The 72,089-nt window shown below is 38.8% G+C and overlaps 4 protein-coding genes across 4 annotated transcripts in view; 1 reads left to right on the forward strand and 3 right to left on the reverse strand.

The window, feature by feature from the left end:
- Window positions 1–22,989: 22,989 nt before the first annotated feature.
- Window positions 22,990–23,379, reverse strand: LOC138873522 (uncharacterized mitochondrial protein AtMg00810-like). Its single transcript, XM_070151991.1, has one exon. The coding sequence runs from the start codon at window positions 23,377–23,379 to the stop codon at window positions 22,990–22,992; it is 390 nt and encodes a 129-aa protein (XP_070008092.1).
- Window positions 23,380–26,065: 2,686 nt separating this feature from the next.
- LOC138873523 (uncharacterized) lies at window positions 26,066–26,662 on the reverse strand. The gene has a single exon (XM_070151993.1). It carries the CDS (start codon window positions 26,660–26,662, stop codon window positions 26,066–26,068), a length of 597 nt encoding a protein of 198 aa, XP_070008094.1.
- Window positions 26,663–37,365: 10,703 nt separating this feature from the next.
- Window positions 37,366–38,769, reverse strand: LOC138873524 (KNR4/SMI1 homolog). The gene is made up of 4 exons (XM_070151994.1): window positions 38,754–38,769; window positions 38,340–38,599; window positions 38,200–38,260; window positions 37,366–38,045 (listed from the first exon to the last, which is right to left on the reverse strand). Exons 1-4 carry the CDS (start codon window positions 38,767–38,769, stop codon window positions 37,366–37,368), a joined length of 1,017 nt encoding a protein of 338 aa, XP_070008095.1.
- Window positions 38,770–71,841: 33,072 nt separating this feature from the next.
- The window catches only part of LOC104210439 (protein SMAX1-LIKE 3-like), a 3,581-nt gene continuing 3,333 nt past the window's right edge, over window positions 71,842–72,089 (forward strand). The window contains exon 1 of the mRNA XM_009759337.2: window positions 71,842–72,089. This exon is cut by the window's right edge and continues 1,296 nt beyond it. The gene's annotated coding sequence lies outside the window, so the exon portion shown is untranslated.

Raw genomic sequence — 72,089 nt, forward strand, 5'->3', positions numbered from 1 at the left:
TGGGGTACATGTGATAGAGACGAACGAAGAGTGGGATCCTGAGGGGTCAATCAGGCTTATTCGGGAAGGCGATGACTTTAAACTTGCAGTCACACTCACTCGCATCATAGTGCAGACTCAGTCATCAATCGAAGTTGAGATAACTGCATCAGTCCCATTTAAGGTAGAGGTAGCTCCGCCTGCGACCACTTCTGTTCCATTTGAAGTAGAAATGGCCTCACCCTTTACGGTGACAGTATCAACCACACCTCCTTTTGACTCAAAAGCAATACCCTGGGATTATGTTGCCGAAGCTCGGCAAAAAAGGAAGGCAAAAATGGAGGAATCCAATGCTGCACAAGGAATGACCAGGACCGGAAGAGTCTATACACCTGAACACTTGGGAGGACCAAATAAGGTTGCCACTACCAAGCAGCCTGTCATTGAAACAGGGCCAGATGACCTTTGAACAAAACCCCAGCTCAGATATCCATACTATCACTATTGCAAAATTCAAAGGCACATAAGAATGCTTTGATGAAGGTGTTGAGTGAAGCCTACATGCCCAACAATATTACCTACAGAGAGATGGCCAATATGGTAGGACAACTGCTGGAAAGTCACAAGATAATCTTCCACAAAGATGAGTTGCCACCTGAAGGGTTGAATCATAATAGAGCATTGCATATCATAGTGTAGTTTGAAGACAAATTCATTACCAGGGTCTTGGTTGACGGAGGTTCGAGCCTCAATATTTGTCCGTTGGATACTCTGAAAAGGTTGGACAAAGGTTTTCATGAAATACGGGTAGGAAGCATGAACGTGAAAGCTTGTGATGGATCTCAAAGGCCCACAATTGGGGAAATTAACCTTTGTCTACAGATGGGGCCAACTTGGTTCGACATTGAATTTCAAGTGCTTGACATACCGACCTCGTACAATCTTCTGCTGGGCCGACCATGGATCCATGCTGTTGGGGCTGTGGCATCCACACTGCATCAAGCTGTGAAATTCGAATGGAACTGTCAGGAAGTGATCATCCACGAAGATGGGAGTAACCCTATTTACACTAGCCAAACCATCCCGGTTATCGGAAATAGAAAAAGGCTAGGAGGGGAAACCTATCATCACATTGAATGTGTCAACACTGTTGAGAAAGACAAATTGTGAAGCATCAAAATAGAGAGCATACTGGCATGGTCTGGGTATGAACCCGACAAAGGGCTTGGAAAAAATCTCCAGGGTATCGCTAAACCGATACGGCTGAAGGGTCATGGTACTACCTTTCGGCTCATATATCAGTACACATGGCAAGAGTATAATGATTGGTTGCCTCAATGGCGTGGACCTTATTACCCTCTCGAGTAACCGGTGCCGCATCTGAATCAGACTTTTCACCAAGCTGACACAACATGGGGAACTACAGAATAAGAAGCGTTAACAGGGTTGAGGAATCTGTTCTTGGAGGATGAAGACATGGACTGCAGTGCAATAATTAAGGAAGAGGAGGAAGAAGGCCTCACTATTCATACTGTGGAGAAGGGAGATGTTCTCAGGAACTGGACCGCCAGACTATCCCGAGCCCGCCGAGTCCCTGGGTAGCTTAGCAAATTTTATTCCTATAGCCATTCTAGGCATTTAAGATTTTCAGTAATTTGTTTTTAAGATTCACTTGTTTCAAAATAAATGATTAATTCATCGAGCCATACTAGTTTGGATGTTTTAAGTATTAATCAAATACATTGCTCTTTATTATTTATTGTTATCTTTCATATTTTTCTTTCTACAGCGTTATTGTTACTTTTCCTGATGAACCGGTGATTGTGACATGTAATGAGGCAACGCAACATGAGGATAGTGACTCGGATGGAGAAGACGAGATACCTTAGGAAGTCGTAAGGGAAATTGAAAATTTTGAGAATAAGCCTAAGTGCAACATGGACGAGACCGAAGCAGTAAATTTGGGGGATGCCGATACCATCAAGGAGACTTAGATCAACATTCACTTGTCGCCAACAGAGAAAGAAGAGTACATCCATTTTTTAAAAGAACATGAGGACATTTTTGCATGGTCATATGATGACATGATAGGTTTAAACACGTCCATAGTGGCTCACAAGTTGCCTACTAATCCCATGTACCCACCAGTAAAGCAGAAACTCAGAAAATTCAAGCCAGATATGAGATGAAGAAGATGAGAGACATGACAATTCGGTCTGAAAAATGATGGGGCTACTTACATGAGAGCCATGACAATTATCTTCCATGACATGATACATAAGGAAATAGAGGTGTATGTGGACAATGTCATTATCAAATCCAAGAAGGCCGCAAACCACATAGCAGACTTAAGAAAGTTCTTTGACAGATTAAGAAGGTACAACTTGAAACTGAACCTGCAAAGTGTGCATTCGGGGTTCCAGTAGGAAAGTTACTGGGATTCATTGTCAGCTGTCGAGGGATCGAGCTAGATCCATCTAAAGTCAAGGCTATTTAGGAGTTACCGCCGCTTAGGAGCAAAAAGGACATGATGAGCTTCCTAGGACGTCTCAACTATATCGGTCGCTTCATAGCACAATCCACAGTCATATGTGAACCCATCTTCAAGATGCTGAGGAAAGATGCCGAGACAAGCTAGACAGAGGACTGTCAGAAAGCTTGTGACAAGATTAAGGAGTACTTGTTCACACCACCAGTTTTGGTCCTGCAAGAACCAGGATGACCTTTGCTACTCTATCTATTTATTTTGGATAGAGCCTTCGGATGCGTTCTGGGACAACATGACGAGATAGGAAGAAAATTGCAAGCCATACATTACTTTAGTAAGAAGTTCACGTCTTACGAAGCACGATACTCTCTGCTAGAGCACACTTGTTATGCCTTGACATGGACGGCCCAGAAATTGAGGCATTACTTCTGCGCCTATATTACATACCTCATATCCAGGATGGACCCTTTGAAGTACATATTCCAAAAACCCATGCCAATGGGGAAGCTAGCCAAGTGGCAGATACTGTTGAGTGAGTTCGATATCGTCTACGTAACTCAAAAGGTGGTCAAAGGGCAAGCATTGGCAGATCAACTTGCTAAAACCCCGGTGGGAGGAGATTACGAGCCCTTGGAAACGTATTTTCCTGATGAAGAAGTGTCGTTCGTAGGGGAGGACATTACCAAAACATACGACGGTTGGAGGATGTCCTTTGATGGAGCTGCAAATTTCAAAGGAGTAGGCATTGGAGCAGTTTTGGTATCAGAAATAGGTCAACATTATCAGGTATCTGCTAAACTCAGATTTTCCCTACACCAACAACATGGAGGAATATGAAGCCTACATACAAGGACTCAACATGGCAATCGACATGAATATTAAGGACCTGCTGGTAATTGGTGATTCAGATTTGCTCATGCACCAGGTACAAGGAGAATGGTCCACCAAAAATTCCAAGATATTGCCATATTTGAACCATGTGTAGGAATTGAGAAAGAGGTTCACAAAGATAGAATTCCGACATGTGCCCAGAATTCAGAATGAGTTTGTCGATGCATTAGCCACTTTGTCATCCATGATACAACATCCGGACAAGAATTACATTGATCCTATCCCAGTAAGAATCCATAATCAACCGGCGTATTGTGCTCATGTTGAAGAAGAAGATGGAAAACCTTGGTTCCATGATATCAAGGAGTATTTGGCGAAAGGGGAATATTCGGAGCATGTGAACCACACTCAAAAATGCACACTACGGAGATTGTCCAATCACTTCTTCCACAACGGAGGAAACTTGTACAGGACAACTCCTGATTTGGGATTGCTAAGATATGCCGAAACAAAAGAAGCTTCTAAGCTACTTGAGGAGATACATGCTGGGACCTGTGGCCCGCACATGAATGGTTTTGTCTTGGCTAAAAAGATACTTAGGGCCGGTTACTTTTGGATGACCATGGAGACGAATTGCATCCAATATGTCCGCAAATGCCACCAGTGTCAACTGCATGCCGATATGATAAAAATGCCACCGAATGAGCTCAATACAACAAGTTCACCTTGGCCATTCGCCGACTGGGAAATGGATGTCATCTGTCTGATTGAGCCAACTGCTTCAAACGGACACAAGTCTATTCTGGTAGCCATTGATTACTTCACAAAATGGGTAGAGGCTATATCTTACAAAGCTGTAACCAAGAAGGTCATCATAGACTTTGTCAAAGATCATATCGTTTACCGATTCAAAGTACCCAAACCCATTATTACCGCTAATGCTGCCAATCTCAATAGTGATCTGATGAAAGCCATGTGTGAAACTTTTAAAATCAAACACAAGAATTCCACAGCCTATAGACCTCATATGAATGGAGCCGTAGAAGCCGCCAACAAAAACATAAGGAAGATACTAAGGAAGATGGTAGGAAACCATAAACAATGGCACGGTGATGTTTTAAGCGTCAATACCACACAAGAGGGGGTGATTTGTATGGTACCCAATATTCGATCTAGAAGAACCAGGTTCTTCTAGATGTTCTAACTACTACTGTTTGTGGAATTAAAAGTACATAAAATAAAGAACACAGAGATTTTTACGTGGAAAACACCCGGCTCAAAAGGTGAAAAAACCACGACCTACTACTCAGTAGAATTTTCCCCAACACTTCACTAAATCACTGAGCCAAAATAGCATTTACAAAACTCTTTGTAAACCTAAGGATTACCTCTAATCTCGTTGTAGAAACCAACCTCTAACTATTGCGACAACTTCAAGTTAGCCTATAACTTGAACTCTCAAAGTACCTAATACAATTGCTTTTATGAAAGCTGGAAAGGTATAACTTTGAACCACCTACTACAATTGAACTAGAATAAGAAAAAACACAATGGAACTGGTTCTTCTATCTCATTCAAGTAGCTTCATAAGTGCACACTCAAATCTCACATAAATTGCTTGCAAAATCACCTTGCTCTTTTGCTTTCAATTTAGTTTAACTTCTACATTTGTGCAATACCTGTAAAAGAGATCAATCACTGTCATTTAATAGGTTAGTAATCAGAGTTTGATTGGGATTCAATTTCTGATCTTCTATCGTAGTTGAGTCCTTGACGATATCAAACTCTAACACTCACTTTATCCGGATTGTGTTCTCTTCATATAAGGAGACTTTCTCCCCTTATCCAATAAGCAACCTTTCCGATCAGATCAGGAGATATTGTTGCTTGATCAGTAGGACTTATCTTCTTCACGTGCATCTCACATGTATAGGTTGATCATGACTGTGCTTCACATGATGGACCTGGTCCATGACTGTGTTCATTTGTCATTCTTCAAAACTTCACCTGTTCTTGGGCCAACAAATTCCCCCTTTTTGATGATGACAAACTCTGTCTTTTAACTGATTAAAAGAGCTGTAAGAACTCAGCTTAACCATCAACACTAGACTTAGAAAATTTACTTCTCATCAAGGACCAGGTTAATTAGGTTATAAATATCACTTATTCAGAATAGTGTATAAAGCACAATATCTCTTCCCCCTTTTGGCATCATCGAAAAGTTGCATACATAGTGTGAATTCCATATTTTATTAAGTACTCATGGCCACTGGGGCAACTACAAGTGAAAACATGATGCAATTATCAATAATCAACAAACATATTTAAACTATTAAGGTCACAATCATCATAGAACAATAGAAAACATATGTTGTCATTGATCATGATATATTGTCATTAACAATCCACAAAAAGAAAGAAAAACTTTCAAAACATGAGCAAAAATAGAATAATCCCTAATCCTGGTCACTGGGGTTCACTGGGGGTACTAGACAGGTTCAGAATACAAGTGCTAGGAGACCTAAGGCTTGAAGAAACTAGATGGTTGAGTCTGGAGAAGGTTCAGTATATTCTGAATGATTCCATCACTCTTCTCCTTTTATTTTACTAGCTCAGTTCTAAGACCATCCCTCTCAGTTTCCAATTCAGCAACACGAGCCTTGAGCCTAGCAATTTCAGCATCTTTAGTTCCACATTCCTGAACCAAAGTCCTAACCTTGTTGTTGATAGGTGTCTTCAGAGATGAACCAGGTTCAACTGGGATGGCATTGAATGGATAGTCACAAGCCATAAGAGTCTTAATTCCAAAATGTTCCTTGCTTGATGCCATTTCCCATTTCTTCATAGGCACGTTCAGCCCGTCCAGAACAGTGGTCAATATGAAGTCATATGGAGTAGCATGAGCCTTGGAGCCATTGATGACCCTGTCTAGCAATTTTACAATGAGAGCAAGCCAGTTGATCTGCTTTCTTCTCTCAAGGAACTCCATAAGAACTAGGTCCATGTAATTTGCAATATGTCTTCTCTCTTGTCTGGGCAGTAGGCACTTGTTGACAAACTCAAACACAACCTTGTGCTCAGCCCTCATCTCACTTTTCTGCACAGCCCTGGCTTCATTCACATCCTCTGAATCACAGAACCTCTTGGTGATCTCAATAGCAGTAGGTAGGGAGTCCAAGCATGGACACCTTTGCCTAGGGTAGTCATCAAACCTTTTAGAGGGTATATCTAGAATTTCTACCAGTTTACAGCATCAAATTGCACTGGGACTCCCTTCACCAAGCTACTGACAACCCCATCCTTAACATCAGCATTAGCCATGAACTCAATTAGTTCATTTCTAGATAGTCTCCCATCCATCTGAAGGACCATGTCTTTCCAACCTTGAGTAGTTAAAGAGTCAACCAACCTCATCATCCCTGGTTCCACCAGGTCCTTCAACAATCTACCTTTCAAAATTTTTCTCCTGCCAAAGATGACAAACTTGTCCTGTTCCTTCTCAGATTCCTCTTCTTCTTCTTCTTCTTTTCCACTCCACTCTTCATCATCTGAAACTTTTTCTTGTTTAGCTTTCACTGCAGATCTTGTCCTCTTTGCTAGTGAGGGTTCAGCAGACACAGGTACAGAAGAAGACTTCTTAGAAGAAGTCTTGGACTTTTTTAGGTTTTGGTGTAGGAACCTCCACTGTTGTACCCCTTTCTTGATAGACCAGTTCCATCTCCTCTTCCTCTACAACCTCAGAGGATTCTGCAACCTTTCCTTTTCCCTTCTCTACTTTCTTTTTCTTGCTTTCTTCTAAAGCTTTTTGTAAGTCAGCTTCACTTTGTTTTACCTTGCTTCTTATGGCTCTTCCCTTAGGCATTGAAGAGGCATTAGGTTTTGGGGATGAAGTTTTTCTTTTCTTGGATGGCTTGGGAACATTTGGGGCTTTTGGTGTGGTAGCTTTGACTTTCTTTGGGTCATAACTTGTCCCAATCTTTCTCAGTAGATAAGCTAGGGTCTCTTCAGTAGATGAAACGGGTTCATCTCTCCTTTTGCTCAGATGAATCGACCCCTCAGCAGCCTCCCCAGACCCACTTCCTTCTGACTTCATGCCACTCTCTTCTAACCTCTCTTGTGCAACCCCACATATATCAAGAAATTTTCCCTTCCCATCCTCTCTCTTCACCACATGCACCCTCTCTCTCTTTTTCTTTTTCAGACTTCTTTTTACCTCCACTCCTACTCGTCTCAGCCAACTTAACATCCCTAATGGGTCCAACTAGAACAAACCTAGTTTCAAAGTTTTCAACAACAGATGAACTTGACTCATTAGGGAATTCTTGAGTCTTTTCAGAGTTAGAAGACCCATGTCCTTCCCTCTAAGTCGCAGACTGAAAGGATTCATACTCAGAACTGGAATCAGAATTTGGAGGTAGTCTTTCTTTCACTTGACTAGCTTTCAACTTTTCATTTAAAACCTTTCTCAAAGCCCTAGATGCTACAGTTTTTCGAGCCAACATTTTCTGCCTTCGAAACCTAGGTTTTGGGGATTTACTAGGAGGAGTAGATGAGGATGAATGTGAGGTGTTGGTGGTGGAGGAGAACCAGGATGATCTTGTGGGTTAGATATTTTTGTTCGTTTCTTGAGTTAATTTGGGAATTTTGGAGAAAAGAGCAATTAGAGTTAAAGAAGAGAATTTTTGACAGTTTTAGAATAATGAAGAAGATTAGACATGTGGTGTGTATTTAAAGAGAATTAGACATTAATTCAGTAACGTCGGCTTTTCAGGGGTCAAATAGAAGTCTATCAAACTGTAATTCCAGACTTTTAATGATTATTTGGCTTCCCTAGATATTAAGCAAAAATCACTGTTTTAGAGTTCTAAATGGACAAAACTGGTTCAATGCTTCAACGAGTAGAATTTTCTAGGAATTTGGCAAGTATAGAACTTCTGCTCATGATTGAATTCTTAATCTTTCTAACTATGCAAAGTATTGAAACCATATCTGAGCTTTCATATGAACTCATATTGATGAACCAGGTTCTTCATTTAGAATTCTCTTGAACATGCCTCAAATGCCATAATAGAAAAGAACTTTGTAAGAGATCAGTGAGTAATATATACACATGTCACATGAGTATACTAATTAAAGTATGAGACTGAGTAAGAATTAATCTAGATATTTACATAAAGTTAAAATTCCTAGCCAAAAAAAAAAATTTCAATATAATTTTTTTTGTATTCTGAGCTGGACCTATTACGTGATCTTAATCATCCCTAATTCCAACCTGTTCCTCTCAAAGTTTTCTCTATTCAGTGCTTTAGTGAAGATGTCAGCAATTTGCTTATCAGTAGCACAGAATTCTATGGAGATCAGACCTTTCTCTAGTTGTCTCTTAAGAAATGGTGCCTAACATCTATGTGCATAGTCCTTTTATGATGAACAGGGTTCTTTGTCATACTTATAGCACTAGTGTTATCATAGACTATAGGAATGCAACCTACTTCTATACCAAAATCTACCAGCTGTTGTGATAAGTTAGGATTTTAACATGTTTTATGCCCCTACTTGCATATGCTTTGATCATATATTGTTACAAAATAGTTCTAAAAGGCTCACAAGTTGTACTTGATTGCAGGTTTGATCGACAAGGCGACGAAATGTACAAGATCGACTCAAAAAGGAGTGAAAATTGCTCAAGTATCAAAGACTAAGAAATTTAAGAAAAGAAGGCCTAGTGCGGACCGCACAAAGTGGAATGCGGCCGCACAAGGTGGTTCAGAGAGTTGGTGAATCAGGCTAGAAGAAGCGCGGCCGCAGTACACATTTCGCAGTCCGCTGTGAAGGCTCCGCGGCCGCACTACTCTTTTATGCGGTCCGCGGTCATGAGATTCAGAGAGATGAAGTTTGCAAAGCCAGTGCCATGCAGTCCGCAGTCGTGGTTGCTCGGACTACGCTAGCTCCCTCCGCGGCCGCTGTTCATTCTACGCGGTCCGTGGAGTCGAAGTTCAGAGAAGCAGAAGTAAGCCCAGTGTGGCCGCGGTCCATTTAATGCGGCCCGCACTGACCCCGCAGGGGTATTTTTGTCTAGTTTTTCCAGCCTAGTATAAATAGAACATTTTACCATTTTTTAGAGAAGGAGATACATCAGTGGAAAGCTGCGCTCGTGAGAACATATTGTGTAGCCATTTTTGGCACATTTGCTTTACTTTTATGATAGATTCTTGTAACTTAATCTTAGTAATTAATTAATATGCTTAGTTCTTCATCAATTTCTTCAATTTCTTTATCTATCATGAGTAGCTAAACCCATTTGCTAGGGTTGTGGCACAACCCTAGTGTGGGTAATTGATGGGTGTTGTCATCTAGTGTTAGATTGACTATGGGTGTTTGCTATTTGGGTTGATTTAATGTTTTAATCTAGAATTGGTGGTTGCAAACACTGATTCAAGCTTTGTGGGTTTAACTCTTCTTGAGAAAGAGAGTCTACAACCCCAAAATTTACCCAACACGGAATTGGGATGGACTCATGAGAAATGATAGTCCCAATTAACGGGTTAAACCTCGAGAGAGTAATTACCCTACTTGAACCCTAGTTGCTTGGTTTAATTTGCCTACCCATTTGGTCTCGAGAGAGTCAATTGGGCAAAGTCACTTTCTCTACCGAGAGACGTGAGAGTGGGTAAAATTGTGCAACAGTTATAGCATAATCCCCAATTATGTCAATCGAACCTTAGTAACATCTACCATCAATTAGCCACCTAGGTAGTGTCATGACCCTAGTGCCTGACTTCACATTAGATACAACTTAGCAATATTCTCGTAGCATAATTTAGTGTTAATCAATAGTTTTACAAAAATAGTTATAATTTAAAAACCCAAAAATGTTTGAACATTAGGAGTACAAACACATCTCTAGGATAGACAAACAATCCAACTCCACTACTAGCTCCCTGAGGAATTCGATCCCGACCCTCATATCTGGTAAAAGCTATTGCGACCTGCTCTTCCTACCTTAGTGTAGCATCGAGTTGGCAGTGATCACTTTTTGGTGACGTTTCCAGGGAGCTTACGGTGCTGACTATCTGTTTATTTAGTTTTGTGTTTTGCTTCTCTTTCCTTCTTGTTTACTAATTTTGTTTGTGTCGATCAATCAGGTAAAAATGGCTCTTAATGCAAATGACCCTCTCGGCAACGTGATAGCGGGGGAGGAGGTAGAGGATCTAGAACAAGATGAGGTCTTACCTCAAGCTCCATGGAGGGGCTGAAATGCCAATATAAATGCAAATGAGAACAACAATATTCCAGACCCTTGTCCGCAACTGCCGAGAGTGGCTCCAAAAGTTTTACCAAATCAAGGATACGCCAGTGCTATTGTGCCTCCCCGAATCCGGGCGGGGAACTTTCAAATCACAAATGTTATGTTGACCTTGCTTGAGCAAAGAGGGTATTTCACGGGCGCCTCCGATCAAAATGCCTACAAGCAATTGAAGGGGTTCGTGGATACATGCTGGGGTAGTAAGCAGACAAACGTGTCCGAGGATGCATTGAGATTGAGGCTTTTCTCGTTCTCTCTTTGGGATAAAGCATTGGATTGGTTAGAAAGGCTCTCCAATCATTCTATTACAACATTGGATGAATTGGCAGATAAATTTATTGCCAAGTTCTTTTCTCCAAGTCATATGGCGGCTCTTCGGGATGAAATTCTAGCCTTCAAGCAAGAGCCAACGGAACCTTTGCACGAGATATGGGAAAGATATAGAACAATAGTGAAAGAGTGCCCTAATAACGACATAACCGATGCTATGATTCAACAAACCTTTTATCGGAGCAATAACACCATGAATCAATGCATTCTGAACTAATTGGCCGGAGGGAATTTTATGAAACTTTCTTACCAAGAGGCATGTGATGTACTTAATAAAATGGCTGACACCTCTTCGTTATGGCAAAGCCGAGAAAATGTGCCCCAAGGTGACCCTACGGTCATCCATTTGCACAAGGAATTGCACGATCATGGCCAAGCTATTTTTGAGCTTACAACAACTATAAATCAATTGGCAAAGGCGCAATTGCAACAAGTCCAAACCCGCACCAAGTCAATGCAATGGAAGGTGTTTCTATGTTGAAAAGGAGGCAAAGAGGGCAACATCCTCAAGGTAATTGTGAACAATATGACAAAAACAATGATGGTGGTGGTTATTCAAATGAGTGCTATGATGACCAAAGCAAAGAGGTCCAATATGTCAATAACTACCAAGGGAATAGAGGCAACTCTTCAAATCAACAATGGCGTCCTCAAGGAAATTGGGGCAATCAACAACAAGGCGGAGGTAATTGGAATAACAACAATCAACAACAAGGTGGTGGCAATTGGAATAATAACAACCAAAACAAAAATTGGGGTAATCAAAGCAACCAAGGGAATTGGAATGGTAATAACAATAATTGGGCCAATAACAACAATCAAGGAGGGTGGAACAATAACGGGAACCAAGGCAACTGGGGGCAAGGCTTTCAAAGGCCCCCCATGTACCAACAACTGAACAATCCACCCACCTTTCCTTCTCAAGATACTAATTCTTCCGGGAGTGATATGGGGCGAATTGAAAGCATGTTCGAGCAAATGATGAAAAGAACCAAGATTCCGATGCCCTATTAGCTTCTCATAATACATCTATCCGGAACTTGGAGGTGCAATTAGGACAAATCTCTCAAACGTTGAATACTCATCCCAAGGGTGCGCTACAAGGTGATACGGTAGTGAACCCGAAGGGTGAGAATAATAATCATGTGATGGCAGTTACAACAAGAAGTGGGAGAGGCGGTGATGTGAATGCCTCAAAGCAAAAGCAAGTTATAGATGAAGATGTTGAGTTGCGGGATGATGATGTACCTTTGATTGTTGATGATGTGGTTAATCAAAATGTGAACAATGATGTGCGGATTGATATTGATGATGAAGCCGAGGTAGAGACTCAAGATGCCGTGAACCCGTCTAGGGAACACGTGATTGACATGCCCGAGCCGGTTGTACAAAAGGCCAAGGCATCTTTGCCTAGGCCACCTCCACCTTATCCTCAATGGTTAGCAAAGAAAAAGAGTGACAATCAATTCAAAAAGTTCATTGACATGATGAAGAGCCTCACAATCAATGTGCCTTTGGTAGAGGCGCTTGAGCAAATGCTAGGGTACGCTAAGTTCATAAAAAATTTGGTAACAAAGAAGAGGTCGATGGAGTGTGAAACAATTAAAATGACTCATCAAGTGAGTGCCATAGTGCATTCAATGGCACCCAATCTTGAGGACCCCGGAGCTTTTACTATCCCTTGTACTATCGGAAGTGCAGATTTTGCCAAGGCCCTTTGTGACTTGGGGGCTAGCATAAATTTGATGTCGTACTCGGTCTTCAAGACTTTGGGAATTGGACAACCTCGACCCACTTCAATGAGACTTCAAATGGTGGATCGATCGATGAAGCGACCTTTGGGCATAATCAATGATGTACTTGTCCGAGTGGATAAGTTTATACTGCCGGCCGACTTTGTCATATTGGATTGTGAGGTGGACTTTGAAGTGCCGATTATTCTTGGTAGGCCTTTCCTAGCTACGGGGAAGGCATTGGTTGATGTTGAAGCAGGTGAGTCGACTTTTTGAGTGGGGGATGAGAAGGTGGTATTCCATGTTTGCAAATTAATGAGACAACCTAATAGCACGGAGGTGTGTTCATTTGTAGACATTGTCACAGCTGTGATAGTGGATGACACAAGTTACATGATCCATGTTGAAGATCCCCTTGAGGCCGTGCTTCTTAATATGGATGTCAATGATGATGTTAGTAGAGTGGAGTGCGTGAATGCATTGCATGGTATGAGTTCATATTCATATGAGACTAGGAGGCTATCTTTGGATCTTGAAAACCGCAAAACTCCACTAACAAAGCCATCGATTGAGGAGCCACCAGTGTTGGAGTTGAAGCCACTTCCTCCACACCTCAGGTATGAATTCTTAGGTTCAAATTCTACTTTACCTATTATTCTTTCTTCTTGCCTTACTAACATGCAGGTTGAGGCCACCTTGGTGGTTCTTCAAAAGCAGAAAAGGGCAATCGGATGGACTTTAACTGATATTCGGGGAATAAGCCCCGCATTTTACATGCACAAAATCATCTTGGAGGAGGATGCAAAGCCTTTCTTGGAGCATCAAAGAAGACTAAATGAGGTGATGCAAGAGGTGGTGAAGAAAGAGGTTATCAAGTGGCTAGATGCAGGGTTGGTTTATCCTATTTCTGACAGTTCGTGGACCTCTCCGGTGCAATGTGTGCCGAAGAAGTATGGTATGACCGTGGTGACCAATGACAACAATGAGCTCATTCCTACTAGAATGATCACCGGGTGGAGAGTTTGTATGGATTACAGGAAGCTAAACAAGGTTACTAGAAAAGATCATTTCCTATTGCCATTCCTTGACCAAATGCTTGATCATCTTACGGGCCGGGCTTTCTATTGTTTTCTGGATGGTTACTCGGGGTACAATCAAATTCTAATTGCCCCGGAGGACCAAGAGAAGGCCACATTTACATGTCCTTATGGCACATTCGCCTTTTCTAGAATGCCATTTGGATTGTGTAATGCTCCGGCGACCTTCCAACAATGCATGATGGCTATTTTCATAGACATGGTGGAGGATATCTTGGAGGTCTTCATGGATGATTTCAGCGTGGTTGGGGATTCTTTTGAGGAGTGATGGTAAACTTGGATAGAGTGTTGGCCCGATGTAAAGACACCAACCTTGTTCTCAATTGAGAAAAGTGCCATTTTATGGTAGAAGAAGGTATAGTGTTGGGTCACAAGATCTCGAAGCGAGGAATTGAAGTTGATAAGGCCAACATTGAGGTTATTTCTAGGCTCCCTCCCCCTACTTCTGTCAAAGGGGTGAGGAGTTTCCTAGGGCACGCGGGTTTCTACCGGAGGTTCATAAAGGATTTTTCTAAAGTGGTACATCCGTTGTGAAAGTTGCTAGGGAAGGATGTAAAGTTCTTGTTCGATGAGAGTTGTATGCAAGCATTCGAGCTTCTTAAACTCAAGTTGACTTCTACCCCCATCATTACCACACCAAATTGAAACTTGACTTTTGAGCTCATGTGTGATGCTAGTGACATTACAGCTGGGGCTGTTTTGGGTCAAAGAATCAACAAGATGTTTCCTCTAGTGTACTACGCAAACAAGACCATGAATGAGGCTCAAAGAAACTATACAGTCACCGAGAAAGAATTGTTGGCTATTGTGTTTGCTATGGAAATGTTTCGACCTTACCTTATGGGAGCCAAAGTTATAATGCACACCGATCACGCCGCCCTTAGGTATTTGATGACCAAGAAAGACTCCAAGGTGAGATTGATGAGATGGGTGTTACTTCTTCAAGAGTTTGATCTAGAAATTGTTGACCGGAAGGGTTGTGAGAATTAACTGGCAGACCACTTGTCCCATTTGGAGGAGGAGGGGAGGCTTTGTGACGGCCTTGAGATCAATGATAATCCCGACGAACAACTCCTTGGGTGTCAATGAAGGATATGCCATGGTTTGTCGATATTGCCAATTACCTTGTGACCGGAATAATCCCGTGTGAGCTCTCTTCTAACCAAAGGAAGAAGCTCAAGCGGGATAGTTTGGATTTCTATTAGGATGAGCCATACTTGTTCAAGATTTGCACGGATAGTGTGATTCGACGATGTGCCCCGGAGGAGGAACAATTGGGTATTTTGGAGGCTTGTCATTCCATGGCCGGGCGAGAACGACTTCTAAAGTGCTTAGTTGCGGATTTTACTGGCCTACCTTGTTTAAAGATGCGGGCGATTTGGTGAAGAGATGTGATGAGTGCCAAAGAGCTGGCGGAATTTCTAAAAGGGATGAGATGCCCCTCAATACAATTCTCGAAGTGGATATTTTTGATGTTTAGGGCATCGATTCATGGGTCCTTTTGTGAAGTCTTATGGGAACACTTACATTCTCATGGGGGTGGACTATGTCTCAAAATAGGTTAAAGTCGTGGCTTTGCCCAACAATGAAGCCCGGAGTGTTGTGGCATTTTTGAAAAACGTATCTTCACAAGGTTTGACACTCCTCGTGCTATCATTAGTGATGGGGGGTCTCACTTTTGCAACAAGGCTTTCGACACGTTACTTTCTAAGTACGGTGTCAATCAAAAGGTTTCGACCCCCTATCACCCTCAAGCTAGTGGCCAAGTGGAAGTCTCCAACAGAGAAATTAAGAGTATCTTGTCTAAAACTTTCAATGTTAATAGGACTGATTGGTCGAAAAAGTTGGATGACGCTCTTTGGGCTTATAGGACGGCCTACAAAACTCCGATTGGTATGTCACCATACCAATTAGCGTTTGGGAAAGCTTGTCATCTTCCGGTGGAATTAGAGCATAAGGACATGTGGGCTTTGAGGAAGTTGAACTTAGAATGGGATGTTGCGGCAAATCTGCGGGTTGAACAACTTAATGAGCTTGATGAGTTTAGATTCCATGCCTACTCTAGCTCGTCCTTGTACAAGGACAAAATGAAGTACCTTCACGACAAATATGCTCGGGGCAAGGAGTTCAAGGTTGGAGATATGTTTCTCTTGTTCAATTCCTGGTTACGTCTGTTTCCAGGTAAGATCAAGTCAAAGTGGAGTGGGCCGTTCGAAGTTGTGTTCATGACCCCATTTGGTGCTCTTGATCTAAGGAACAAGAATGGTGAAGTATTCAGATTCAATGGACATCGATTCAAGCATTATCTGGGAAAATTTGATGATATCCACGTGGTGGCACTTCTCCATCTAAAGTGATGTGCTGGTAATATACGTCGTGCCGCGACGTTAAATCAGGCACTGCTTGGGAGGCAACCCATGTCTTTTTTTTCCTTTTTGCTATTTTCTGTGTCTTTTTGGTAGTGTAGGTTTGATTTTTGAGCTAACTAATTGTGAGATGTTGTAGGGATTGAGTTGATGCAGTGAAAAATAGTTTGAAAAAAAGAGTTGAGCAATCTCTGAAGATTGCTAGTGCGACCGCGATTGCTTTTGTGCGGTCCGCACTGGTGATGGTGAAAAGTGGTACTCTCTGAAGTTTGCCACCGCGACCGCATTCCATTTAGTGCGGACCGCGGTGGAACTCCGTGGTCGTGGTTTGTTTTGTGCGGACCGCGGAGGTTACCTGTTCAAGCTTCATTCTAAACAAACCCAGTGCGGTCCGCGGTCGGTTTTGTGCGGCCGCGCTGGTAGGTTAGGATGGGTCCCACTGTTTTTCTATAAATAGAGCCCAAGGGTCACAGCTTACACTTTTTGAAATTTTAACACTCATACCCCTAAAAGCTACTGTTCACTCTCTCTTCTGATAGTAATTCTTGTTTAGCCTAATTAATTGCATCTCATCATCACAATCTGGTAACATTTCATCATCTTTCTTTGTTTTATATTATAATTTCATTTTGTTTTTTCATTCCTAGTAGCTAGAGTCTCTTCTTCTTCCCTTTTTTATTTCATTTGTTAGCCTAGGAAAGTGTAATGGTTGGATATTGTGTGTTTAGAGACCTTTGTAAACTGGGTAAAATGAGTAGGGACAAGTTAGGTGGAAAACTTGAACAAAAATAGCAAAAACTTAAACCCTAACTTAGTGCCTGTTCAAAGTACTCTCCGCGGGCTGCGGTCGACTTTGTGCGGTCCGCGATTCTCTGACACGGTCCGCATTACCATTTTGCATGGACCGCAGTGCCCAAGTGACTGAAATTGAAGCTATGCCTAGCACGGCTGCATTGCACTTTATGCGGTCCGCGTTGGCCCACCGCGGCCGCAGTGCTTCTTTGTGCGGGCCGCGGTGGTTGGATTCAGAGAGGTAGTGTCACAGACCTCACCTTAGTGTGGACTGCGGTTGCTTTTATGCAGTTTTCGGTGCCCCTATGCGGCCGCACTACTTTTTGTGTGGGCCGCGGTGGGGAGAATCAGAGAGATGTTGTCCAGGGGCTTGTCCCAATGCGGACCGCGGTCGCCTTTGCGCGGTCCGCGATGCCCCTAGTGTCGCCGCACTCCTATTTGTGCGGGCCGCGGTGCCATGTTCTGCAACTGTTTCTGCAATATTTAACCTAATGTCTGCAATTCAATTTAAAGTGTTAGGTTCTGCAACTGTTCTTGTGCTGATACTAACCATGTTTGATATGTATGCTTGCAAATAATGGTCAAACAACGAGAGAAAGGTGCCAAACCACCCGACCGAGGTAATTCCTCCCGGGGAGGGAAGCAACAGATGATAAAACTCACTCCCCAGGCTAGACAAAATATTAAAGGACATGAGGAAAGCAATCAAAGCGGCTGATAGAGCCCTTGACACCTTGGGGAGTGAGTACGAGCCCTCCCGGGAGATATCTTCAGATTCAGTCTCTTTATATATCCCATATCCGGAGAACGCCATACATAGTGACACTCCCCCATATTCCCCCGATGCTCGAGCCTCAATCAACATTTCTTTTGGGTTATATGAGGGCTCAACGGCAGGTAGTGGGGATGAATGCTCTACCTCTCCCACTGCGTCAATATCTGGAGAGGGTGCTAGAGGTGATGAGGGAGATAGGGAGTTACCGGGGGGTGGTGCGCCGCAGGTTGGGGATGTTGACCGGACTAGGAATCCTGCTGTTTGGGAGGATAGATTCGTCAGCCAGGTGGCGTTCCACAAGTTTAGGGAATGGTGGCCTGCACGAAAATTGATTCTTGAGAGGAGTTTCAGTGATAGAGACCTCCTACCCCTACACCCAATGTATATAGATAGTTTCAGGCTCGAGTGGGTTGAGAGTTCTTTAAAGATAATTGTGTGAAGCCGAATGAGCATATGGTCAAGGAGTTCTATATCAATGTGGCCCACATCTTGAAGGGCACTAAGGTAACCAAAGTGAGAAACAAAAATGTGGTATTTACCGGGAAGGCACTAAATGAATACCTAGGGTTCAATGATGAAGATGAGTCCCTTTACAATGAAAAGTTGGCAATGGGCGAGGAGGTTCGTCCGTGGTTAGCTTCATACCTGGAAATCCCGGGTACGGTTCCAGAGTGGTTCCAAGCAGGGGCCAAAATACTTCGGAGAACTTTCAACTTTGAGGCTAGAGGGTGGTTGACTTTTATGTGCAGTCGGCTCGACCCCACTACCCGTGATCAGACTATTCCACTTGCCCGGGCTATTCTTGTTGCTTCTATTATGGCAGGATATCCTATCAACGTGGGCAATGTGATGTCCCGCGTCATTTCTGCAGTGGGGGTTGAGTATGACCGGAACTACCCTTTTCCCAACACCCTCACTATGTATTTCCGGGACCTGGAGGAGGAGAAGAGACCTTTTGACGTAAAGGTCAAACCTGTGGCTCCGTTCTCATAGTACAGTTTGAAGGGGTCAGACAACTCCAAGGACAAAAATTACAAGTCGTCTGCTTCTGCCCCAACCGGCCAGTCTGAAGAGCCGATTGCGGTAGAGCCCTTCACTGAGCCTACTTCCACAGTTGCTGACATGCCTCCCGGACCTTCCACTACTGCTAGTCCCTCTACTTCAGCTGGCCCGGGGATTCCATCTTCCTGGGCCCATCCTATCACCGCCCACCAGCTAAGCCAGACACTTCATAACTTGAACAATTGGATAGCGACTGCTTCATCCAAGTTGTCCAACTTGACTTCTACCATTGCGGCTCAGTCGGCAACACAGCCAGTGCAGATGCCTCAGTCTATCGAGGATTCACTTAAGGAGATTCTTGCCAACCAGCAAAAGATCCTCGACTCTCAGGATGCCTTGTCTAAGGCGGTGGATTCACATGGCAAGGCCTTGAAAGAGCTTGCCAGGGAGCACAAGAAGCTGCGCAAAACACGGGCTTCCAAAGAATCTGTGAAGGCGCTGAGGGAGGATTTTGACAAACTAAAGGCAGATAGCTGCCTTTAGACTTGTTATTCGAGGATCCAACCCCAGCAACAGCACCAGTAGCAGAGACACAGCAGCTTCCAAAGAAGAAGAGGAAACTCCCCAGTGCAGATGAGGCGATCATCCAGTTGGCGGACCCACCGGAGGCTTCCTCCAGTCAGCCACAGGATGTTCCTGATATTCAGCCCGTAAAGGTCCAGGCCCCAGTCCCAGCAGCTGAGCAGCAGGAGACGGGAACCAGTCTGAGGTTCCCGTACATACAGAGGACCAGGGGACCATTCATGTCCCCATGCAGACAGACGAGGCTTAGGGAGCTCCTATATCCTTTCCTCTTGATTTTTTTTATGCTTATTTGTTTAGATGTCATTAGGGATAATGCCATATTTTATTTGTGGGGGTACTCCTTACTTTTTATCCGGATGATTGTATATATTAGTTGACATAGTTTATGTTTCTATTGATTTTTTTTATTTGGTCTGTATATAACTTTACATTTAGTTACTTTTATCGCATTTTTTATCTTCTCTTTGGCCTGTATATAAAGTTACATTTTTGTATATATATTCATCCCCCGTTGTATATTCTAATCCCTTATTGCAAATATTCATTCTATTTTCTATTTTCGTACAAATTTTTCATTCTTAGCTTAGTAGATAGGCTCGCAGCCTTTTTATTTCGGTTTTGGCGCTTTCAATAAACCCTTGGTTTTCTTAATGCCACGGTTCTTTCCAAGGGTGGAGTATTGTGCGAACCGGGTGGCTCTTCCCGATGATGGATGGCGTGACAACCTTCTTAAGGGTTTGAGTCTGTTTTTGATTTTCCCTCATTTTTAGTAGTTTATAGTTAAGGGTACCTCAAGCAAAGCTTCACTTGGGCCTAACACATTTGCCTTTGATCCCATGGTCAAAGACAAGTGGTTGTGTTTAGGATGGTGAAAGTAGTGACCTTGAGACTCTTATTTTGACCAAACAAACATCATGTGGTCTTTCGGGACTATTGTGTGCTCAATCGTGTCTAAGGTTGTTGTGGGCCCCCAACTCTATGTCTTTAGTGATCCTTGAGTGTGTGTGGTGAGAAATCGAATTGTGAGTCCAAGTCCCAAGCCAATGGTCTAGAACTTTCCCTGAATGTTTGTTGAGGCGAAATGTTGAGTGAAATTTGATTTGAGAAGTGATTATAGGCTCTCCTTGATCCAAACAATAGCCAAACAATTCCATAGCCTACCAATGATATAATCCTTAGCTAACCCCTTTGAGCCTTAAACATTTTTCTTTCAAGAACCAATGCCACAAGCCTATACCCGTTCTAAATTATACCCTCTCTTGGCACCCAAATCGTCCCTTAAGTAATGACAAAAGTCTAAGTTTGGGGGAGAGACAAGAAAGGAAACAAATGGGTAAAAGGAACAAAAGCAAAAGGAAAGGAAGGCGATGAAAAAGAAAGAAAAGAAAAAGACTAAAAGAAAGCCCAATGTGCAAAGAATAAAATAGGATTCAAGAAAAACAAAAGTAAAAAAAGTGTGGAAAAAAGTAGAAAAAAGAGAAATGCTTTGAATTGCATAAGAAAGAGTGACAATGTGTCTCTCTAACCCCTTGAAAAGAAGTGAAATACTCAAAGAGTCAAAGAGAATTTTGCCAAAATGAATCAAAAGAAGTGCTTAAGGGAAGATGGAACCCATATAGACCAACAACTTTTCCTATCATGAACCAAAAGCCTTCACATTGACTCCACAAAAGCCCTATATGATCTTGAGTTGGATGACGCTCGCATTAGTGGATACTTACATGAGGGTCAAGCATATGGTACTTAGAGCCGGACTTGTGACCTTTCCTTGAGAGAGATGAGTGACTTCCCATTAACCTTGGTTTGCGTGCTTATACTCTAAAAAGGTGAGGTTTGCTTAGGGAGAGTTGAGAATGTGTGAGTTTGAGGTCCACAGCGACCAAAGTAATTGAGAGAGTTCTTTGAGGTAATGAGTCAATTCTTGATGCTCTTATGTCACACTTGATCCATAGTTTTTCAAAGTTTAAATTTTGTTAATGCTCCATTCGTATTAAGGGAAATTGTTACTCCCAATTGATGCTTGTTGAGGTTACTTTAGGACAGCTGGAATTACTTGGATTTTCCTTTAAGGGTGGGTCTTATTTTGTTTGCTTGAGGACAAGCAAAGGTTCAAGTTTGGGGGAGTTGATAAGTTAGGATTTTAACATGTTTTATGGACCTACTTGCCTATGCTTTGATCATATATTGTTACAAAATAGTCCTAAAAGGCTCACAAGTTGTGCTTGATTGCAGGTTTGATCGACAAGGTGACGAAATGTTAAAGATCAGCTCAAAAAGGAGTGAAACCTGCTCAAGTATTAAAGACCAAGAAATTTAAGAAAATAAGGCCTAGTGCAGACCGCGCAAAGTGGAATGCGGCCTCACTAGGTGGTTCAGAGAGTTGGTGAATCAGGCTAGAAGAAGCGCGGTCGTGGTACACATCTCGCGGTCCGCGGTAAAGGCTCCGCGGCCGCACTACTCTTTTGTGCGGTCCGCGGTCATGAGATTCAGAGAGATGAAGTTTGCAAAGCCAGTACCATGCGGTCCGCAGTCATGGTTGCGCGGACCGTGCCAACTCCCTCCGCGGCCGCGGTCCGTTCTACACGGTCTGCGGTGTCCATGTTCAAAGAAGCAGAAGTAAGCCGAGTGCGGTCGCGGTCCATTTAATGCGGCCCGGACTGATCCCGCAGGGGTATTTTTTCCAGTTTTTTCAGCCTAGTATAAATAGAACATTTACCATTTTTTAGAGAAGGATATACATCAGTGGAAAGCTACGCTCGTGAGAACATATTATGTAGCCATTTTTGGCACTTTTGCTTTACATTTACGATTGATTCTTGTAATTTAATCGTAGCAATTAATTAATATGCTTAGTTCTTCATCTATTTTTTCAATTTCTTTATCTAGCATGAGTAGCTAAACCCATTAGCTAGGGTTGTGGCACAACCCTAGTGTGGGTAATTGATGGGTGTTGCCATCTAGTGTTAGATTGACTATGGGTGTTTGCTATTTGGGTTAATTTTATGTTTTAATCTAGAATTGGTGGTTGCAAACACTGATTCAAGCTTTGTGGGTTTAACTCTTCTTACTACAACCCTAAAATTTACCCAACAAGGAATTGGGATGGACTCATGAGAAATGATAGTCCCAATTAACGGGTTAAACCTCAAGAGTGTAATTACCTTAGTTGCTTGGTCTAATTTTCCTACCCATTTGGTCTCGAGAGAGTCAATTGGGCAAAGTCACTTTCTCTACCGAGAGGCATGAGAGTGGGTAAAATTGTACAACGGTTATAGCATAAGCCCCAATTATGTCAATCGAACCTTAGTAACATCTACCCGTCAATTAGCCACCTAGATAGTGTCACGACCCTAGTGCCCGACTTCCCATTAGATACAACTTAGCAATATTCTCGTAGCATAATTTAGTGTTAATCAATAGTTTTACAAAAATAGTTATAATTTGAAAACCCAAAACTGTTTGAAGTGACATTAGGAGTACAAACACATCTCTAGGATAGACAGACAATCCAACTCCACTACTAGCTCCCCGAGGAATTTGATCCCGACCCTCATATCAGGTAAATGTTATTGCGACCCGCTCTTCCTACCTTAGTGTAGTGTCGAGTTGGTAGTGATCATGCTATTTGATCCATAGCAATTGAGCACAACAAGAAGTAGCAACAACATATTCAGCTTCAGCAGTTGACAAGGCCACAAAAGTTTGCTTTTAAGTAGCCCATGACACAAGACATGATCCACGGAAGTGTGTCATACCTGAGGTGCTCTTCCTATCCACTAGAAAACATGCATAATCAGCATCAGCATATCCTACTAGATTGAAATTGCTACCTTTGGGATACCAAAGACACAGATCAATGGTGCCTTTCAAGTATCTTAGTATCTTTTCGACAGCAGTCAGGTGAGACTCTTTAGGATTTGCCTGAAAGCGAGCACAAAGCCCTACACTAAAAATAATGTCAGGTTTGCTAGCAGTAAGATACAAGAGTAAACCAATCATACCCCTATACAAATTTTGATCAACTGATGAACCAGGTTCATCAACATCTAATTTAGTGGCATTTGCAATGGGTGTGTCTATTTCTTTAGATTCTTCCATTTTAAACTTTTTTATTAGCTCTTTTGCATACTTCTGTTGATGGATCATGGTTCCATTTGGACTTTTGTTTGATCTGTAAGCCTAAGAAGAAGTTAAGCTCACCCATCATGATCATTTCAAACTCACTCCCCATTAATTTTGTAAAGTCCTTACTTAGCTTAGTGGCCCCAAAGATTATGTCATCAACATATATTTGTACAATAAGGGGATCTTTACCTTTTTCCCTTAAGAATAAGGTACTATCAGTTTTACCTCTTTTGTAACCACGCTCTAGCAGGAATTTGGACAATCGTTCATACCATGCTCTTGGGCATTCTTGAGTCCATAGAGAGCCTTGTCTAACTTGTACACATGCTCAGGACATTCCTTGCTCTCAAACCCTGGAGGTTGTTTCACAAACACTTCTTTTTTCAGGTAGCCATTCAGGAAGACACTTTTGACATCCATTTGATGAAGAGCGAATTCCATGTGTGTTGCAAAGGCTATGAGGAGTCTGATTGCCTCTAGTCTTGCAACTAGAGCAAAGGTCTCATCATAGTCTATGCACTCCTCTTGGCTGTAACCTTGGACCACCAATATTGCCTTGTTTCTTGTAACTGTTCCATCTTCATCGAGTTTGTTTCTGAAGACCCACTTTGTACCAATGATTGATCTGTCCTTGGGTCTTGGAACTAGATATCAAACCTGACTTCTCTCAAACTGATTGAGTTCATCTTGTATTGCAATCACCCAATCTGCATCCTGCAAAGCCTCAACAACATTGTTAGGCTCAATAAGAGATAAAAAGGCATCAAAAGCACACAGATTCTTTAATTGTGATCTAGTTTTGACTCCAGATGTTGGATCAGTGATAATGTTCTCAATAGGATGAGAACTTTGATACTTGTAAGGTTTCACAACCAACTGATTTCTGATAGATATCTCTCCCATGTTCTGTTGCTGAGGAACAGGGTCATGAACAAGTTCTTTTAGGGGATTTATTTCAATTCCTCGATTAGTTCCCCTTGTCAAGTTGCCCTGGACAGAAGAACTTATTCCTTCTTTTGGTGCCACTTTGACTTGTGCTGAGGCTTCAGTCAGATCCTTTACCAATCCAATGGCTTCATCTTCGTGTTCCTATCTCTCATAAAGAATGTTAGTTTCATCAAATACTACACGTATACTTTCTTCTACACACAGAGTTCTTTTATTGAACACTTTATATGCTTTGCTATGTGAAGAATATACCAATAATACTCCCTCATCACTTCTGGTATCAAACTTACCTAGGGAGTCTTTTTCATTATTGTGCACAAAGCACTTGCAACCAAATGCCCTAAGATTGGATATATTTGGTTTTCTCCCTTTAAGTAACTCATAGGGAGTCTTCTATACAAGAGGTCTAGTCATGTATCTATTGATAATGTAACATGCAGTGTTTACAGCCTTTGCCCAAAAGCTATGGGGCAATTTACTAGAAAGAAGCATAGTCCTAGCCATGTCTTCAAGAGTCTTATTCTTTCTTTCAACTACTCCAATTTGTTGAGGTGTCCTAAGGGAAGAGAAGTTATGATCTATACCATTTTCATCACAAAATTCAGCAAACTTAGCATTCTCAAATTCAGTTTCGTGATCAGACCTAATTGATGCAAGTTGATTTCCTAATTATTTCTGATTTTTTCGAACAAAAGCAGTAAATATGTCAAATATTTCATCTTTAGATGTTAGAAACAATACCCAGGTAAATCTGGAATAGTCATCAACAACTACCATTACATACTTCTTTCCACCTCTGCTCATGGTTCTCATTGGACCACATAGATCCATATGGACCAGTTCCAACGACTTGGTTGTGCATACCATTTTCTTGCTTTTGAAGGATGGTCTTACCTGCTTCCCCCTTGCACAAGCCTCACAAACTTTATCTTCCTTGAACTTGATGTTAGGTAACTCTATTACCAAGTCCTTAGAAACCAATTTGTTTAGCTGATTCAGACTAGCATGGCCAAGTCTTTTGTGCCACAAGAAAGGATCATTGTCGAGCACACTTAGGCAGGTTAGTTCATTTTCTGAGAGAGTGGACAAATCTACAATGTAAATATTGTTAACTCTTTTTCCCTGCAAAACAATCTTGTCAGTGGTAAGATTAATCACAAAGCATTTAGTAGAGGTGAATGCTACAAGGTTATCTCTGTCACACAGTTGTGACACACTGATAAGGCTGTATTTCAAGCCATCTATCAAGTAGACATTCTAAATGGAGTGAGAGTTTGTCTTACCTACCTTTCCAACCCCAATGATCTCACCTTTATTCCCATTTCCAAAGGAGACATTGTCTCCCTTTAAGTCCTTAAGTGAAAGGAACTGGTTCTTGCTTCCAGTCATATGTTTTGAGCAGCCACTATCCATGTACCATATTTGGCTGCTTCCTTTCACTTGGACCTGCAACAAGAAATCAGGGGTTAGTCTTAGGAACCCAAACTAGTTTGGGTCCCTTTCTATGGGCAAAGGGATAAATCAAATTACTTATAGCCCACCCAGGCATCCTATTTTTTTCTTGAACAAATGTTTTGTTCTTTTTACTGGCCTTTTCTTTTGCATTACATTCATTTTTGTAATGTCCAGTCTTGCCACAATGTGTGCAAATTTTGTTTTTAGAAAGAGTGAGGTACTTGCTTTTAGGATCACACTTAGGTGCTTGAGTTACCTAACCAAGTCCTCTTTTGTTGCTACTGTTATGTTCGTGTAGCCAGGAGAGTGCATCAGAAGCCTTGTTCCATTTGCAAGTTCTGTCTAGTTTATGTTTTACCTTCCCTAGATCTTCTTTTAGTACTCTTATCTGCTCATCTTTCCTGTATAGCTCATCCTTCATTTTTCCTAAGTTTTCTTCTAGGGTGAGATGCCTGTGATCACCTTTCTTCTTTCCTGTTCCTAGTTTCAGTTTTAAGTTCTCAGACCTAAGTTCTAGGACACTAGTATCAAGTTCAAAAACCTGGTTCTTCAACTCAGTATTTTCACTTTCACTCTCATTAGCCCTAGACTCTAGATTTTTGCACTTGGCTTTTAGGATCATACATTTCCTAGACATCTCTTCCTTTTCATTTTTAATTATCTCAAACTCATCAATGAAATCCGACAATAGCTCAGACAACCTTTCTTTAGACAGAAATTTAATCTTGTCTTTGAGATGAAGAATACTTACCTCTTGTTCATCGTCTGATTCTCCTATGGCCATAAGAGCTTGTTCATCTCCAGCTTCATCTTCTAATTCCTCATCTAATGTTTCTCCCCAGGCAGCGACCATAGCCTTTGTTGATCCTTTATTCCTTTTTGGTTGAACCTGTTCCTTCTTCCTGCTCCTTCGTTCAGCCCTTTCTTTCTTCCACTCAATTTCCCATTGAGGGCAGTTCTTGATCATGTGATCAGTCTTACCACACTTGTAGCAACCCTCATTGGTCTATTTCTCAGGAGCCCTTGGTTTGTCGAAGGTTGTACCTCTTGAAGAACCATTTCCTCTCATCAAGTAATTTTTGAAATTTCTAGTGATCATAGTCGTTTCATCATCCTCCAGATCTGAACCTTCAGCAATTCTGAGAGGCAGACTTCTTTCCTTCTTGGGTGCATCCATTTTCATGGTCTGCCTTCTCAGTTCATAGGCAGTAAGGTTTCCTATTAGTTCATCCAGCTTGAGGGTAGCAATGTTCTTTGATTCCTAAATAGTAGTGATTTTGATTTCCCAAGAGATTGGCAAAACCCTGGTCAAAATTCTCTCAACTTTGTCTTCTTCGAGAATAATCCTTCCAAAAGATTTAAGTTCATTTGTCAGTGTGGTGAACCTTGTATACATCTCTTGGATGGTTTCTCTTTCCTTCATGGTGAAGTTCTAATACTGGGAGTACAACAGTGTTTCTCTGGACCTCTTCACTTGAGGTGTTCCTTTATGAGCCACTTGCAGAGTGTCCCAGATTTCCTTAGCAGTAGTACAACTTTGAATTCTACTGTACTCATCTAGACCTAGTCCACACACAAGCCATTTCTTGGCTTTGACATTTTTCTCCCACTTCTTCAGGTCTTCAGTAGTGTAGTCAGCCCTTGTCTTAGGCACATCCACTCCTTCAGCATTCTTCTTTGTAGTTGCTAAAGGACCATCAGTGACTATGTCCCAGAGCTCATAGTTTTCTCCTATGATGTGATCCCTCATCCTGTTCTTCCACAAAATATAGTACTGACCATTATAAAGTGAAGGCCTAGCAGTGGATTGCCCTTCCCAGTACCCAGGTGGTGCACTCATGTTGATCTTTTCCTAAGGTGTTAGCCTCTTCAAGGATAACCTGCTCTTATACCAATTGATGTTTTAAGCGTCAATACCATACAAGAGGGAGGGGGTGATTTGTGTGGTACCCAATTTTCGATCTAGAAGAACCAGGTTCTTCTAGGTGTTCTAACTACTACTGTTTGCAGAATTAAAAGTATATAAAATAAATAATACAGAGATTTTTACGTGGAAACACCCGGCTCAAAAGATGAAAAAAACACGACCTACTACTCAGTAGGATTTTCCCCAACACTTCACTAAATCACTAAGCCAAAATAGCATTTACAAAACTCTTTGTAAACCTAAGGATTACCTCTAATCCCGTTGTAGCAACCAGCCTCTAACTGTTGCGACAACTTCAAGTTAGCCTATAACTTGAACTCTCAAAGTACCTAATACAATTGTTTCTATGAAAGATGGAAAGGTACAACTTTGAACCACCTACTACAATTGAACTAGAATAAGAAAAAATACAATGGAGCTGGTTCTTCTATCTTATTCAAGTAGCTTCAGAAGTGCACACTCAAATCTCACATAAATTGCTTGCAAAATCGCCTTGCTCTTTTGCTTTCAATTTAGTTTAACTTCTGCGTTTGCGCAATACCTGTAAAAGAGATCAATCACTGTCATTTAATAGGTTAGTAATCAGAGTTTGATTGGGATTCAATTTCTGATCTTCTATCATAGTTGAGTCTTTGATGTTATCAAACTCTAACACTCTCTTTATCCGGATTATGTTCTCTTCATATAAGGAGACTTTCTCCCCTTATCCAATATGCAACCTTTTCGATCAGATCAGGAGATATTGCTGCTTGATCAATAGGACTTATCTCCTTCACGTGCATCTTACATGTATAGGTTGATCATGACTGTGCTTTACATGATGGACCTGGTCCATAACTGAGTTCATTTGTCATTCTTCAAAACTTCACCTATTCTTGGGCCAACACACGGGAAGCTTCCTTTTGCTCTGTTGGGATATCGTACCACGGTTCGCACATCAACCGGGGCAACTCCCTACATGCTGGTTTATGGTACCGAGGTTGTCATCCCAGCCGAGGTAGAGATTTCTTCTTTAAGAATCATACAGGAAGCTGAACTCAGCGATGCAGAGTGGATAATGAGTTGCTATGAACAGTTGGACCTCATAGATAGAAAAAGGATGAACACAGTATGTCACGGTCAGCTTTACCAGAACAGAATGTCTAGAGATTTTAACAAAAGGGTCAAACCAAGGCAATTTGCACTAGGACAGTTAGTGTTGAAGAAGATCTTCCCACACAAAGATGAAGCCAAAGGGAAATTCTCTCCCAACTAGCAAGGTCCTTACATGGTTCACAGGGTGTTAACAAAAGGAGCACTCATACTCGCGGAGATGGATGGAGAAATCTGGCCAAAACCAATCAATTCAGATGCAGTCAAGCGATACTATGCCTAGATTATTTATATTTCCTCATTTGATATAATTGAACTAAGCTTGACCTGATTCCCGTTTAAGAGGGGATACATAGGTAGTCATATGGGTTCGGTCATATCATAATAAAATTTCCATTTCCCCCAAGATCAAAAACTGGTGCAGAATTTTGAGGAGGACCCTCTAAATTCCAGAGCAAGTCCAGCCAACCCCAACGTATGTCAGACGGTCGAAAATCGGTTAAGAAACTGGGGCAGAATTTTGAGAAGGATTCTCAAAATTCCAAGAAGGATCAATGAGGATCGTTACCCGCAACAGCCAAATGGTCATTTACCAAACTGGGGCATAATTTTGAGGAGGACCCTCAAAATTCTAACATGAGGAAGCGGCAATGTCTCTGAAATATGTTACAGTCACTAGTTCATCTAAAATACTTGATATTTCACTATGTTTTCTAAAATAACTCTATTTTTATCAATAATTGCATATTTTTCGAAAACTCTATTTCTGTAAGAGCCAGGTGTTACCCAGAGAAACTCGAAAAGGCCTTCAGAACGGATAAAGCAAGGCCAACAGACAGAAGCACGAACCAACCTCCCCCTAAAAAAACTCACAATTTTTCTTTGAATGCATGCACATTTGACGTAGCGATAGCATTCACAATCATGTATACACAAAGCAAAATCACTATCAAACAGGTCATCAGACACCAAATTCGCAAATATGTATGCTACTCGCTCTTTGCATGGGACTAAGCCTTGTCCTGCATACTTGCATGAGGCTAATCCTTGCCTCCATATCTGCATGAGGCTAATCCCTGCCTCCATATCTTGCATGAGGCTAATCATTGCCTCCGTATCTATATGAGGCTAATCCTTGCCTCCGTATCTGCATGAGGCTAATCCTTGCCTCCGTATCTGCATGAGGCTAATCCTTGCCTTAATCCCTGCCTCCATAACTGCATGAGGCTAATCCCTGCCTCTATACTTGCATGAGGCTAATCCTTGCCTCCATACCTGCACGAAGCTAATCCCTGCCTCCATACCTGCACGAGGTTAATCCTTGCCTCTATATTTGCATGAGGTTAATCCCTGCCTCCATACCTGCATGAGGCTAATACCTGCATGCATACTTGCACGAAGCTAATCTCTACCTCCATATCTACATGAGGCTAATCCTTGCCTCCATATCTGCATGAGGATAATCCCTACCTCCATATCTGCATGAGGATAATCCTTGCATCCCTGTTTGCATGAGGCTAATCCCTGCCTCCATACCTGGATGAGCCTAATCCCTGCCTCTATGCTGGTATGAGGCTAATCCCTGCCTCCACATTTGCATGAAACTAAACATTGTCCATCCTTGCATAAGTATCGCTTTATTGTAGTGCTATCTATTTGCTTTTCAATCGGGCTAAGCTCTACCTTTCATTTCACAAGACTAAGCCTTGTCTTGTCGACATCATATTACTGCATCTCATGGGCTGAAATATTGCCAATCTATCTAAAGGCGTCATAGTCTAAAAGGCATCATCCTCATAGCCGGAAGACACCATGCCATGGCCTGAGGATCTCTCAAATTTGCATTTCATTATTCAAAATCGTCATGGTTCGGAGGCACCATCTACATGGCCCAAGAACACCATTTCATGGCCTGCAAATCCCTCATTAAACAATTCATGGCCCAAGACATCATGGTCCGAGGACGTCATCCTTAACCGTCCAAAGACAACTTTCATGGTCCAAGGGAATCTGCATCATGATTAAATTTCCGCACAAATACATGTTGGTAGCATCTCTTCATCTGCGCGTGACCAGCAAACAACTGCTATCCTAGCGGGAGTGACCTCGTTCCAGTTCTTTCAAACTATCTCAAACTTAACCTCTCACCATAACCGCTCTGGCATCTCGTGTTCGTTCTTGTAGTGACTTCATCAGCATATTCCGCCAATGAACCCAGAACTACATGTGGCCTGATTCCTATAAAACTAGGGATGTATAGGCAGCTCAAATAACAGAGTACGGCCTCTATCCTTCAAAACATCTCATCCGATCAAAATTGGCCATAATTTCTTTACCCGAAAACTCTTTCATCCTTCCCGGGTAAAGATGGGCAGTTGTTGATACCCAATTTTTTCTCATATATTTTTTTAAACATGTATATATGCTTTCAAAATAGTACATATGCAGTTATAAGCATGCATAAGTATTTTTATAATTTTTCTACTGTTTTAAAAGCTCTAAATCAATTTATTTCTCCTCTTTTCATTACATAAATATCCAATAATTATCCTTCAAATTCCTTTTGTGATGATTTAGCCATTCAAATTCATTATTTATGACAACATAGTGTTGAAATATTTTTGTGTCCATTTTTTATAATTATATTTATATTTTTTAAGCTAAATTGCACATCTTTGTAATAATAGCCCTTACTAAAGTATAATTATATTATTTATGCATAAAATGGTATTTTATATTTATAAATGTTAAATAATTATTTTAAATTATTTTAGTACCCAACGATATTTTTGGTACTCATTTATTATTTTTTTTATAAATTATTTAGTTATTAAAAGTGGCTATTTAAAATCTGGCCTTATTTTATTTCAATTTTGGCCTTAATTTTGACCCAATACCCAGCCCAATCCCAACCTAAACCTACCCCAGGCCCAATACCCATCCGCCTGACCCAATACCCATCCGGATTCATCCTTTCCTAAATTAAACAAAACGACCGCCCCCAAACCCTCTCATTTCTCACCACACAGCCGCCCATAAATCCCATTCATGTCTCAAATGCTCTCAAACCTAACCCTAATCAGACCTCGTCGTCACGCATCTATTGCTATCTATGGTGGTTTTTCACCATCCCCCAGGCCTCTAGTGGCCTCTCTTGTACTGGTATCACCATTTCCAGGGTCCTTAAGGGACCAGGGCTAGTTTGCTTGCATCTATGGTCCTTACTCGCCTGTTTCAGGCTGTTCCAGTGTGATTCCAAGTAAGAGCTTTCTATATTGCCTTAGATATATGGGTTTCTGAGCTTGCTTCTTCACCGCTATGTTGTTCTTCTCGAAACCCTAATTTCTTCTAAACTTCTTAAATCTGTACAAATATGAGATGTTTGGACCTATTTCATATGATTTTTACAAGTAACCTTCTGATTTTTACAAGGATCTTCTAATTTTCAAATGGTTTTCCATTTTCCTAAACTAGGGTTTCCGAAAATTTCTTTTCCAAAAATGTTTGATAGTTTTGAGTGTTTGATCTTCTGCTTCTTATGTGTCTTGACTGATTTTGTAAAGTTTGCTTTAACCTTAACTCGTTTATACTAAAAGCCCTAATTTTTTTTCGACATTCTTTGTTTGGTCTCTGAGTACTTGTGTACTGACTTTGTTCTTGCCTTGGTTCTTGTGATCTTTCTTTAGCCATTTAGATGTCTCGTGGTTTTCTTATCCTAATATGCCTCTGCTGAGTTTCTTAGTTCAACTTTCCTACTGATTCTATATGTTTATGTTTATTCTGACTATTCATGTTAAGACTATATTTTTCTCCTTAAATAAGTGTCGTTTTCTTGATTTACCTATTTGTTTTGTTAAAGTTATGTGTCAAATTCTGACTATTCATTTCTTGCCTTATTTAGTCTACAAGACTTGCTGACTCTTTACATGATTTTCTCTTTGATTGAACCCTTGACTTTTCTAAAGTTCTTATTTCCTGGTTTGATTTAGACTCTTTTCCTTAACAAAACTTTTGATTCTTATTTTTCTACTCTGTTTGATTGAACTCCTTGCCTTAATTAGTTTTTCCCTTCCTTATTTGTTATTTGTTGATTCTTATTGATTGTTTCCTTAATTGAAACTTCTATTCATTTACCCATAATTACCTACTCTATACCCAAACCTTACTTGATTCTTTTCCTTAAATGTCTATCATGCTTTTACCGTTGATTTGATTACCCCTTGATTAAGGGGAAGACCTACTGATTTTACGTATGTGACCGATTCTGTGAATTTCCCTAATTGCTACATAATTTATCCCTTGCCTTATTTTGTTTAACTCTTGATTACTATATAAACTCCCTCTTATTTTAACTTCAGACACGAACAATAGTTCAGAAACTATCACTTTATACTCTAAAAGGCTCTCTCTCTCTCTGCTCTCTTTGCTACATGTGATCTCTGTTGTTCTAGCCGACTGCAAGACAAGGCTGGAAAATGCATAATACCTTTCTCACATCTTGTGTTTTTCATTCTTTAACTAGGTTTGCTTCTGGTTAATTTTAAGAATCAAAACCTCTATGTTTATTTGCTGCTTTAGCCCATATGGTTTGAGTCCATTCTTGCCTCTATTTACTGCTTACTCATGCATGCCCAATACTGCCTATTCAAACCTTTGATTAGCATGTTTCCACTTTACTTGCTTGTTTTCCATCTTGTTTAGCATGTTTACATATGTAACTAGCATGTTTGCCTGACTATTGTTTATCTAAACTCTGCTTCTATGTAACTAGCATGCCTACACTTGTTAACGCTTCCCTAGCATGTCCATTTAAATCCTTGTTTGTTCTGCCTTATTCATACTAAGTTACTCTCTCCAGAGTGGCTTCAACATGTTTCTGTTGTGATCCTTTGCTGCATGACCTAGTTTTATCTAATCTACTAGTTCTATAGAACCCCCTTCAAACTCTATGTATCCTATTGTTTTTATGCTCCATTAAGGTGCACTCTCTATGTTCCCAATCCCACTTCCCTTGTGTGAAAGTTGTTTGCCAAAGTGCTTCCTAAAGTTTGTTTGTTCTATGACTTATGTTCTGACTGCAAATTGCTTCTTTACACTTTCCTCAAACTGTTTTATCACTAATGATTTTCATAAATTCTTTTCAATCCTAAGACCTTTCTTTTAAACTCTTTCAAACCATTATGCACTTTCACTTACTCCTAGAATACTAGGTCCTGCCCCTCTGGATGTGTAATGCTTAGAGACCCTTGAGATCTCTTTGAACTCTGGCATATCAGGGCTGGAGCTTCCACACTGCACAATAATCAGTTGTTATTTGAGAAAGGTCTAGGTGTGAGCGCTGCTCGGGATCCTTAAGGTCTTTAGGGAACTCTGACACACCTAGACATGAAATTGGCTATGGAACTTTGGTATTTCAGGTTACTGGAGGCTCGGAAATCATTTGGGCCTACTTCAGGCTCCCTATAGATTAATTTCTGTTCTATCTATGTAATTTTTATTCAATTCATTGGTCTGTAATAATTATTTGTAAACAAACAGTGGGGTGATTAGTGGAAAAGGGAGGGTAGTTATATATTGTGGGTAAAATTGGGTAGATACCATGCCTATAGGGCCCTTGTTGATCCAAATGTGTTTGTTAGATAACATGCCTATAGGACCTTCTTTGGTTTAAATGAGTTTTGTTTGCTTTACTTCTACAATTAGAAGTCATGCCTATAGGATCTAAATCTGCTTTAATAATAGAAACCATGCCTATAGGATCTAAATCGCTTTTAATAATTAGATACCATGCCTATAAGAGTTAAAATCAGCTTTAATAGAAATCACGCCTATCGGGGTTTCACTTTGGTCAAATGAATTCTGCTTGTTTCACATTATGTTTGATTAGAAATCATGCCTATAGGACTTAAAACCAGTTTGGTTAAACAATCGGTTTAATTCGTGTCTGTTTATTCTGAATTGGTTTAATCAACTAATATGTCCACTTCTTTAATAAGTTTCAACGTCTCCTTAAATAATATTGCTAGAAAGCATGCCTATAGGATCCAAACTGCCGTCTAAAATTGTTTGTTGTTTAGTTACATTCTTAATCAATAATAGATATCATGCTCATAGGAAATCACTGTTACACATCTAGGCAAGCATGTAGGACGATTAAAATTCTGCAAACTATAAAACTGCACATTGTTATTTACTGTTCATATTCAACAGGTTTAAAGAATCAGTAGACAAGTAGGATTCAGTTCTTTGACACTTCGGTCCTAATTACATACTGTATAATCTCTGCTTACCTAGATATCATGTTCTAAGGTTTTCTCTTAAATATTTGAAATTGTTGTTTGAAGACGTGCACTTACTTGTTATGTTTGTGAAGGTAAATGTGATCCTTTAATTGTTTCCTCTTTAAGTGCAGTCCTAATTATTTTGATTGACGCTTAGACTTTTCTCCTTTAAATATCCTAGAATGGTCTAGAACCACCTAAATTAGAGGTCCTAAATACCTCCTGGTCCACAAGGAAGGGACGGGTAGTGCACGCATAGGATATCTTTCAAGGTTGCTAGAACGCTTAAGGCTATGACCAGGGGAGGGGATTGGGTAGTAAGGAATATGATGACCACGCGCTAATGTCACGTGTAGCCCCTCATTGATAAGTGTTTACCGGGCATTATGTGGGTATGATCCTATAGGCTAACCAACCTAGGACCCCTCTTTCCCAACTCCCGGTGTTTAAATAAATTTACTTTTATTTACAAATGTGTAAATTGTTCAAACCCTTTTTCCTTACTTTCATTACTTGAATCATACATGTCAAAAACATTCCTTTACTTGCAAGTACATGTTAAAATTGTTTATGTGTTAAAATGACTAATCCACATAGTTTAAGTTCGGCCAGGACCCACCGTTGTGGACTGCGAGGAGTACCTAACACCTTCCCCTCAAAGTTATTTTGAGCTCTTATCCTAAATCTCTGGTAATGCAAACTAGTCCATGAGTTAATCGCTCAAAGTGTCGTAACGCACCATAATCCGTTAGGTGGCGACTCTTCAAATACCCAATTCCCAAAAGGAAAACGAGTTATTTCCCCCATGAATGTCGAAACCAAGACTTCCCCGTCAAAAAGGGTAAAAAGGGAGCGCGACAGGTATGACATCGTATTTCTACACGAAGGCCTTAGGTTTTAAAGCATGCATTACACTCTTTTTCCCTTAGATCGGATTTTGTCCCAAATGCGTTTTACGGGCAAGGTTTTTAACGAGACAACAATTATGTGCTACCTAAGGAGAACTCAATAGTATCCAAGGTTTCTTAATCAACCTCGAATATTTGGGGGCATCACCCTCGGAGATTATATTTTCAAGTAAAATACTTCACGTCTAAGAGGGCCTCAATAGGAAAACTTTGTAATGGACCAAACGGTCAGATGAACCGTGTCCATATAGAATAGTCAAGCCCCAACGACAAAGCATGTACGTGTGTATCAATTATTTGAAGAATAATTGTGTTAATATCAAAAATACTTTGTGTCTCAAAGAAGTCTACTATTACACGAACTCCACACTTATAATCCTACGGGAAATGGCTCAAGAGCCAAAGCATAAAAGTATCCCCAAATACTCGGGGACTGCCATCGATAGTAAATACATTTGAGCTATTGAAAACTCGGACTTATAAGAACCCAAAGGAGGACACCCCCTCGAAATAAAGTCCAAGGACAATATACTCGGGGACTAACTTTTCGAACAAGTTCGGAAAGTTATCGGGAAACAAGTCCAAGCGACATGCCCGAAGGCTACAACCATACCAAAAACTATGGTCATATAAAGGCTACGACCAAAATAACACGGCTCGGAGACATCAAACTTCCGCTATAAATTTAAGGCCTTCAAACACTTTGTAAAACCGGTTGAATCAGGCTACCCTCGACAAAAGCAAAATATAAAGGGCTTCGATAAATTCTGCCCCCGAAAAATCTGAGGGCCTCGATAAATTTGGCCCTCGATTAATCCAAGGGCTTCGATAACGTTGGACTTCGAAAATACCTCAAGAGGCATTCAATTATGTTTATTCACCAAATTACCAATAACGTTCCGATACGTCGAACCTCCGAAAAACCCAAACGGGTATAAAAAACACATACTAAGGCATACAAAATTTTTACTAAGTGTTTTAGTCGAAAACAAGAGAAAAGTATAGCCACTTTAAATGCCGAATCGGCCCATCATAAAGATCCCAAGGGCCAACTTAAAGAGCCTAAGGGCCAAACAATTTGGAGTTCAAGACCTCGCTCTCAGTCAACTCGGACTCAAGAGTCCCATTATTCCGAGCTCTTATCGAATTGATTTATTATATTCTGAATCTGAATCAAGATTCAGACTGATTATCTGAATTATCGAAGTCTTCCTCAAAGGAGAACAAAATAAAATTCAACACAAGTTAAGGATAAATCTAAAAGATACTTTATATTCAAGAAGGGTATTTTACAAAGCATGTTTGCAACGTCCCCGAAGGTCCCTTGCACAAAAAAGAAAATGAAAACCTAATCTATTTTCGAGGCTACATCCCCAGAAGCGTCACATTCAGAAACTGCACCTTCAGTAGCTCTATCTTGGGGAGCCTTCTCTCCCTCGGGAACATCTTCTTCACTTTCCCCGTCCTCAGAGCCACTCACTATGTCCTCATCATCGGAGGAGACAAGAAACCTGGCAACAGTTTCCCGCACCTTTGCCTCGGCTATCTCCTCAGCAAGATCAAATCCCCGGGCATGAATTTCTTCAAGAGTCTTCCTCCAGGCTTGGTGCTTAGCCAAATCATTGCTCCGCTTTCCCCGATCGGAGGCCTCCTTCAACTCAACTTGAACGGCTGCAGCATCCCAAAAGTACATGGCATTGGATTTATCAGGCGCAACCCTGATCGTCTTAGCTTCGGCCTTAGCTTGTACAGCTTCAGCCTTGGACTGTATGGTTTCGGCCCGGGTTCTGGCGAGCTCGGCCTCCAACTCCTCGATCTTCTTGGCCTGAGTCAGACCTTTCTCTTCAATGCCCTGGAGTTGGGCTTCAGTCGAGGCAAGTTGGGACATAACAGCCTCTTTATCGACAGCTAGTTGATCCATGTTATTCTTCCACTGATGACAATCAGCTTTAACTTGATCAACCTCGCTCCAGAGTTGCCCAATCGTATATATCTTTTGCTGCAGCTGGGATATCAAAGTGTTATCCTCTGAAATAGGACCAAGAAGGTCATATTCTGTTAAAAGCACAGGTACCTGCTCATCAAGTTCAGACTCGCTTTTTTGAGCTTTGGCCAACGCGGTCTGGAGATCCTTAAGCTCCTCTTCCTTTTGGCTATAGAGGATCCATATGGCTCTCTTCACCCGAAACTTTCTTGAGTTCGGCCTCACACTGGCTTATCTCATCTCTAAACTTTGTGATGGCCTATACATGAAATGGAGATATGTCAGTCAATAGAAAAGAAAGAAAAGTGAAAATTACAATAATGAAAGTAAGTACTTACCTGGGAGAGGAGATGTTGAGCCTCGTCAAAGATGGTGGATGTGTCGTTGAGGTCGTTGGCATCCTCAACCCCAACGTAGCAACCTTGAAAGGGATCTTGCTTGAGGATCTTGCTCGGATCGAGCATTCGCAGAGCGTTGGCCTCCTCGATTTCCCCCTCAGAATAAGTTGGCAAAGAAAGGGAGTGACCTGTTGACGTGGCCCCGAGCTCTTCACTCGGGGCGTTCTCATTAGCTTCAAGGGTCTCAGCATTTGCCCCCTCTAGTATAGTTGTTAAAAATGGAGGGACAATATCAACCTCCGGGGACACGGGGCCTCACCCACATCTTCCTTCGGGTTTCCCTCACCACGGGATGAAGTCTCCAACTCGGAAGGTATGACGACCTCGGTTGGTTTCATAGTTCAATGCACCAACGCCGACTCTTCGCCATTATTTTCCTCATCATCTAGGGAATCATGGGCCGAATCTGCGCCTGCGTGAGAAAATCTCTTTTGCAGCCTTCAAGCAGGGGTTTTCTTATCTTGAGGATCTTCGGGCTTCGAAACCCTCTTCCATTTATTGTCCTTCTCCGATTTCGGAATCGAAGGCTTGGTCTTCTCCCCGGACGGAGCTGACCTCATCTCAGAAGCATCCCCAAGGCCTGCAGAAATAAACATGAGTAAATTGACACCACCAGTATATGAAAGTATTTGAAACTCGGGAAAGCACTTACCATGGTTTTTGGCCTCCCACTGGACCTTCGCTAATTCACGCCACTTGTACTTATCGTAGGAAAATGTGGCAACTAACTTTCGGACCCAATCGTGGTCCGACACTCCGAGAGGAAACCAAGCAGTGGTTGCCAAAAGAAGTGTAAAGTTATTATAAGATGAAAAAGTAGAACATGAATAGATACCGGGGAGCTCCACTTACTTTTAAAGTTCCACCTCTCCAGGAACGACATTTTGTTCTCGGGAATAACGTGCGAAGTTCTTACTCTGACAAACCGGCTCATCCAACCTTGATCTTTGGTCTCGTTAGTACTGGAGAAGATGGCTTTTGTTGTTCGATGCTGCAACTTGATGAGCCCTCAAAATAGTTGGGGTCGATACAATCAAATCAGATGGCTGAGGGTGAATTTTAACCCTTCGGCCTTTTCAGAAAAGAAGCGCAACATAATCATGATATGCCAAAAGGAGGGGCGAATTTGACTAAGAGTGACTTCGTATGTTTTGCAGAAGTCGATCACCACCGGATCGAGGGGACCCAAAGTGAAGGGATAAGTGTAAACACTTAAAAAATCCTCCGCATGGGAAGTAATGCTTTCCTCGGGGTTTAGGATCTGGATCACTACCTCGTCTCCCCAGCCATAATCCTTCCTCACATCCTCGATAATCGTCTCCAATATCAGGCTAATATATCGAGATGCATGCTCACGTCGACCTGGGACGTCGGGGGGACTCTCAATACTAAAGTCCTTCTTGATTACCCAAGGACCGGGGGTGATTTCCTCAAGAGTTGGCGGCACCACCGGTTTGGACGGCTGGGAAGTAGAAGAAGACGACGCTTTATCCTTTTTAGGACCGTTTTGGAAGTTTTAGCCATGACTGTAAGCTAAAGAATACGGGTTGCACAGGGGTGTGGTGTTTCTTATAAAAGCTTGGAGTTTTTTGGTGCTTTAAGAGGCGGTGGAAAAAGGGCGATTAGAGAAAGAGATGAAGACAGGAAAAATGTAAGGAAAATGTAAAGTTCTTTACTAAGAGCAATCACCTCATATTTATAGAGGGGTAACGATGGTTCGGCGACGCTAGTGGCCGACCAATACTAGCGTGCATTCAATGTTTTGGGGAAGTGGACCGACGGGACATTTCGGTCACTTCGAATGCATGCATCACAGAAATGACATCATCACTAAAGGCTTCGGGAAAACGAGGATCAAAAATGTATCTTATCATCTTACTCTAAGAAACGTGGGGACTATCTGTATACGGTTGAGATCAAATGCCTTCGATCTATACACTTGGGAGGTCGTCCGAAGTCCGAGTCCGAGTAAGGCCAGGTTCGAGCTCGAGGGACCAGACCCGAGTTCGAAGGTGAAGCACGATGCATACCGAGGTCGGGTGTATTCGACCCCGAAATAGTACCGTTATGGTACGAAGTAGGATCGTACAATTCCGTGCTAGATGGTTAGACAGTTGTACCAAGAATACTCCCTACTGGAAATGAAAATATTCCTTATTTAGGGTTCCCCCATTATATAAGGAGGAACCCGATCATTTGTAAGGCCATTTTTTACTGAGCAAAGAATATACTCTCTACTTTTTGCATGATGTCCATCAGAATTGTTTCTTAGCTTAATTGTTCTTACTTTGATTTTTTCACTTAATTGTTCTTACTTCCTTAAGCCACCTCGAGGTCACAGCTGTTAACTAACAATGGTTTGATTCTCTTCTATCTTTCAGTTCTATACTTCATATTTCTTGATTATTACTCCCTCTGTTCTAGTTTATGTGAACCTATTTCCTTTTTGGTCCGTTCCAAAAAGAATGACCCCTTTCTAAATTTGGTAACAATTTAGCTTAAACTTACAATTCTACCCTTAATGGGAAGCTTTTATAACCACACAAATACTTTGGGCCCCTTTTTCACTTGTTTAGGACCACAAATTCCAAAACTCTTCATTTTTTTCTTAAACTTCGTGCCCAGTCAAACATGTTCACATAAATTGGAAAGGAGGGATAATTGATATTGAACTAAATCACATATCTTTAAAATCACAAATCAAGTTTAATTGCTACTTGTATTTTCGAGGTAAACAGTAACTATTACTATTACTTAATATCTTTTAATTTGTTGCAATAAATTATTTGACTTATTTTGTGTGTTACTAATCTTACCTACTGTAATTCTTTGGATCGGTTGCATAATGTAAGTTGTGCCATATTAAGTAATCTGTGTAAGTGAGATTTTCATTAATTAAGGGCATTTCTTTTTCTTGAATTGCTAGGTAATAGCAAGTTCTACAAATACAGTTACATATAAAATTGAAGTGATAACATTTCTATTATAAAATTTCAAATAGAGTAACTATTATGGAGGTTGCATGACTATTGAATTAGTAAAAGTGATTTTCTCATAAGTATTTAAAATTTGAAACTCTCCAGTTGAAGCCTACAAGTAAGCAAGATTACTATGTTTAACTCTTCCTACTATTTCTGATCATGTGTAAAACTTTATATTCATTATATAGTTGAAAAAAAGTAGTGTGAATTCCGAGTTTAATATCACCTTAATATGAAGTATGGAGGAAAAAGAAAAACCTATTGGGGTCCCAGATAGCCTAAATTAACTTAAATTAATACTACTACTACTATTACTTTTTAACAGTTGTGGGTTAGAGAAAAGAGAGAGGATTGTTAGAAACCTTTGTATGGGTGATATTTGTTTGTGTATGTTAAACTAAAAGGAAAACAATAAGAAAGAAAGAAGAGTTCCTTTCTTTCATTCAAACACTACTTTTGATGGCTTCCAAAAGAATGCTCTATCTTTACGTACTTTCAATCAAAACAATCTTCGTATGTCTTTTAAGGCAACCAAAGATGGGGAAGATAAACTTTTTTGACTAGCATGCTAAGTTGCTCTTGAAAGAAGAGATAAATATTCTCACAGTTTTGGACCATTCACTATATCTAGCAATGTTTTTGTTTTCTGGATTAGAAGCAAAAGCTGCAGATCTATATATTCATATACGGTTACACCAATTACACATTAAATGCCAAAATCAACGAGTCGATGATAAGGATATAATAACTGCTGAAGTGCTGATCAGTAGAAATTGTATCTATAATGAGTAAAAGACTGGCAGATAAGTAGATTCAACAGAATCCAGAGCTTCCTGATTGGCTTCCATGTATATACGTGAAAAATACAAGTGTAAATAGAGTTAAAAATTTATTTCAAAACTGATTCGCTCAACTTAAAATCCATAATGTTTAGATTTTGATCTGTCACTAAATTGAGGAGTGAAATTTTGCTAATATACCTCAAACAATGAGGAGTAAGGATTGGAATTTATGAGAAGGGCCATTTGTCATATCAATTCATGCCATGTGAAATGATGCATCTTCTTGGGTCTCCGTAAGAAACATTCTTAGTTTTCTTTTTTTTTTTTTTTTTTCTTTTCTGTGATAAGAAATAGATATTCTCAAAGACAGTAAGATGGTATGCTACAAACACTGGTTTTTGGCTTTATTTCACCTATTGTTTTTTTTTTTTTAACAAATAGGAATAATATATATTAATAACTAGTTATTGCGTACATAGCCTTCATAGTTTGTGTCACTAAGGACACTTCGATTTCCTAAGCTTGCTAAGATATTACAAGCATCATAAGATAAAGTCTTAATACAAACATAGAGTTCCTTTTGGTCACTTTCTACTAGAGAGTTTACATAGCATGGTGGTAATACAAAAACTTGATTCCCTTTCTGCCTTGCCTTCTTTGCCAAATGATGTGCAATCATATTCCCTTGCCTGAAGGTATGCTGGAGGATCACCTTCTGTTGTTGCATGAATAACCTGCATTTATCAACAATGTTATTATATAATTTGATCCCTTGATATATTGAATGAGTCACATCTGTGGAGTCCGTCTCTATTTCCAGCAGGAACATTCTCCATTCTTGTGCTGTTTTTAGCCCCTCCATGAGTGCTTTCATTTCTGCATGTAGTGATCCAGTAGCCTGGGTAGTCTTAGCAAATCCAATTATCCAATTCCCATGTATTTCTGATTATTCCTCCAAGGCCAGTTCTTTCGTTGTGATTTTTAAAACTAGCATCGATATTTATTTTAAACCACCCTCTAAGTGGCTTGTTCCATTTAATCTGAATGGGGATTTTGGTACATGTGCTAGGACATTTACCAGTAAGAAGAATAAATTCAATTGCTTTTTGGATGATATGGTTAATATTAATAGGAAAGTCCGTGTTGTTTTGATTGTTATTATTTCTATTGATCCAAATATGCCAAATGGCAAAAGGGAAGAAGCAATTCCAGTTTAGAAGGTTATTTGTGAGGGTGAAATCCAAGCTTTTTACTTGAAGGAGCCAATGCTTAATGTTCTTGTTATTTGATTTATTCCACCCTAGTTTTTTTCCCAAAAGGATTTTACCGCCTCACAATGAAGGAAAATGTGACTTATAGTCTCTTCTTCTTGACAGTTACAAATAGGGCACAAAGGGTCAATATTCATGGCATGGTAGTCTATTATGGAGACATTGCCACAAGAAGAATTTAATTTTATTAGGGCAATTTAGGTTCCAAATCCAGGAGAAGTCGAGTTGATTGGATGAAGGAGGTTCTATTAAGGCATACCACGATTTTGATGTGAAAAAATATTTTGTATTTAGGGACCATATCGGGATGTCTTTGTTAGGCCCTTTCTTGCGAATTTTAGTGTTAGAGATATTAACCTTGATATTGTTAGGCAGGTCCAGCCTTATATTATCAAAGCACCGGGATTTTTTGTCACAAATATCTCTTATTTTTATCAAAAGGTCAGCTGTGGATAGAGGTCCCGTTACTTCTTTTCTAAGGTTTCCCATATTAGTTATCCAATTGGTTTCCCAAATATTTATGATGGAAAGGTAGTGAGGTGACCAAGTTATACTTTTAGAGCAAATATCCCAACCTTTTTGGATACGTTTCCAGATGAAGGAGTTCCTATTATTCTCTTTGTTTAAACTGTAGGAGGTTATGATTAGACGGACCCAAGGGGTTATAGAATTTGTTAGAAGTCTCCATGCAAGACTAGCTAATATGCGTAAGTTCTTAGATCTGGTACTGTGAATGCCTAAGCCTCCATTGTTTTAAGGTTAATACACAGTAGGCCAATTTATAAGGTATATTTTCCTTTTTTAATAGTGTTATCCCATATAAAATCCCTTTGGGTTTTGTCAATCTTGTTGAGGGTATTTTTAGGAAGAAGGGTGTACTGCATATAGTGATTGGGAATGGAGTTATGGCATGAGTTAGCTAGGGTAGTTCTGCCCGCTATGTTAATGAATTTTAATTTCCACGATGCTAGCTTAGATCTCATTTTGTCTCTAATAAATTGGAAATCTCTAGATCTTGGACAATTATTAAGAATTGGGAAACCTAGGTAAGTGCCAAAGTTATCACAATTCTTTATTTCTAGTGTACTAGAAGTAAATTTGATAAGGGAGGGGGTGCAATTCTTAGAAAAGAGAATTTTCGATTTAGTGTTGTTTATACATTGTCCAGAAAGACTACAAAAAAGGTATAGGCCATTTTTAATAGCATGACATGATTTATTGTTAACCTTTGCCATTAGAGTAAGATCGTCAGCAAAAAAAGATGTGAAAAACTCGGGTAGTTCTTCTATAAGGTTATTGGATTCCAATTCCTAGTGTCAACATGGTGATTGATATATCTAGTTAACATTTCTAGGCATAGAATGAAAATATAAAGTGAAATGGGATCTCCCTGCCTGATGCCACGACTAGGCTCAAAGAAAGTTGTGACAGATCCATTTACTAGAATAGCTATACTACTTGTTGAGATGCAATTTAGTAAAAGCTTACAGAATTTAGGGGGGAAATTGAAATATTCGAGAGTGTGGTGAACAAATGACCATTTCAAATGATCAAAGGCTTTTTCGAGGTCAACTTTTAGAATCATTTGGCCTTGTTTGCCTTTCATTTTTTTTTAGTTTGGAAACTATTTCTTGGATGATGATTGCATTATCAACAGCTCTTCTATTTTTCATAAAACTAGCTTGGTAAGGGCTTATTAAATGTTCCAAGAATTGTTTTAGTCTATTAGAAAGAATTTTTGTCACAATTTTGTAGATAGTATTACATAGACCAATTGGTCTGAAATTCCTAATGTTATTGGCGTTAGGAATTTTTGGTATATGGCATAGGTAGGTCTTGTTGATCTCTTTTGGGACTTCTTGTGTATTGAATATGTTGTGACAAAGCTTTGTTACCGAGTGCCCTATGATTTTCCAATATTTTTGGAAAAAAATGGATGTAGACCATCCGATCCAGGGGCCTTAAAAGGTTTGAAAGAGTATATAGCCTTTTTGATTCAATATCTAGTAGGGGTGCATCTAAGGATCTAAGGTCTAACTTTGGATAAGTACTACCTAGTAGGGTATTCCACTTAGTTGAGGAATGAGAGGTTGTGAAGGTATTAGTAAAGTAATTAAGGACATGAGACATAATTTGGTGATGATCATTAATCCAATTTCCATTATCATCTTTAAAGAAATTAATCTTATTTCTTCTTTTTCTATTTGTAGCAGTGATATAGAAAAACCTAGTGTTTGCTTCACCTTCGTTTAGCAATAGAATCCTAGACCTTAATTTCCAGTAGTCTTCCTCGATTTTTAGGAGATCATTATACTCCCTTTTTAAGCCTTGTTCTAATTGTTGAAGAAAAATACTAGTAGTGTAATTTTTCGAATTTTGGATCCCTTGAAGCCTAGCTAGTAGCTTCCTTTTTTTCCCACTATGTTTCCAAAAGTATTATTCTTCCAAGGCTTAATTTTGTCTATAAAGTTTTGACTGCCTTTCAAATAGTCATTCATTAGCTAGTTGTTTTCTACCATTGTTTGAAACTCTGGATGCTTGCACCAGAAGGTTTCCATTCTAAAAGGTGCATTATGGTGTAACCTATTTTTAGGGATTAATTCAATTAGTAAAGGGTTATGGACTGAGTGTGTTTTGGTTAGATGAATTATAGAAATATTTTTTGGGAACAAATCAATCCAGTCTTCATTTCCTAAAATTTTATCTAAACGTTCCATGATGAGACCCTTGTTCCTATGTCTAAGGTTGGACCATGTATACTTACACCCTTTGAATCCTAAATCTATTAGATTACATGAATTTAGCTTAGACCAAATAAAATTAGCTCTACTATCTTTGATAGGTCTTCCACCGAATTTTTCATTTGAAGCTAAGATATCATTAAAGTCACCTCCAACTATCAAAGGTCCTTTGTATGTCTTAGTAATATGTTCTAAGTTATCCCACATCAAGTTTCTGTTATGGATATTGGTACTAGCATAAATTGAAAAAAAAGGCACTTTTTACAAATAGGTATTACCTCTATTGTTGCATGGATCTCCTGGTTTCTACGAACTGCATTGTGGACACTAACTACTTCGTGGTTCCACATCATGACCATACCTCCTGATTGGCCCTTCGCTGGAACCTAATCAATTCCGTAAAGCCAAAATCATTGAGCAATTCTGCATGATTCCTCATTCTTGTTTCAAGTAGAGTTACTAAACAAGGTCTATGAGTATCAACCATTTCCCTGAAATTGTCATTGTTTCCTTCTCTTATATTCCATATAATGTTGTTGGTTGGATGATTCATGGCTTGATTAATGGTTGAGTTTGCTGGTTCCCCGTTCTCCCTGATCCCTCTTGGAAATACAGGATTCCTTCTCAGTGATGGCACTAGGATCAGGTGGGTGTACATTTCTGTTGGAAAGAAGGACATGTCTCGTGGAGCATTTTGTGGGTGAGTTGGGTTGAATTGTAGTGGCATGTTCCATTAATTCATCATTGCATGGATCATTTGAGGGTTTAAGGAGGGCATCAGTGGTTGGAGAATATTATTTCACCACATTTGGTTTAGACAGTTGTTCATGGCAAGCCTCATTCCCTCTGTTACTAGTTGTGCTAGATACTGAGTGTTGTGGAGTATCACAATCGCTTCTTGTCCATTGATTTGGACATTGAAGGAGATTGTATGGCCCGTTAGACCTAGTTCCATCCACGAGGCAAGTTGATAGTCTTGTGCCTATGGAGGTTGAGCATACACAATTTGTAGGGTTCTCGAGTTGGGGAAAGAGTGGTAGGTTCTCCCTGGATTGTGTTATGTGTTGTCACAGTCTTTGGATGAGTCTGTTCCTTCTTCTTAGGGTTGAAGGAAGTCTTGGCATCATTAATGGTGGATTGAGAGTTTAAGGAAGTGGTAATAGGCGTGGGGTTGGGGCTACTGGCAGTAGACAAGTGATTGGGGGTAGGGTAAAGGTAGGTGATGATTGCATGGCCTTTGGTTTCCCAATGCCTTGTTTTATATGAATATCCTCCATGGATATAGTATCCCTTTCTTCCTCAAGGGCGTAGGACATTTGTCCATTGTCATTGGTGTGAGTTGCCATTTGGCTTGCATGCCCAGGAGTGGGTATGTTTCCATATCTAAAGGAAAAATTTTGTTCATATCTTTTGTCCAAAGGAGGTTTATTATCGGATTTGTGGTTTAGTCTCTTAATAGAGTTAGTAGGGTTATCATTAGTAGGGGAATTATTATCGTCCATTTGTGTAATATTTTGCATTGCGTTTTATTATTATTATTGTTAATAATACTTGTTGCCACATTTATATCCAGCATGGCTGGATCCTTGTGTTGAAGGGGCAAGTGCTCACAAGCACTTAGATTAACATTTTTATTTTGTTGTTAATTAAAAGATCAGTGGTATCTCCCAAAACCATTTGCTCTCCTTCCAGAAGGGAAAAGTGGTTTTCCATAGCCAATATATTTTGATTAGTATTTGTTGTGGCCGGATTCTTACTATGATGGTTGTAATTAGAGGATTCCTTAGGTTTGTATTATAATAATTGAGTATTTAAGAACTTTCCTGTATTAGCATTGAAGAGTTTTACAGAGATACTTGAGCTTTTGGAATAGTTGGTTGGATTTGTGAGAATTGGACGAGGATTTCTTGGACCTTGTTTTCTTCCTTTGCTAAATGAGACTGTTTTCCATCCTTCCTCTGAGTTTTCTTTTGCTTGAATGACTTGATCTTTGGATGAAGTTGTATTTTCTGGGGATTTTAGGACATAGCTACAATTTTCCATCATGTTACCAAATCTTCCACATTTTTTGCATAAAGTTTTTTCTCCTTCATAATAAATGTATTGTTTAGGAAAGTCAATATAAAGAAAAGGTTGGACTGCATCGAAACAAATTCTTGCATAACGTCCCCTTAGAGTGGTTGATGGACACACATCAATTTTTAGTAATCGTCTAATTGCATTTCCAATTTTTTCTAGAATTTTTGAATCGTAAAATCTGTTGGTAGATGGGGCAGCCTAATCCATACTGCTGAGGTGGTTAGTTTCTCTTTTATAGCCACAAAATTAGACTTCCATTTAAAAATCGATAGGAAATGGCCATTGATGAACCATTGACCTTGGTTGATAGCTTTCTCCGTATTTTCCTTTATTTTTAAATTTGATAATGTAGTAGTCTTCTCCAAGATCTATTAGAGAAAGATCCTCTGTTGGATACCAAAGCTCCTGAATCTTCTTTTTTAAATATTGGTGTGACATGCGTTTTTCTACCAATTTAACAATAATTGAGCATTTTCATGGCTCATAAATACGCTGTCTGTCTTCTTCCGTTAAAGGAATTTGCTTGATGCCTCGTGCAATAGAGTTTGATGAGTGCATGGACGTTTCTGTGGAGATCTTTGTCAGGTCCATGTCAGTCTGTCCTAGGTTTGGGGCGAAGCTCATTGGGTCAGAAGCAATTAGCACATTTTTTAAGGAAGATTTGGCCATTAATTCTTTTGGAATAGTTTTGTCATGTTCAATATCTGGGGGTTTTGGTGGTATTGAGGATTGAGATTCATAGGATTGTGGATCCATGGTAGTGGAGGGAATTAGAAGTTAGTGAACTACTCTAACTAGCATTTTCACCTATTGTTGACTATACTTTATAATCATATTTGAGTTTATAATGAATATTGTGTACTTATTACATAATTTTTCTGTGCATGAATTAATTTTGAAGTAAAAAGTATCTTTTGGAGCTAAAATGGATAATATGAAACTTCAAAGTCTGAAGAAAACCAAAAAAATCAATCAGGATCGAGTTCGAGTTTTGAAGATAAAGTATGAATAGAAGAACTAGAAGAAAACTGAGAAACTGGACAAATTATCCTAAGGCGACGCACTAGGCGACGCACTAGGCGTCGCCTCAAGCCAAAAGTGCATAAGAGTGTCCAGAAATATATATAACTTTTGAAAGACCATGAGGTACTTCTTTTGATTAGAATAGGGATCACCCTGCAAGAAATAAAGGAATGGTCATAGAAATGGACACATCATGACATCGTAATATGTCTCGCCCGAATGAATTAGTTCGCTTCCTGTTTGGCTTGATTTTTCCTTCGTCCGATGGTTGCTAGGTTGTAATTCCAATAGGGGTTTATTATTGATTTCACCTGCATACTTCTTTATTAATCAATGATTCTTACAGTCCTTATGCCGACATAAGGAGAGAGGAATTAGTATAATAAAGTAGGAAAATTTACTGAAGAAGTACGGTAAATATTCGACGCCCCATGCATCGCCTCGTGCGACTCATTAGTGTAATTTCAACACTGAATAGTCCACCTCAACTCATTAAAGATAATTTGGTCCAAGAGTATTTTTACACGATATAAATACTTCCTAAATATGATTTTAAAGAGGGATTCAACCTAGGACATATCGAGAGAGCAACTAAGATGTGAAGAAACACGAATTTATCAGTTTTCAACCAACAATCAGTTCAATAAGGGAGTTCAGATTATAACATTGCTTTTAATATTTTCTATTTCTTAAAACATATCGGTGATGAACTACTATGTATCTATGGAGTAGTATACCTTAGAGTTTTGATATATGTGTTGTTTATTGTTATCTATGGATTTAACTCTTGTTTTATTTTCTTGAATTCATTGATAGAATTCCGAATTGAATTGGAGAATTATTTACTATTTTACTTAATCGAAAGAGGAATAAATTGGTGAAAATCTCGCATTATCTTCTTTATTTCATATTGTTGATTCTTCTAATTAATCATGAGAGCTTTTTGAATTATCAAGTGAATTGAGTTAGGAAAATATTCGTGAGAAATTATTTTGAAGATCATTCCTATCAACGTGTTCTTGCATATTTTCATTGTGCCTATTAATAGTTTATTTAATAGAGATTAAGTTCATTCGAAAGAAGAGTCTTAACTCTAATAATATTCTAATTACCTATTGGATCTACAAAAATTAATAGAACCATAAAAAATTGAATTGAGTTAGATCCTGGATAACAATCTTGCACTTGTCTTATCGTGCCTATTATTTCTCATATTGATGTGTTGCTGTCGTAGCTCAACTATCAAGTTTCCTGTGACCAAACTTACTAGATTATGATTTTAGTATGTTACTTTTGATTTTTTATCCATTTCAAATCAAACAGTTATTCATCTCAAATAGTGTTAAGCCAAGAAATACTAAAATATTATTTAATCCAATTCCTATAGAGACGATACTTATTATACTATATTTGATACAACATGATCTTATTTTTATAATATCTTTTGTGCTCGACAAATTTTAATATTGTTGTCGGGGATCCGCAATCAATAGTGTTCAAAATAAATCCTAATGCTAATTCAAGAATCAATTTTTACTTTTTCCGTAGCTTACGTGAATTTTTACTTGATCGCAGGTGACAATGTCTAATTTTCTGGTGTATGACCTGATCCTCCTCTAAGGAACTGATTTCATATTATCCAGTGCTAGAACAATTCCTACGACAGATAAGAAAAGATAAAGGACTTGTCAGAAATATCTCAAGGCAATCCTCAACTCAACGTGAGATGGAACAAGAAGCAGTTGCGAGAGAAGCAACTGCAAGATAGGTTGCTGCAAGAGAAGCATCCTTGAGAGGTGACAAAATTTTAGATGAGAGGATCAAATTAAATTACCTTCTGGTGGAACATCAGTTTGAGAATGTTAGAGTCAGTCATGAGCGATCATTGGGAGACTATGCCATGCTAGTTTACAATGCGAGACAATAAAGAGTGAGACCCCTACCCACATATGCAAACAATTTTGAACCCAAGTAGGATGTGATCTACTCCATTCAGAATAATTGTATCTTCAGAGGCAAACCAAAGATAGATCTAAATAGCCACTTGACGGATTGATAAGATCATGAACACCTTTCGTTACAATAGAGCAACATACATTGCTATCTACTTAAGGGTATTCCCTTTTTCGCTGAAGGATGATGCTACACAATGGTTCCAAAGTCCACATACTGGGTATACCTCTACATGGGAAAATATGATAACAAAAATTCTAGACAAGTACTTCTCGCTACTAAAGTGGGTAAGATGATAAAGGAAATCTATAATTTCAGCCAAAGTGAGGTAGAAATCGTGTTCGAAGCGTGAGAAAGGTTCAAAGAGATTTTGAGAAGATGCCCTGTTGGTCCAAGTAAAGGTGAGTTTTGAAGACTGACAAAGGAACTCAGGCATGTACCGGGTCCATCTTAGTGAACCACAGATATGGTCAACTCAAGCATGTGAGATGCACGTAAATGAGATAAACCTCACTTACCAAAAATGATATCTCCTGATCCTGATCGAAAAGGTTGCATATTGGATAAGGAGAAAGAATTCTTACACAAAGAGAACACAGTAAGAAATAGATAGAGTTAGAGGATCAGAGCAACTAGAACTCTTCCACCAAGGAAGAGTAGCATCAGTATTCTAGCCAATCTTTAATCACTAACTCCATAAATATCAGTGTTGTTCTCTTTTACAGGTAACCCACATAAGCAGAAGTTAAACGTGAATTGAGAGCAAAATAGCAAGACAATTTTGCAAACAATTTATGTGTGATTTAAGCGTGCAATCCTGAAGCTACTTAAACCAGATAGAAGAACCAGTTCCAAGTGTCTGTCTTTTATTCTGGTTCAATTGTAGTAGGTATTTTCATATTGTACCTTTTAGCTTTATCTAGAAGCAATTATATTAGGTACTCAGATTTTTCAAGTTAGAGTTAACTTGAAGTTGTCGCAACAGTTGAGGATGTGTGCTACAACGGGATTAGAATTAATCCTAGGTTTACAAAAGAGTTTTTGTAAATGCAGTTTTTGGCTCAGTGATTTTAGTGGAGAGTTTGAAAAAATCCTATTGAAAGATAGGTCGTGGTTTTTCACCTTTTGAGCCAGGTGTTTTCCACGAAAAATTTATGTGCTCTTTATTTTCTGTCTTTATAATTCCGCAACAGTAGTAGTTGGAATACATAGAAGAACCAGGTCCTTCTATAATCAGATTAAACGAAAAATTTGGCACCACACAAATCACCTCCCCTCTTGTGTGGTGTTGAAGTATATAACATCAATTGGTATCAGAGTGGGTTATCCTTGAAGAGGTTAACACGTTAGGAACAGATCAAGATGAGTGCACCACCTGGATATTGGGAAGGACAACCCACTGCGAGGCCTCCACTCTTTAATGGCCAGTACTACTCCTGGTGAAAAAACAGGATGAGAGATCATATCATCGGAGAGGACTATGAACTCTGGGATATTTTTACTGATGGTTCCCTAGCTACCACGAAGAAGAATGCTGAAGGAGTGGATGTGCCAAAGACTAGAGTTGACTGCACTGGTGAGGACTTGAAGAAGTGGGAAAAGAATGCTAAGGTCAAGAAATGGCTTGTGTTTGTACTTGGTCCAGACGAGTATAACAGAATTCAAAGCTGCACTACTCCTAAGGAAATTTGGGACACTTTACAAGTGGCTCATGAAGGAACTTCTCAAGTGAAGAGATCATGAGGAATACTGCTGTATTCTCAATATGAGAATTTTACCATGAAGGAAGGAGAAAACATTCAAGAGATGTATACAAGGTTCATAACACTAGCAAACGAACTTACGTCTCTTCGGAGGATTATCTTTGAAGAAGAGAAGGTTGAGAAAATTATGACAAGGGTTTTGCCTGTTACTTAAGAAAGCAAAATCACTGTTATTCAGGAATCGAATAACATTGCCACTATCAAGTTGGACGAGTTGATTGAAAATCTCACTGCCTATGAATTGAGAAGGCAGATCATGAAGATGGACGCTCCCAAGAAAGAAAGAAGCCTGGCTCTTAGAATTGCTAAAGGTGCATATCTAGAGGAAGATGAAATGGCTATGATCAGAGGGACTTTAAGAAGTATCTAATGAGAGGAAAGGGTTCTTCAAGAGGTGAAACTTACAACAAACGAAGGGTCCCTGAAAAACAGGCCAACAAGGGCTATTGCAAATGTGGTAAGACTAACCACATGATCAAAAACTGTCCTCAATGGGAAATAGAATGGAAGAAGGAAAGGGCTGAAAGAAGGAACAGGAAGAAGGAACAGGTTCATCCCAAGAAACACAAAGGATCAACGAAGGCTATGGTGGTTGCCTGGAGAGAAATATCAGATGAGGATTCAGAAGATGAAGATGGAGATGAACAAGTACTTATGACCATTAGAGAATCAGATGATGAACAAGAGGTAAGTGTGATTCATCTCAAAGACAAGATTAAATTTTTGTCTAAAGAAAAGCTATCTGAGTTACTGCTAGATTTCATTGATGAGTCTGAGGTTATAAACAATTTAAAGGAACAACTGTCTAGGGAATGTGTAATCTTGAAAGCTAAGTGCAAGAATCTGGAACTCAGGGCTAATGAAACTGATAGTAAAAATACCGAGTTGAAGAACCAGTTTCTTGAACTTGACATCACTGTGTTAGAGCTTAGATCTGAAAATTTAAAACTGAAACTAGGAACAAGTAAAAAGAAAGTTGACCACATACATCTCACCTTAGAAGAAAATTTAGGAAAAATGAAGGATGAGTTATACAAAAGGGATGAGCAGATAAGGGTCCTAAAATAAGATCTAGGTAAGGTTAAGCATGAACTAGATAGAACTTGTAAATGAAACAAATCCTCTGATGCACTATCTTGGCTACACGAACATCACAGTAGCAATAAGAGAGGACTTGGCTATGGGACACCTGCACCTAAGTGGGATCGAAAAAGCAAGTATATTACACTTCCTGAGAACAAAATCTGCACACACTGTGGTAAGAGTGGTCACTTTAAAAGTGAATGTAATGCAAAATAAAAGGCCAGTCAAAAGAACAAAACCTTTGTTCAAGGGAAAGATAGGTTGCCAGGATGGGATAAAAGAAATTTGATTCACACTTTTGCCTATAGAAAAAGACCCAAACTAGTTTGGGTTCCTAAGACTAACCCCTGATTTTCTCTTGCAGGTCAAAGTGAAGGGAAGCAGCCAAATATGGTACATGGATAGTGGCTGTTCAAAGCATATGACTGGAAGCAAGAACCAATTCCTTTCACTTGAGGACCTCAAAGGAGGTAATGTCTCCTAGGAAATGGTAAGAAAGGTGAGATCATTGGGATTGGAAAGGTAGGTAAGATAGACTCACATTCCATTGAGAATGTCTACTTGATAAATGGCTTGAAATATAGCCTAATCAGTGTATCACAACTGTGTGACAGAGGTAACTTGGTAGCATTCACCTCTACCAAATGTTTTGTGATAAATCTTACCACTGATAAGATTATTTTGCAGGGAAAAAGAGTAAACAATATATACAATGTAGATCTATCCACTCTTTCAGAAAATAAACTCACTTAGCTAAGTGTGTTGGACAATGATCCCCTCCTTTGGCACAAAAGGCTTGGACATGCAAGTCTAAGTCAACTCGATAAATTAGTCTCCAAGGACCTGGTGATAGGGTTGCCTAATATCAAGTTTAAGGAAGAAAAAGGTTGTGAGGCTTGTGAAAGAGGGAAGCAGGTAAGATTCTCTTTTAAAAGCAAGAAAGTGGTAAGCTGGACCAGGTCGTTGGAACTGGTTCATATGGATCTCTGTGGTCCAATGAGAACATTAAGCATAGGCGGTAAGAAATATGTGATGGTGCTTGTTGATGATTACTCTAGGTTTACTTGGACATTATTTTTAACATATAAGGATGAAACATTTGACATGTTTACTGCCTTTGTTAGAAAAACACAGAAACAACTAGGTAATCAACTTGCATCAATTAGGTTTGATCATGGAACTGAATTTGAAAATGCTAAGTTTGTTGAATTTTGTGATGAGCATGGTATAGATCATAATTTTTATATCCCTAGGACTCCTCAACAAAATGGAGTAGTTGAAAGATAGAATAAGACTCTTTAAGACATGACTAAGACTATGCTTCTTTCTAATAAATTGTCCCATAACTTCTGAGCAGAAGTTGTAAACACTACATGTTACATCATTAATAGGTGCATGACTAGACCTATTATAGAGAAAACTCCCTATGAGTTACTTAAAGGGAAAAACCAAATATATCCCATCTTAGGGCATTTGGATGAAAGTGCTTTGTTCACAACAATGGAAAGGATTCCCTAGGTAAGTTTTATCCCAGAAGTGATGAGGGAGTATTCTTGGGATATTCTTCATATAGCAAAGCTTATAAAGTATACAACAAAAGAATTATATGTGTATAAGAAAGTGTACATGTAGTTTTTGATGAAACTAACATTCTTTCTAAGAGACATGAACTTGAAGATGAAGCTATTGGGCTGGTAAAAGAGTTAAATGAAGCTGCACCAGAAGAAGGAACAGGATCTTCCATCCAGAGAAACCTGACAGGGGGAATTGAACAAAAAAGAATTGAATCTAATCCCTAAATAGAACATGTCCATGAGCCTGTTCCTCAGCAATAGAACATGGGAGAAACATCAAATAGAAAACAATTGGTTATGAAACCTTACAAGTATCAAAGTTCTCATCCCATTGAGAACAAAATTACTGATCCAACCTCTGGAATTAATACTAGATCTGAATTAAAGAATTTGTGTGCTTTTGATGCTTTCTTATCTCTTATTGAACCTAATAATGTTGCTGAGGCTTTGCAGGATGTACACTGGGTAAATGTAATGCAAGATAAACTCAATCGGTTTGAAAGAAGTCAAGTTTGGCATCTGGTTCTAAGACCCAAGGACAGATCAGTAATTGGTACTAAATGGGTCTTCAAAAATAAACTTGATGAAGATGGAACTGTTACCAGGAACAAGGCAAGGTTGGTGGTTCAAGGTTACAGCTAGGAGAAGGCATAGACTATGATGAGACCTTTGCTCCAGTTGCAAGATTGGAAGCAATAAGACTCCTCATAGCCTTTGCAGCACACATGGAATTTACTCTTCATCAGATGGATGTCAAAAGTGCTTTCCTGGATGGTTACTTAAAGGAATAAGTGTTTGTCAAACAATCTCCAGGGTTTGACAACAAGGAATGTCCAGAACATGTATACAAATTAGACAAGGCTCTCTATGGACTCAAGCAGGCTCCTAGACCATGGTATGAATGACTGTCCAAATTCCTGCTTGAACATGGCTACAAGAGAGGTAAAATTGACATTACTCTATTCTTGAAGGAAAAAGGTAAGGAACTTCTTGTAGTACAAAGATATGTTGATGACATAATTTTTGGGGCAACAACTAAAAACTAAGTAAGGAATTTGCAAAACTTATGGGGAGTGAATTTGAAATGAGTATTATGGGTGAGCTTAATTTCTTCTTAGGCTTGCAAATTAAACAAAACTCAAATGGAACCATTATCCATCAGCAGAAATATGCAAAAGAGTTGATTAAGAAGTTTAAAATGGAAGAATCAAAAGAAATAGACACTCCTATTGCAACAGCCACAAGGTTGGGCATAGATGAACCTGATTCATCTATTGATCAGAAGTTGTATAAGGGTATAATTGGTTCACTTTTATATCTTACTGCTAGGATACCTGACATTGTTTTTAGTGTAGGGCTTTGTGCTCGATTTCAAGCAAATCCAAAGGAATCCCACTTGACTGTTGTCAAGAGAATATTGAGATACTTGAAAGGCACTACTGACCTTTGTCTTTGATATCCAAAGAGTAGTAACTTTAACCTAGTAGGATACGCTGATTCTGACTATGTAGGTTTCCTGGTGGATAGGAAGAGCACTTCAGGTATGACACATTTCCTTGGTTCATGCCTTGTGTCATGGGCTACTAAAAAAGGAAAATTCAGTGGCCTTATCCACTGCTGAAGCTGAGTATGTTGCTCCTACTTCCTGTTGTGCTCAATTACTATGGATCAAACAGCAGTTGATGGATTTTGGTATTGAAGTTGATTGCATCCCCATTTTCTGTGATAACACTAGTGCTATTAGTATTACTAAAAATCCGATTCATCATAAGAGAACTAAGCACGTAGATGTTAGACACCATTTTTTGAGGGATAATTATGAGAAAAGACTGATTACTATAGAATTTTGTGCTACTAATAAATAGATTGCTGACATTTTCACTAAAACACCGAGTAGAGAGAACTTTGAAAGGAAAATGTTAGAATTAGGGATGATTAAGATCATGTAATGGGACCAGTTCACAATACACAATGAAAAATAAAATAAAAAATAAATTAGAAAAAATGAAAACTTTTTTCTTAGTTAGAAAATCTGAAACTTGTGTAAATATCTAGATTAATTGTTGCTCAGTCTTATACTATAAATAGTAACTCCTGTGACATGTGTTGATATGACTCATTGACCTCTAACAAAAGTTTTTCTATTTTGGTAAATTGAGGCATGATCAAGAGGATTCTTAGTGAAGAACCTGGTTCATCTGAATAACGAGGTATGTTTTTTACACTCTGCATAATTAGAAACATTAATATTTAATTCATGAGCAGAGTCCTACCCATGTTCAAAATCGTCACAAAAACTTATCTCTCTAAAGTTTGAACCAGTTGCGTCTCTAATAGAATCCTCACCATATAAAATGCCTAGAATCTATGGAAGCTTAACCGCTTAATCGACCTGAAATTTCAGGTTGATTGGACTTCTAATTAACTACAAAAATCTACTGTTAGTTATTAATTAAAACCCTCTATTTAAAAAACCATCATCACAATCACTGCTTCACTCAAAATTCTCTAAATCGTCGAATTTCTTCTGCTCTCCATTCTTCTCTCTTCCAAACCCCCAATTCAGAATTCCTCTTCTAAAATTAGCAAAGATATCTAACCCCCAAGATAACCCAAGCACTCCTCCACAACCTACCCCTCTGATTCCTCCATCCCTCCTCAACCTAACATAACCCCCCAACCTAGGAGAAGGCGAGTGAAAATGCTTGCTCGCAAAACGGTGGCTACTGGTGCTCTTTTAAAGAAATTGAATGTGAAATTAAAGGCAAGCCAAGCCCAAAATTCTAAAAACCCAGACGATTCCTTCAAATCAGCGATTGAGGGGGAGGAACTGGGTTTTTTGACTCTGAGAAGTCTCAAAAATCTCCTTCTTATGTGCGTTCTATTTTAGTTGAAAATATAGACAATAGGTTTGTTCTGGTTGGGTCTTATAGGAATGTGGAATTGCTTGAGTCAAGAAGGAGAGGTGGTAAAAATAAAGGTGAAAAAGAAAAAGAGAGTGAGGGTGTACGTAGTGATGTGAGGGGAAAAGGGAAAGAATTGGATGATTCCTCAACCACTTCTGAATTGGTGAGACCAGCTATCTATGGGGTTGAACATGCAACTGTGAAAGAGAGTAGCAACAAGATAGGGGGGAAGCGGTTCAGGGGAGGCTTCTGAAGGGTTGGTTAATCTTAGTTCACAGGTAGATGCACCTGGTTCATCTATTGAGGGGATCCTAGCAGATCTTCTGAAGAAAGTGGGTGCAAGCTATAATCCAAAGAAAAGGAGAACCCCAACACCAAAAGCCCCCAGCAATACAAAAGTTTCCAAGAAAAGAAAGGTTTCTTCTCCAACAACTCCTGAGATTTCTCTACCAAAGGGAAGGGCCACAAGAAGCATGGTGAAGTAGAGTGAGAGTGAGTTACAAAAGGCTAAGGCAAAAAGCAAGAAGAAGAAGGGAAAGCTAAGGTTGCAGAGCCTGCTGAGGCTGTTGATGTGGATGAGATGGAATAGGTCCATCAAGAAGAGCACACAACTATGGAGGTTCAGACCCCCAAGCCCAAAAAGATCAAGACTTCTTTCAAGAAGTCTTCATCTGTGTCTAAGACTGATGAACCTTCATTGGTCAAGAGGACAAGGCCTGCTGTGAAAAACAAGCAATTTAGAATTACTGAAGAGGAGGAATGGAGTGGTGAGAAAGAGAGTGAATCTGATGATGAACAAGACAAGTTGGCCAAGTTTGGCGAAAGAAAAATCTTGAAAGGTAGACTTCTGAAGGATTTAGTGGTACTAGGGATGGTTCGATTGCTTGATGCTCTAGCTGCTCAGGGCTAGAAGGACATGCTCCTTTAGTTGGACGGTAGGCTGGCCAGGAATGAGATCATTGAATTCAAATCAAATGCAGAGGTCAAGGATGGCAGAGTCACCAGCCAGGTGAAAGGGGTTCAAGTGACCTTTTATGCAAAGGAGTTGGGTGAGATTCTTGACATCCCCTCTGAAGGATATGATGATTACACAAGGCAAAGATGTCCAAGTCTGGACTACCTTCCTACTGCCCTTGAAATCACTAGGAGATTCTGTGATGTCACAGAAGTGAATGATGCCAAAGTTGTGCATAAGAGTGAAATGAAGCCATGTCACAAAGTCCTGTTTGAATTTGTCAACAAGTGCTTGTTGCCTAGGCAGGAAAGAAGGCACATTGCTAACTATATGGACTTGGTGTTGATGGAGTATCTTGAAAGTGGAAGGCAGATAACTGACCTGCATTTATTATCAAGCTACTAGACAGGGTTATCAATGGCTCCAAAACATGCAACTCCATATGGGTTTATTCTGACTACTGTTCTTGATAGTTGTAAGGTGCCACTGAAGAAGTGGGAAATGGCCACAAGCAAGGATCATTTTGGAATCAACAATTTGATTGCTTGTGACTATGAGGTCACTACCATTCCCAATGAACCTGGTTCATCCAAAAAGACACATATCAACAACAAAGTCAGAGCTCTAGTGCATGAGAGTGGAGCAAAAGATGCTGAGATAGCTAGGCTGAAGGCTCGTTTAGCAGAGGTTGAATCTGAGAGAGATGCTCTCAGAATTGAGCTCACAAAGGAAAATGAGAAGAATGATGGCATTCTTCAAGACATGCTGCACCTTATCGAAGACAAAACCCAACCCTCTAGTTCTTCCAAGCCTTAAGTTCTTGAACCCTGTCTAGACCTTTCAGTGACCCAGATTCAGGATTTTTTCTGGTTTTGCTCATGTTTTGACTTTTTTTGTTTCTTTTTGTGAATTGTGGTAGACTCATATTTTCTATCAATGAAGTTTGTTGTGTTTGCTCTTGATTAATTGTTTATTTTTCCTAGATAGTTTAAATATATTTGGTTGATTACTAATGATTAATCCATGATTTCACTTGTAGTTACCCTAGTAGCCATGAGTAATTGTTAAAATTCTAGGAATCACATTGTGTTTATGCAAATTTTTGATGATGCCAAAAGGGGGAAGATATTGTGCATTTTACATTCTGATAAGTGATGTTTATATCCTAATGAACGTGGTCCTTGATGATAAGTAAAAATTCTCTAACTTTATATTGATGAATAAGCTGAGTTTTGATAGGGAAGAAGTGAGTAAAAAGCACAAAGTTTGTCATCATCAAAAAAGAGAAATTTGTTGGCCCAAGTAAAGGTGAGTTTTGAAGACTAACAAAGGAACTCAGACATGGACCAGGTCCATCCTAGTGAACCACAGATATGGTCAACTCAAGCATGTGAGATGCACGCAAAGGAAATAAACCTCACTTACCAGAAATGATATCGCCTGATCCTGATCGAAAAGGTTGCATATTGGATAAGGAGAAAGACTCCTTACACAAAGAGAACACGGTTTAAGAAATGGATAGAGTTAGAGGATGAGACAAACTAGAATTCTTCCACCAAGGAACAGTAGCATCAGTATTCTAGCCAATCTCTCATTACTAACTCCATAAATATCAGTGTTGTTATCTTGTATAGGTAACACACATAAAAAGAAGTTAAACGTGAATTGAGAGCAAAATAGCAATGCAATTTTGCAAGCAACTTATGTGTTCAAGCGTGCAATCCTGAAGCTACTTGAACCAGATAGAAGAACCAGTTCCAAGTGTCTGTCTTTTATTCTAATTTAATTATAGTAGGTGTTTTCATATTATACCTTTCAGCTTTATCTAGAAGCAATTGTATTAGGTACTCAGAATTTTCAAGTGAGAGTTAACTTGAAGTTGTCACAACATTTGAGATTGTGTGCTACAACGTGATTAGAGTTAATCCTAGGTTTACAAAAGAGTTTTTGTAAATGTAGTTTTTGGCTCAGTGATTTTAGTGGAGAGTTTAGGAAAATCCTACTGGAAGGTAGGTCGTGGTTTTTTCACCTTTTGAGCCAGGTGTTTCCAACGTAAAATCTTTATGTTCTTTAATTTCTGTATTTATAATTCCGCAAGAGTAGTAATTGGAACACATAGAAGAACTACGTCATTCTATAATCAGATTAAATAAAAAAATTGGGCACCACACAAATCACCCCCTCTCTTATATGGTGTTGAAGTATAGAACATCATGCCCACACGGCGGAATAGAACCTTGGCTGCAACTCCAAGATTTCTAGGAGTGATAGACACCTGCTTCTAGAAATGTACTATATAATGTAGTTGGAGGCCGTCTGATGAAGAAAACTCCTGAGGAGATTACCACCACTTTGGATGAGTTATCTGAAGATGCAAATTAATAGCCTGCCGATAATAGCAAAATGAGAAAGTTAGTGGGTGTACATGCTTATGTCATTTTGGGTATGGTGGAGCCCTATCCAAACATAGTTGTGTATTATGGTACTCTTAGAGGCTTACATAATAGTGTTCGGTGTATGTATATAAGTTTTCTTATGACCCTGACGACATTAGTTATCTATATATACCATATTGAAATCCTTCTACTAGTGAGTAGTCAATATTCTTGTCTTGGTAATGTTATTTGGAGGCCTTGTCAGCCCAGATTCCATGTTGAAGTATCTAAGAGTTAAAGTTGGTTTTCTCGGGCCTTGGGGAACCGGGTGTCGGCCACACTCCCAAGGTTGGGGTATGACAAAGAATCAAGTATGGATATGAGAAGTTGAAGAAAACTGAGAAGCTGGACAAACTGGCCTAAGGCGACACGCTAGGCATCGCTTTGGATCACTAAGGTTAGTTTGATTCAAGGGTGTTTGGTCATGGTATAAATACTTCCTAAATAAAATTTTGAAGGCTGATCGACCTATGACAGATTAGGAGAGAGGATAAGGCGTGAAGACACAAGAATTCATCAGTTTTCACCAACGATCAATTCAATACGGAAGTTCGAATTGTAATGTTGATTTTAACGTTTTTTGTTTCTTCAAACTTATCTGTGCTAAACTCCTCCGCATCTATGGAGTACCTTGGGCCTCCTGAATGCAGCAACCAACCTCTCTATTAGCCACTAGCTCTGAAATCTGCACAAGAAGTGCAGAGTGCAGTATCAGTACATCCGACCCCATGTACTGGTAAGTGCCGAGCCTAACCTCGACGAAGTACTGACGAGGCTACGGCGGGGCATAACAATATATATATAACCTGCAATAGTTTATAGTAAGACAGAAAAGAAATTACAGAATGAAATATAATAATGACTTGCATTAAGTAAAAACGGGACCCATGCTTTCTATCAATACTCAGCTATAACCAATCTTTAAGATATTTTCATCAACACAATAATGAATCTCATTAGAAAAGGAAGAATACATAAATATCACCCGATGCAGCGTGCATCTCGATCCCACCATATAATCAATAGCAATACAAATATTTACCCTTATTACTCCTTGTTGCGACGTGCAACCGGATCCCACCAGTCTACCCTTATTACTCCTCAATATATACATCAACCTTATTCTTCCTGTTGCGGCGTGCAATCTGATCCTACCTGTCCACCGTTATTACTCCTTGTTGCGGTACTCAACCCGATCCCACCAGACAATCATATTCACCCTTATTTCTCCTGTTGCGGCGTGCATCCCGATTCAAATGTATATCAACACCAGTCACAAAATAAAAACAAGTGTTTCACAAGTTAACTCAAATCCTCCACAACACTTATACCTCAAACCGACACAATAGGATATCACTACAGTTATCAAACTTCACCAGTTAACACTACATAACAAGACCAATCAAAGTGTACTATGAAGCACCAACAAACCGACTTTAACCAACAAGGTAATAAAATGAAACTACGAAATAATTAATACTTCAATAGAGAAAACAATAGTTAACATGAAGCAATTAAACATGAAAATATTTATGATCAAGTAGCAATTAAGATAGGAAACAATAAAATAGGAAACGAGGAAGGGAACAGGCTAAAATGATAGTTTGGTGGCGAATAGGTACTCGCCACCACACCTATATGCCACACACATGAAATTTCACATAGAAAATAAGTTGGGGATCCCTGATCCCTCACGTCAAAGTTAGACCAAATACTTACCTCAAGCCAACGGGTATTTCAAAGCTCAATCACCGCTTTACCTCTCGATTCCACCACCAATTCACTCGTATCTAGTCATAATTAACTTAGTAACATCAGTAAATGCTAAAGAAATCAATTCCAATGCATTATTATAGGTTTCCCAACATTTTTTCCAAAAATTCAAAACCCGACTTGGGGCCCACGTGGTCCAAACTCAAAATTCAGACCAAAACCCGATTACCCATCCACCCCCGAGCCCGGATATACAATTGGTTTTAGAATTTGACCTCAATTTGAGGTCGAAATCCCCAAATTTCGAAATTCCTAAATTCTACCCAAAAACACCCAATTCCACCATGAAAAACCCTAGATTTTGTGAGAAAATCTTGTAAAAAGATGAAATGGATTGAAAGAAATAAGCTAGAAATTATTTACCTATGATTTGGTGAAGAAGTGGTCTTTGGAAAATCGCCTCTTGAAGTTTAAGGTTTGAAAATTTGAGAAATGAATCAAAAATCCCGTCCAAAACTCGTTTTAAACAGTCATAGTTATTGCATTTGCGATCACATGTTCGCAATGCGAACTCGGAAATGCGGACAATACTTCGCAAATGCGAAGCTTGTCCTGCTCTGCTGGCATCGCAAATGCGAACAAGTGTTCGCAAATGCGGCCCATGTTTCAGTCGCAATTGTGACGATGAGCTTCGCAAATGCGAAGGTCCCCTCCCAGCCTACTGATCGCAAATGCAAAGTTTCTTTATGCGAGCCAGACTTCGCATTTCTGCAGACTTGCAACATACCTGGAAATTTCCTTAAGTCCAAAATAATTCCGTAACCTATCCAAAACTCACCCGAGCCCTCGGGGATCCAAACCAAACATGCACACAAGTGTTAAAATATCATATGAGCTCGCGCTATCAAATCGCCAAAATAACATCTAGAACTATGAATTCAACATCAAAACACATGAAATTTTCAAGATAGAAAATTCTATTTTCTCAACCAAAGGTCCGAATTACATCAAATCACTTCCGTTTTTCACCAAATTTTACAGATAAGGTCTAAATATGGCTCCGATACCAATACGATCAAATCTTATTCAATTTCCAAAAACTATTATATTTTCAGTTTAACAATTTTCTTCAAAAAATCATTTCTCAGGCTAGGAACCTCGGAATTCAATTCAGGGTATACGCCCAAATCCCATATTTTACTACGGACCTCCGGGACCGCCGGAACATGGTTCCGGATCTGTTTACCCAAAACGTTGATCGAAGTCAACAAAAATTATCTTTTTAAGCCAAAAATTATCATTTCTTAAATTTTTCACATAAGGGCTTTCCGGATGCACGTCCGGACTGCGCATACAAATCGAGAAGAGATAAAATGAGGTTTTTAAGACCTCGAAATATAGATTCGACTTCTAAAACAAGAAATGATCTTTTGGATCATCACAGTGAACATCTTGCATTGTCTTGTTTATTCATATTGGTGATTCTCCTAAGTAATCGTGACATCTTTTTAAATTATCAAGTGCATTGAGTTAGAGAAATATTCGTGAACTTGTTTTTGAAGATTATTCTTGTTAACGTGCTCTTACATATTTTCATTGTGCCTATCACTACTATATTTGATAGATATTGAGTTCATTCGACAGAAGAATCTTAACTTTAAGAATACGCTATTACCTGCTGAATTCGTGAGAATCTATGAAAGCATAAAAGTAAAATTGAACAGAGTTAAACACTGAATAACAATCTTGCGCTTGTCTTATCGTGACTTTTATTTCTCATATTGATATTTTATTGTCGTAGCTCAACTCAAGTTTTCTGTGATTAATCTTATTTTACAATTTTAGAACATTATTTTATATTTTTTTACAAGTTTTCCGTGAAGCCAAGAATTACTAGAACATTATTTAATTCAATCCTGTTGAGACGATACTTTTTATACTATCTTTGACGCAACCCGAGTGGATTTTATAATGTGTTTTGTGCCCGTCAGTCAAATTCTAAACCGGCGTGGTGCTGCTGGATGCTTCTGATCAATAGAACAAAACATTACCCAAAACGAAAAATAGTTAAAAGCAAAAAAGACGAAGCTTCTTGTTATTTTGGGATCGATCGTTACCTTGCTCACTTTTCAAATATTCTATTCCTAAAATAAATGTTTTTTCCCTCGCAATTACTTTAGAGGAGATTGTGACTATTGACTAATAAAAAAAAAAGACTATTGACTAAAGAGCAGTTCCCAACATATTATTCTGTCAGTTCGTCATGGAGAAGGCCAGTAAAAGCAGAATTTAAGATGATTGAGGAATTAAAAGTGAGATTTCTTGTTAATTGTGTAGAACAAGTTAACTTTTTTCTATTTGTCTTAATTTAATATTACAAATGGTTTTTCCATTTTTGGGTTTTTGTTTTTTCTGTTGGATTCATCAAAGATAAGGTGGATAGGGAGTGGAGTTGCTTTTCTTTATATGCTAATATATGTCACGCTGAAGAAGGATACCACAAACCTAACATGGCATGGGCCAAGACAAAGTGAAATTGCCCCAACAAAATATCCTTATAAACATAAAGAAAAACAATACGAAACAACTTGTAGATAATTTGGACCACATAATGAACATTAATTAAATAGTTCAGATATATTGGGAAGGCAGTGAATTGACGGACATTATTTGATTATAGAGATCGGTTGAAAGATCAAATGAATAAGAACATTAGACAAATCTCTTAGAGATGAAAAGCAAAGCAGAACACAACGACCTAGAATTACGAAATCTTTTGAGTCCAACCAGCAAATTTACTTTTTGTTTTTTCAGTTGAAAGATGAAATTTTATAGATAGTAATATGCATCATTAGATAAAAGAAAGTGCTACCAAGAGGTTTCTATCAGCGTGCTTACATTACAAAAGAGCAAATCAAATATTAGGAGCAGTAACACATGTTTTAGCCTTTTAAAATATTTGCTAAATTATCGAGCATACATTCTTTTGATTTAACGATTCGTATCTAGTACTCACTGATTCGATTAATTTAGATTCATCATGTGTCACGCCCACAAATGGGATATGCTCTCTACTAAGGATTTCTTCACTCCTAGAGTTTAAAAGTGAAACCTCTGATTAAGGATGTAGAAATTTCATATATTCTATCGTATTTAACGATGGTAATAATTCATAGCACTTTTAGCTTTCTTAGATTTAGAGTGGCAATTTGCACCTTCGAGTTTGGACAAATTGTAAACTTTGGATTCCAGTTTTTTGGATTATTATTTATATATTAGCCATCAGGCATCTAGCCTCGTGGTATATTTGCTAAAAAACAAAAAACCTTGCGGCGCTACTTGCACGATGTTCCGCCTTTCCGTTGGCAAAGTCCAGCAGTTGCCACGAGTGATGCCACCACCAGACGTACTACAAGAATACACACGAGTACTTGCCGGCACGCTTTGAAAACACCGGCGAAAATTATGTGCCTTTTATAGAGGGTTTGTACTTGGATAAATTTAGAACGTCTGAAGTTATCTATAGTCTAAAACTAAAACGCTTCCTTTTTCTGCGCAGTTGTTGCACTTTCGTTTGAGAAAACCTTAAAACCTTCCACCAATTAAAAATTGTTGCATTGTTGGTACTTAGTAGTTAGTACTAATACCCCACAAAAGACTAACCCTTCCTTCAAGTTGCAGGAATGAACGGAAAGTATAAATATTAGTAACTTTTCTATAGCATTTGTTTTTAGAAAATCACATATTAGTCTTTTCGTTGGAGAAGATCTAGGTGGGGGTTTGGGTTGGGAGGGGGGAGGAGAGAAGAGGAGGGAAGCTTTTGCATTGTTCCTGATGATATAAGTTATCTTTTGAACCAAAATAAAAGTTCCACTTTGGTTATTGTATATTTTCTCTTAATACTACAATAACAACAATCCAGTAGAATCCCACAAATGGAGTTTGGGGAGGGAAATGTGTACGCAGACCTTACCCCTATTCCGAAAGGGTAAAGATGCTTTTTTCGAGAGACCCTCGGCGGCTCAAGATAATAAAAAGATATGTTTTCTCTTAATACTAGTCTAAATTATTCTTAACCACAACAAAGATTTTGGTTAGAATATATAGATGGATGTGTTGGTACCCGATACGACCACCTTTATAAATTAATAACTAAGGAAACTAGTAGTAATTTAATACTTGTATGAAAGGTAGAGTTCACTTAGTTTATATCCTAGTAGCAATGGGCACGTGCCTTGCACGTGAAAAATGTAATTATCTTAGTAGAAAAATGCCCAATCTTTCTTAATGACATATAACAGTTGACAAAACTTTATTCAACCAATGGACTTAAGAAATAGATAGTAAAAATATTTTATTCATTATTCAAATCTTAGAACTCTTTTGGGTTTACATTATGTTTGCTTATAACACAAACACACAAAAGTTAAACACAAACACACAAAAGTTAAACTGACTTGATAATCAATTTTTTTTTCCAAAAATTTACATTGGAAAAGAAATAACTTTATCCATTGTGTTCCATTAAGTTAAAAAGGCTTCTTATTCATTTTCATGAGCAAGCAAAATACCCATTGAGCTTAAAATAATCCCTTTCCTATGCATTTGACCCACCTTACTTTTTACCCGTTTGACTTTGCTTGAATTGGCTTGACTTGATTTGGTTTGGTTTGGTATGGTTTGGCTTGGCTTGAATTGGCTTGGTTTATACTTCATTCGTTTCAGTTTATGTAAACATATTTCCTTTTTGGTCCGTTCTAAAAAGAATGACCTATTTTTAAATTTGGAACAATTTAGTTTAAACTTACAATTCTACCCTTAATGAGAAGCTTTTATAACCACACAAATACTCTGTGCCCCTTTTTGACTTGTTTAGGACCACAAATTTCAAAAATCCTCATTTTTTCTTGGAGTTTTGACACAGTTACCCACAAAAACAAAACTATTTACCCTTGTCTACCCATTTGTTTTTCTACCCATAAACTAATTACATTTCCTACCCATAGTAGTTTTTTGGGAAAATTTTTTCTTTATTCTCCAATTCTTTTTTATTTCTATGCTTCTTTTCTTTCTTTTTTTTTTAATTTTCTCCTTTTTTTTCTCGGTTTCTTCTTATTTTTTTATTTTTTCCTTTTCTAATTTCATTTAGCTTCTTTTTTTATATTCTTTTTCTTTTTATAATCTAATTTCATTTACTGTTTTCACTATTTTTAATTATTCTTTTTTATACTATTACTAAAGAAAAATCAAATTGCGTACCAATTAAATGTAACTAATACAACCAAAAAATATTAACTAACATATGATATCAGTATAATATATAGTTATACCAACATGGTATATAATTGTACACCAAAAGTTAACAAAAATTTAATTTAATTATTAAACTGAAATAATATCATTTGTCAATAAAATTTTTTAAAAATTCTAAAAGGATCTAATTGTAAGAGTATACCGTTACATTATATATCATACTATAATATATTTTTCTATAATTTTTTAATTTTTTTTTTTGCATTTTCAATTTGCCCCTCACGCTGGGTAAAAGCTTAAAGCAAATTAAAAGGGAAAAGACAAGTGAATTTACGTGTAATAAGTATACTATTATAGTATATTGTATACTATTATAGCATACTGTTACAATATATTGCATATTATTATAGTATACTATAATAATATATTGTATACTATAATAGTATATTGTTGCAGTATAGCTATATACTCCTACATCATATTGTATACTGTAGCGGTATACTGTAGCTGTGTTCTTCTTCGATTTTCAACTGAAAAATTCTATCTCAATCACCTCAAAGCAGCTCCAAATGCTATCAAATTTCAGTATGAACTTCCAGAAGATACTATAAGCAATATTTAACAATACCCACTTTGAATCAAACAAGAAATCTTCAACATAAAAATTTTAAATTCAAGGGCCAAGGCAAGAGCAAGAGCTAGGAAAGAACAATCAAGAAAAAATGGAGCAGAATTGAAACTAGCCAAAGGTCAACTTCTCAGGTAATCAGATCTAATTTTTTTTGAAGAAGGATATAAGGGAAATGGAAGAGTTTATCCAAGTCTTCTTCATGGAGGCGAACTTTATCCAAGTTATTGACGGAGGCGAACTTTATCCAAGTCATCTTCACGGAGGCGAACTTTATCCAAGTTATTGACATCTGGGTGTGTCAAAAGGAAGAGTTTGCGTGCAAGAACTAGTTGGGGTTGTTGTGTTCCTTCTTCCGAATCCATGACTACCTTTTTCTTTGCTATTTCTTGGTTTTTTTTTATTTCATTGTACTTGTAGAAGAGTTTATACAAAAATCGGGTAAATAGTTTGGCGCGCATGGGTAGGGGTTGTAAATAGATTGGGCCTTGACATTAAAGAGTAAATAGTTTGGAATTGATGGGTATAAAGTGAGATTTTATCTTTTTTCTTAAATTCCGTGTCCAGTCAAACATGTTCACATAAATTGGAACTAGGAAGTATATTTAGTAACTTAGTTTGAATTCATTTGGCTGGGTATTGAAAAAATAGGTATGGGGGAAAAGGTATAGGTAGTGGGCGGGTAAATAATTTCCTCCGCATGGGTATTTGCAAAAGTTTAATAACACGTTTTGGAAACCTTGTAAATTAACTTCAGGAGGACAATTTACACTCCATCGTCCCCAAATTTTTTTTTGTCCGGCTATAGATTGACACCTTTTTATGTATCAAAATTGTTTAATCTGTATATCTTATTCTACTCTTAATAACATACGAACAATAATTTCTGTATTTTACGTCTATTTGGATCTCGTGTTAAAAGTCTTTTTTCTTATATTTCAAATCGAGTCAAGCAGTTAAAATAAATTGGATGTAAGGGAGCATTACATTTCTGATGCAATTTTCACAATATTATTTCATGCTGAATGATAGTAGAAGCCCCTACATTACTGCCAGAAAAAGTTAACAAACATACAAATGTAACTTTAACGTTTTACTAAGGCCAAGGCTATTATATACTCATTCTCAAATAACTAAGGCTATATATAATACCAATAGTGTTTTCTTTTTTCACGAATAAAGAGTTCTAGGAGAAGTCATAAAATATATCATGAAATACATTACGACTACAAAACAATGGCTTTCTAGGAATGGGTTCTTTACTTTAGATTTTGGTCTTGGATTCATGTTTTGTTTATTTGATGGTTTATGTTTCGCTTATGTGAGGACCGAGAAATTTACACTAAAGACGACCACAGGAAGAAAGTATTGCTCTGTTTCAATTTAGATTAGTTAGTTTAACTAGACACGAAGTTTAAGAGAATTTTTTTTTAGAAACTTGTGATTTTAAAAGCTTAATGGGTAACATCTTTGTGGAGCTATGACATTTGTGTGATTGTAAAAGGTCCTCATTAAGAATAAAATGAATAAAACAAATAGTTTAAAGTTGAATTATTTTCAAATTTAGAAACGTATAATTTATTTTGAATCAGACTAAAAAAAAGTATCATGTCTAATTTAAAAAGGATGAAGTAATATTTTCTATGTTTTTGGAACTAAATATATCAACTTCTCTTTAAGTAGGACCACTTCAAGATTGTAATATCATTTTAATATTTTATTAGTAGAAAAGAAAGAAACTCGAGAAACATATTACCATCCATATTATTTTTTCTTTCTTTTTCAACATATCACCATCCATATTTAGTACAGTGTTACATACAAAGAAAATAAAGCTGAATTGCCTTTGGTAATGGTGCAATTCTTCCTCCTTGTCAGCACATGCATTCCACTTTCCACTACAAATCACTTTTGCACCCCAAAATTTTACCTCACCCACAAGAAAACAACAGGCCTCAAGTCCTGTCAAAAGACAAAATAAATAATCTCTCCGTTTTAATTTAGGTGAATCTTTTACGTGAATTTGTTTGACTGAGTACGGATTTAAAAGAAAATGAAGACTTTTGAAATTGTGATCCTAAACAAATTACAAAGGGGTCCATATTATTTATGTGGTTATAAAAGCTTCTCATTAAGAGTAGAATTGTAAGTTTAAGCTAAATTATTACCAAATTTAGAAAGAAGTTATTCTTTTTGGAACGGAGCAAAAAAGAAATAGATTCACATAGACGAAAGTAGCAGGAAAAGATAAAAAAAACTAACCCCTCCCCGACCCTGCCCCCTTCACCTTCACCACCCCAACTATTTTTCATTTCTCTCTCTACAATCCTTGTATAGATTTCAGCTTTCATGTAAGATATACCAAGGAAAGGGCTCGAAACAAAACCTATTCTTCAGAGGTTTTCTCCTTCTCTGGTTCTGTGTTTTTACCAAATATTAAGTACTATAGAGTTGTTGAATCCCTTCTTGATCAATTTTAACTCAACAAAGTCATTAGCCAAGAAAATCAGTTAATTTATTAGGTAACTTATTTATACGTCTGAAACTTTT

The sequence above is a fragment of the Nicotiana sylvestris genome, chromosome 7 (assembly GCF_000393655.2).
Source record: "Nicotiana sylvestris chromosome 7, ASM39365v2, whole genome shotgun sequence".
NCBI lineage: Eukaryota > Viridiplantae > Streptophyta > Magnoliopsida > Solanales > Solanaceae > Nicotiana > Nicotiana sylvestris.

Bases quoted from the DNA above. Each gene is read 5' to 3' on its own strand.
- LOC138873522 (XM_070151991.1), bottom strand. From the start codon at position 23,379: ATGGAAGAATCTAAAGAAATAGACACACCCATTGCAAATGCCACTAAA.
- LOC138873523 (XM_070151993.1), bottom strand. From the start codon at position 26,662: ATGGTCGCTGCCTGGGGAGAAACATTAGATGAGGAATTAGAAGATGAA.
- LOC138873524 (XM_070151994.1), bottom strand. The intron at 38,261-38,339 runs GTAAGTACTTAC...TTTCATGTATAG, and splicing joins CTCAACATCTCCTCTCCCAG to GCCATCACAAAGTTTAGAGA. The intron at 38,046-38,199 runs GTGAAGAGAGCC...GTCCTATTTCAG, and splicing joins CGAACTCAAGAAAGTTTCGG to AGGATAACACTTTGATATCC.